This window comes from Dermacentor andersoni, chromosome 7 (genome assembly GCF_023375885.2).
Source record: "Dermacentor andersoni chromosome 7, qqDerAnde1_hic_scaffold, whole genome shotgun sequence".
Lineage (NCBI taxonomy): Eukaryota > Metazoa > Arthropoda > Arachnida > Ixodida > Ixodidae > Dermacentor > Dermacentor andersoni.
Window position 1 is genome coordinate 66,586,034 of NC_092820.1, and position 57,048 is coordinate 66,643,081.

The following is a 57,048-nucleotide window of genomic DNA, read 5'->3' on the forward strand; positions in this document are numbered from 1 at the left end:
ATAGCCGAAGCAATCGAACTCTCAGAATTACCAGTACACCTATTAAATGAAAGTCACTACAGGAATGTAGTTTCTCACTGCATGGCTCGATTGCTATTCGCATTTATGTCGACACTCGTCGTGAGATAAGTTCTGCCGTAATTTCTTTTAGTGAATATACGGAACCAGTCTATCAAGATGCATTCTAGTTTGCGTTCTTTTTTTTTAAACGAAGCTTTTCTCCTCTCTTCCGACTTTACGGGAGTTGCTGAAATGTTCTTGCAGCGCGTGCTGCTGGTTTCGTTACGACACCACCAGATGGCACTCGCCTCTGCGCATCCCAACCGGCGTAGCCGCGGCAGCGTTTCACAGCTTATGCATATAATACGCATTGTGCTCGTTTTACTACGCGACGAAAATGCACGTGCTGGGCTGTGGAGGTCGCGTGCTGCGTTGTGATAGTGCAAAAATTACAGTCGTCCACAGCGTGAAGAGACCGCTTGGAGGCGGCGTCTCAACAGCGTGCTGATCACGTATGCAGGCGGAGCTCGTAAACATGTTCCAGGAAAATGAGGCAATGATAATGCTCAACCATTTCAGATATTATGAACAATGACGCACAACAGTGCCTCAAACAAGCACGTCTCCCTGCGTCTTCTGTGGACTATGCAGACAAAGCGCAGTGGTTCACGCAGGGTAGCAGTACCACTGGTGGGTATTGGATTAAACGCTAAAGAAATCAGACATTCGACGCCCTAATAAACTCGAATTATCGTCAGTCAAAGCAAACACCAAAGAAGGCTCCGCTTACATTGATTCCTACACTTCGCTGGATCTCAATATTTTATGTACCTTCCTGCACACGCACCAAGAGGAACACATATGGTAAACTGTAAAGCAGGGCTTTGGCGACCACTACATTATGACAGCAATATTCAGAAGAGAAAAGCTACGTCCTCTATTGTTACGTCCCGGGATCGATTCTGAGAGTAGTAGAATTTCGCTAGGCATGCCAAAGCTCTTGGCATGCTCTGGCGGCTAATTCGATGTGCTTTATTCTTAATGCCAGTGGCAGCTGTCCCAAAAGATGCCGCGACAACCACACTGTTGCGGAGGCAAGAAGCACGACGTGAAATGTGTTTACGGTATACACACAATTCACAACGACGAGTCCAGAGCAGGCCAATTACTGAAGCGTCGTCTTTTTCACCCGCAAGGTCGTGCTTGTGATCCCCAGTGTTGTGCAGAGCAATGTCACACGTTTCCACGCGGCGTGGTAGCGCTGTCACGCCGGTTGTTGGGCATAGGAGGCCTGGTAGCGCCTTAGGAGGCTGACGCGATTGATGTCATGGGAAGTCTGGATGGTACGAGTAGCAGGTGTGACCTGATAGATCTCGTAGATTACGTTGGTTACCTGGTGGAGGACCCGGTAAGACTGCAGTAGCGGTACATTAGCTTGGCCGAGAGGCCGACGGGGTGGGTCGGAGACCATGAAGAACAACATCCCTGGGAAAATAGTCCGCGTCACGGTGAAGTCCGTCACAAATGCTTCTCTGTTTGTTCGGATAAGCACAAAGGCAACGGTCAGAAACGTGGCGTGCTTTTTCGGCTCGGGCAATGGCATCGCGGGTATACTTGGACGCGGACTCTTGAGAGGCAGTTAATATTGTATCAAAAGGCAAGGCTACGTCCACTTGGGAGCACCGTCCAGCACAGCAGTACTCCGCAGCTCCACTGAATATGTTGTAGATAGAAGAAGCAAAAGAGAAATCGTATTTACGAGTACGTATGTACACAATCCACAGAGACAAGTCTACAGCACATGTAGATGTAGAGCTTCGATGTTAGTGGCAAATATGCAGTCGGGGGCGTTGGTGAAAAACCGGGTAGTTCAATTTAGCAGAGCAGTAGAGCGGCAAGTTCGGCTAGTTGGCAGTTCAATTTAGCCACAAGAAAAAATAACCAAATAATGGAAACAGAATTTTTGATTAGGTCTAGGGGATGAATGGATAGATTCTAGCTTGTGATTTTATTAGTATTAAGTAATAAATGAAAACAAGAATAAATCTATTCTAATTGATTTATATATTCAACGAAATCTCTCAGAATCCCGGGTGGCATCAGCCCTGTCACTGAAGCATAGTGTCTTTCAGCACCAAGGTCGTGCTCCGCTTCCTCAATGTTCTGCAAAGCAGTCTAACAATATCATGGCAACTACGTGCTGTAATATATTACTATATATGTTATAAATAGTGTTATTTGCTCTAATCCGTCTTTTGCTCATTTGGATTGCACTGCATATTTGTGTTTGATTTTTTTTTGCATATTATATTAGATAATTTCTTATCAGCGTAAGCTGTCGTGTGTGCATATTCGCGACAGGAAAAAATAGTATCATCGTGTTCAATCTGGCAGGAAAGCGGTTGCGAGTAAGTACCTTCAGAAATCTCTGAAGCGCCTACAAAAGCTTTTCTTGCATGGAATAGCTCAGCAATTTGTTGAAAAATTCAATTAATTTAAAAGCCTAATTGAAAGCAACCTTTGTTTCGTAAGGTGCATGGATTATTCCGGGTGTCTTTAATACTCGTGTTACACATGAACTCGCCACATAATCCCGCCGTGAAGGTGCCCTCTATTTGCTGTGGCAATGGAAAGCGCTCAGGCAAGATTCTTTTGTAGCCGCGTTTAGTATGGCTTAGTCAAGCGTTGTTGTGTCGGTAAGCACGTGACGAGCTCCAGGAGGGAGTACTCAAAAGAAAGCCCGAATCGAGGGCATGCGCAGATCCTGCGGTGCTCGAACAAGTGTTTGGACTTGAGCACGAGAAAGATTAGCGGTAGCTCAATTTCGGGAAAAACACATAACATCTTTGAGAGCGGTGTTTTTGCCCACAGAACTGCGCTTTGCTTTTCTCTGCCGATATAGCCACGGGGACGGAAACCCCCCTCACCCCCCCTTATCGTATGCTTCTTGAGTGCGACAAATTGTTCTCGTCGCAGAGGACCAAGGACCGCTTCGGATTCGCTTTGAAGTCTAAGAGTGGTGCCGGCGTATAGGTCGATAGCGTTATGCGAAGCAATACTCTCACTGGCATCTATAAACTACATGCGGTAGCTCTCATTGTAAGAACAATATTCATCCCTCACTCTGTTTTCATGTTCTCTATGATGATCAGATTATTTACGTACTTTGCTAAGGTGACCGCAGCGATTTATTGTACCGATCGCTATCCAGCTGTACAGTTCCTGCTAAAGAAGATTCCATCCAGCTTCCGAAGTACAGGAAGTGCAGGAACAGTGGTGAAACACTGGGAACAACACTCACATCGTAAATGTCGTCTGAGTACAAAGAAAAAAAATATAAAGCCAATAGGTATCCTTACAGGATAGCAATACAATTTGCTCATCCTTAGACAAAGAAGCACATGCGTAGTGGGGAATGGACTGTGCGAGGTATCGCCGCCTGCATCATGCACCAAACGGTTGCGATCACAACTTTATTCTGACATGATCTGAAAGTAGGCTTCTAAACGTGACAAAACGCATACACCCCCCTCCCCCCCCCCCCCCCCCCCGGACGCGTACTACATCATTTGACAAGGTATTCCACGCTTCGTGGGTGAGCCAAAAAAGGAATGCTTGAAAGTGGTGATTCGGAGACATCGAGTGTTCACCCTTATTCAGTTTGGTGAAGCCGGGACACAGAAGGAAAAGAAGCCTTAAGCACGCCATGTTTCTTCGACTACACAGAGTTACATTAGGTGCTTCGGTGCGGAGGGCTGTAACACTGTCATGAGTGAGTGAGTGAGAAAACTTTATTTCGAATCAGAACCATTCGCGTCCAGCGAGTTAGTGGGCTGAGGCACACGCCGGGGTCACGGCCAAAAATGCTTGCCTCTTGGCGGCTTCCTTGGCCCGCTGGACCATCCACAGTTGGTCTTCCAGGTTCGAGCAGAGCGGCTTGCCATCTTGGGCGGAGTCTGTCGATGGAGGCTTCGCTCTCATTGGGCTGTATTAGTTCCTGACATTCCCACAGCATGTGTTCTAGCCTGGCTCTCGTACCACAAACTTTGCACCTGTTGTGCATATGTCTGGATAAATAGTGTGCATTAGTATCGGGCTCTTGTAGGATTTGGTTTGTAGTAGTCGCCACTGGACAGCTTGCTATCTAGTGAGTTGTGTATGGCGGTCATGGCTTGAATGCTTTGAGTAAATGAATCGCAGTGCTCTATTTTGTTGCTTTTCTAATAGTTCACCCAAGTACTTTTGAAGTGGATTCCAAACTATTGCCGCCTATTCTAGAGTGGGCCTAACTATTGTTTAGTGCGTCGTTAATTTAACCTGAGGGGAAGTTCCAGCCAGCTTCCTACGTAAAAATCAAAGTTGCTTAGAAGCTGCTGAGCAAATTTCTTTAATGTCTTCATCCCACTTTAATGTTTCCGTCAATGTAGTTTTCATGTACTTCCCTGAGCTTACATTTTTTACCTGATCACTAAGTCGTATATAATATTTATAATAATGAGGTGTTTTTCTCAGTGTCATTGTTTTCTCAGTGTTAATTTCCATCCCCCATTCTTTTCACCAGTGACGATCTCTTGGAGGGATTTCGTAATACTTGCCTGCTCTGTGATGTCACTAACGAGGGTGCAAATTAAGCAGTCTTCTGCAAACAGCCTTATTGTCGCTACTGGTTGCACGCAAGAATAAATTAGAATAACATAGATAAAGAGCAATGTCGGGCAGAGCACAGGCCCTTGTAGAACACCAGGAAACACATAAACACGATCAGGATCGCAAATATGCAAGCCAGTGCATTGGTATTGCATGCGATGAGAACCGAAAAATGGAAAAAAATATTGCTCTATATCTCAGAGAGATTGGCGGTAGACCGGTGTCTTCAGGTCTTGAGTACTGGCCGTTTAACAAGGTCGGCCCCCCTATTCCAGGGCACCGCTGAGTCTTGCTGCCTCGCTTGCGTGCTGCACAATTGCCCGTTGGGCTGCGAGCTCGCTGCTGGTGAGCAGACCCTCCCATTGTTCCGCACTTGGGTTATTTACTTTATGGAATGCGAAATTACGCTTGCATTGCCACGTGATGTGGTATAACGTGGGGGTTGCCCCGCACCACGGACATGTATCCCTGTACTGGGTAGGGAACATTTTGTGTAGTCTGTGCAGGTTGAAAAACGTACCTGTTTGCAGTCTTCGCCAGCTGACTGCCTCGTGTTGCCTGAGCGATGTGTGGGGTGGGGGGTATTTAAGTCTCCTTCCTCTGTAGTGGTTAAGTATTTCCGCATACGTCGGCTACACCGGTAAGGGGGCCTCTAGGGTTTCCGACTGCCCTGCTCGGTGCGTGATTTCGCGAACTAGGCTGTCCACCCTTGAGTTGCCCTCTATCCCGGTGTGTGCCGGTATCCAGAAGATCCTATGTTTTATGTTTTTGTTAGGATGTTTTGTTTCGAGGAGGTTTCGCAGTGCTTCCTTACTAATTCTGCCTTGTATGTAGTTCCTGCATGTTGCTTTGGAGTCTGTTAGAATTATCAGGGATTTGTTCCTGCAGTAACCTTCAGCCGCCGCTAGAGCTACGGCGACTTCTTCTCCCTCCGTTACCGTGCAGTTTCTAAGGGTCGCGCAGCTAATTGGTTCTCCCGTGTGGTCTACCACTGCTGCCGCGACTCTAAACATTCTAGGGTTGCGGTCCCATGGGTATACGCCCGCGTCTGTGTATACTGTGTTTTCTAGTTTGGCTAGGTTTCTTTGCACGTAATCTGCTCGTGCCTGCCTTCTGGCGGCGTGGAAATTCGGGTTCATGTTTCTCGGAAGGGGGCTAATCTCCATTGTCTGGCGAACGCTGTCTCGGATGCTAGCTGCCCGATCCTCTATTCCGTCTGTGTTATGCCCTATTCTTTTTAGGAGCTTGCGGCCTGTGGCAGTCTGCTGGAGCCTGGCGATCTGTGCATTGAGCTGCGTATCCGCGAGTTCTTCGAAGGTGTTGCTTAGGCCCATCTGTAACAGTTTATCGTTTGGCGTGTTTCTTGGCAGATGTAGCGCTGTCTTATACGCTTTCCTTAGTAGCGTTTCCGCCTGTTCTTTTTCTTGCTTGGTCATGTTGTGGTACGGGAGCGAGTACGTGACTCTGCTGACCACCAGGCTTCTGACCAGCTTGATTGTGTCTCCTTCTCTCATTCCGCTTCTTCTTTGAGATGCTCTCGTTATCATTCGGCTTACTTGTTCTGTCGATTTTTTGAGTAAGCTGATTGTGTGACTGCATTTCTTGCTTCCTTGAATCCAAATGCCTAGGATGCGTATCATGCTCCTTTCAGGTATGTTTTGTCCCTATAGTTTTACTATTAGTTCCTCCTTGGTGGGGTTTCTTCCCACTCTCAGGATTTCTGATTTTTCTGTGGAGCAGGCCAGGCCCCTTTCTCTGAGATATTCTTCCACGAACTTGGCAATCGCGCTCCCTAGGACAGAAGCAAGAAAAACTGCGATGAGAAAGATACGCTGGAATATTATACACAACTTTAGATTTTGTACCAAAACATGTTAGTCCTTCTTATAGAAGCGAGTGCTGTGCGTGGTGAACTGCCTTAGAGAAATCTATAAATTTTCAATCAATATGAACTCGAGAACTCATTGCTAAAGCAAAGTCATGCATTATTTCTAGAAACTGCGTTGTGATCGAAAACCCGCTTTGGTTGGCGTATTGTCTAAAATATAAGAAATTGTTTTCTTTCACATAACACATGACGTCCTTGTTAATGATATGCTCCATTAACTTTCAGCGCAACTGGAACGTTATTTCAGCCTTTATGAATAGGTATCACTTTGGCACTGAACTAGTACTCACGAAGCAAAGCTGTTTCTAATGATAAGGCAAATGTCGTCTGTAGCAGCGCAGCGTAGCGCTTAAGGGATGCATATTAAATGTTGCCTGAGCCCAGAGGTCTTTTGACGGCAATCTGTAGGAGCAAGTTGAGAATTCCATACTCGGCTATTATTAAGACTGGCATCATTAAGTCTGAGCAACGTTACCACTGGGTGATGTTGGTATGTGTGCAAACTGCGTACGGTCTTAAACTGATTAGATATATGCATTGAAGCAATTCGCGATAGTACCTTTCTCTTAACAATACGACCCGCAATTTGCATCCAGCTTGAAGCACGGTCTGGTTTAGACAAATACTGTCAAAACTGCCATGGCTCATTTTTCATGAATTCGGTCAAACCACGCAAAAAAAAAAACTGTTTTATCTTGCAATCTGTCGTCGTAAATTCAACTCGCGGGAAAGCTCACTAGAAAGTTGGGATTTATTCTTATTTTACGCATTCTTTTTACTTTTATTTAAAGTGAATAACATTTCTTGTAATAAGCGGTGTTTTCTTCGTTTAGTCGTTTCGTATTGATTGGGATGAATGTAGGCTCACAATGTGAGATCGCACTTTTAAACTTAAGGAATATGTTCTCAACCCCTGACGTCGCACAAGAAAAATCATCGTGTATTTCCTCAACGAAGGCTATCATGCTGTCGTCATTTCATTTGCTGTAATTTCGGACTGTTATCAGAGACTCCGCGCAACAACGTCTTATGCGGCTGCCCAAATAATGAAAGATTAAATGTAGTAGCTCGTGATCAGATATATCTTCCGCAACGCTGAATCCGGGTTTAAAGCGCTGGATACGAAAGCAGGGTCAAGCACGGAGCATGACTGCCTCTGTATGCGTCTCGGTTGATTCAGCAGGCGTGTCAACGAGGAGCCAAAACTCATGTCGAAAATGTGATCCGAGTTACTTCTTTCAGCAGTTCCGGTTAACTTCTAGCAAGCTATTCCTAACACGGTAAAATTACCTGTTATTATGACCTTCGTTCTCTCGCCCGTACAACCGTGAAAAAAGTCGTGCAGCTATGTCAGGTAATTATTAGGAGCGCCAGGGCGGTCATAGATTCCACCAATTCGTAAAGGAACATCATTAACTCTAATTCTGCGCCAAACACTCTCATGGTCAGCAATACCATTAACTTCTGCCTAATATCGGTTCCGTTTGACAGCTGTGGACCCGCGCCCCCCGCGAGGAGCCAAAACTCATGTCGAAAATGTGATCCGAGTTACTTCTTTCAGCAGTTCCAGTTAACTTCAAGCAAGCTATTCCTAGTACGTTAAAATTACGTGTTATTATGACCTTCGTTCTCTCACCCACACAGCCGTGAAAAAAGTGGTGCAGCTATGTCAGGTTATTATTAGGAGCGTCAGGGCGGTCATAGATTCCACCAATTAGTAAAGGAACATCATTAACTGTAATTCTGCGCCAAACACTCTCATGGTCAGCAATACCATTAACTTCTGCCTAATATAGGTTCCGTTTGACAGCTGTGGACACGCGCCCCCCGCGATCATCCTGGTCAGTGAGAAACAGCGTGTAGGATGAAGAAACTACTTCAGAATTGTGAATATCAGGATCTAGACATGTTTCTGCGATAGCCACCACATCAGCACCATACTATAGCTCTTCAAACTTATCTCCCGCTGCGAAACAACTTTACGGTGTCCCAAGGGTTTGGGCGTCGCATTTACAAATACATTTTCGTTCCTGATAGGAATGGCCAACAGTGCGTGGTGCAATAAGTGCGGGTGCGATGAGGCTCTAGAGCCCATCCTTTGACTCCCCACGACGTATTTTACAAGTGAAGCTCAACTTGCTAGACAACAGATCGCTCTCAGAAGATCCTTGGGTCATGGCCTATGGGTTCTCGAATGCAAAAGGCCACAAAAGCCCTTCTGCGTTTCTTGAAGGACATTGGACTGTATGAACGCTTGTCACAGGGGAGATTCCTCTGCGACTTCCTGTGAATGACCGACAATTATTTTTCTTTTCTCTACTTATCTGTTCTTCCCTTTTCTCCTCTCCAAGTGTAGGGTACCCAACCGGGCATGTCCTTGGTTAACCTCCCTACCTTTCCCTTTTCGCTTCTCTCTCTCTCTTCAAATGTATCTGACTTATATGTATAACTTATAACCTGCCGCGGTTGTTTAGTGGCTATATTGACGAAGTCACGGGATGGACTACCGGCCACGGCGGCCGCACTACGATGGGGCGGAATGCGAAAACTCCCGTGTAATTAGATTTATGTGCACGTTAAAGAACCCCAAGAGGTCCAAATTTCCGGAGTCTGCCACTACGGCACGCCTCATAATCAGATCGCGCTTTTCGCACGTAAAACCTATAATAATTTTTGTGTACGTAGATGTTGTAACTGTAGATGAGGTCGCCCTGTCTCGTCACGTGTACGAACTGCTTGCTCTTCCAGTACCCCGAGTGAGTGGTCGTTTTACAGCTGCCATTTTTTTTCCCAGTTTCACTCCAAGGAAACAAGTCACTGTTAATTTTCAGTCTGCCAAACAGAAGTGTCAGCTTATCTCCTTTTGTGCGGTTCAAAGGCGATGGTTCCCAATGTTTCTTGCACGTCCCTAGTCTAAGTATCGAGTAATCCTCAGATATATGCATGGTTGTTTCTTTCAGCTTAAAGCAATTACGTAATACAAACATTTTTTCTGCAAAATAAAGAAAACCGCAGAATTACAGGCCTGTCACAATTTCAGTTCTTCCAACCTATTATGTTCGCACTTCCGCTAGATTTAACATCAACACACAGCATGCGCTTGGGTATATCTTGTGGCACTAGCCGCTCCAGCTAATCAGGCGGTTCTTTGTCATCTTTTCTGAGACCATACATCAAATATTATTTCAACGGCTTCCCTTTTGGAGGTCTTCAATTTCGCTATGCAAGCCAGCAAATTCCTTGCGCATGGCGGAAACACTTGCTTCGCATTTCTCAACTGTGACAACGCATCATCTATCATCGCTCATGTCAAGGCCATCGTTTTCTTTCACATTGACCACTTAGTTTTAACAACATCAAAGGTATACGAACCGATTATAAGTAACCCCGACGTAGTCACTGGGGCTCGGAAGCACAAATTAACGAACACAACCACTTCTATTGCATTTAACGAGAGACCATTTGTCACCAACGTGAATAGCAAGGGCACGAAGTTTAGCATTGTGCCCAAGGTGGTAACCGCCGGGCGCAATATAGCCCGCGGGGCTCCAGCAGTTCTCTAATGCTGTTCCAATGACTTTGTAGGTGTACCAAAAGTTTGTGTCCTTCATCAGTCCTGGTCTTTTGCGCCTTGCGTTTTCTCATCCAAGCATGAGCCAACTAGCCCAAGCAAGAGTTTTATTGGAGCACCAAAAAAGATGCTCCGGGCATATCGTGAGCAGCGGGCCGTCGACGTGGGACGAAGCTTGGAGCATAGTCAGTGATATCGCAGATGCTTGATGCACATGCTGATATACGATGCCTGGCTCCAGTACTTTCGTCACTCGGTGGTATTGTTACGGAAGGATAAAAGAAGAGGAAGGAAGAAGATCGCGAGACGCTGGCTGCTGCGTGTTGTAGCTGGTAAGCCATCTTAACTGCTCTGACTCTGCTTGTATATATATATATATATATATATATATATATATATATTGTATATACACTTTCCTGTACTCCCACCGTCCCCGTAACATATTCATTGGAGGTGCTGGGTACCGCGGCTCGAAACAGGGCTCCGTAGTGGACGTCGCATCACCGTCTCCACCATGAATGACGGTGAGCACATGGGATCAACGTCGCTGTCCTATTCGATTGTGGTACTGCAATCCAAGGATGCTGGAAATTTCTGCGAGACCGATGACGCCGACGTGGAAGAGTGGGTGGCTTTGTACGAACGCCTGAGTGGAATCAACAGATGCGACCCTAGGCTTATGCTAGCTAACCTGTAGTTCTACTTACGAGGCAGGGCAAAGGTGTGGTACCAAAACCACGAATAGGATGTAACCAGCTGCGACCAATGGAAAAAGAAATTGACAGAGCTGTTTGGCAAACCAGCCGGCCGTAAAATTGCCTCTAAGCGGGAACTGTCCTCCCGTGCCCAATCCCCCACGGAGCCCGATGTCTCGTACGTCCAGGATGTGCTGGCGCTTTGTCGTAAAGCCGATCACGACATGACAGAAGCTGAGAAGGTCGGGCACGTGCTGAAGGGAATTGCTGACGACGTCTTTAATCTGCTCATGTGCAAAAGTTGATGCTATCATCAAAGAGTGCCGACAATTCGAGCAAGCCAAAAGCCGACGCGTCCTGCAACCATTCGCCAGACTTCCCATTACTGCCTCACGTCGGCGCATGAAAATTAACCTACACATCAGCATGCGTCGCCCTCAGAGGACGGGGTGCGAATCGTTCGGCCTGAACTGGACGCGATGGCGCCCGCAGCTTTCTGAAACCGTAGCCCTGATGCTACCCCTCTTTAGTTTCCCTCGTACAAGCCATCGTTCGCCAGGAACTTGAGAACATGGGTGTGCATTCTGTCTGTACTGTCGCCAGACCCAGAGCCAACTAATGCCACTCTACCATATTTACTCCACCCGACGATCCTCGACGCTTCTCTCCCCGTTATCCTAAACGGACTGAGTGGAGAACTTCGGACGACCAGCCGATATGTTTCACCTGTCGCCGCATTCGTCAGATCGCCCGATACGACGTTTAAAGATGATCCTCACCCAAGCAGCTGCCAGAGGGCTTCGAGTGGCCGACGGCAGAGTGCTGGTTGTTCTTGGAATGTGTACTGCGCGTTCAAGTATAGCCGGCCACACTGCTTCTGTTTTCTTTGCTGATGTTCTCTTTTTGATTTTGTTCTCTTCTGTTCTCTTTACGATGTTAGCCTTGGATTGGACTTTTTATATAATCATTCTGCTTTCGTGGACTGCGCACCTGGCGTTCTTCAGTTGGAACTGTCTCAATTCACCGAAGCTCCGAGCACCGAATCAGAAGTGGATAAAATGCTCCGCAAAAGGGTCATCAAACCATCAGCCAACCCTTTGGGCTCGCTTGTCGTCCTTGTGAAAAAAAAAGGTGATACCTGGAGTTTGACGAAAATTATCCCTTTAGTAGAAATTTTCCCTTTATTAATTACTTCTCTCTACCTTGCCGGTTTCCGCAGAACTATTACGTCATAATACTGCCTTTGCTTCTGAGTTGTTGATAAATTCGACTTCGCCTGCCATCTGCTAGCCGCCTGACTAGCTCAGATGGTAGAGCGACTGCCCCGGAAAGGCGGTGGTCTCGGGTTCGAGTGCCGACCAGGACAATTTTTTCTTCAACTGCGAAGCTTTTCTTTCAAGGAACCCGTATGGATTTCCTTCGTACCACTTAACTGCGTTTGGGCGGATGCCTTACTTTCCCTTTACTAATGGTGATGAGTTGCTGTGTCCAAAATCAGCAATAGTCTTTTACACATTAACTTCGTGTGACTGAGGAGGCACGTAGAACATTAGCGCTTTGAGCACTGTGTACGCGTATGGCCGGAGAATGGTTCTCCCTATGAACGGTCATTGAGTTTTTTCGAAGCGTTAAAGAGAGCCCGTAAAATACAAAATCTGTCATGCGACTAGAATTGTGTCTCTTTTCGTTTTCTTTTTGCGGGCTTCCAGGCTTGGAATAAACTTTTATGCGGCACAAATAGAAAAATTTGAAGATTGCTCGCGGATCTTTTGTGATGGCCTACAATTTTCTGATTGACAATCTTGCTCTGCTCATATAACATAAGTAAACATTTATTATTAACTAATTTTGTAATCAGGCTAACTACAACCAAGCAGTCTTCTGCCCAGCAAGAGAGCAGCCAAACATACCTAGTGGGCCAAGTGAATGTACCTCGCATAAACCGCCAGAAACATACAAACAGCAAAGTGGGGAAACAGTCCAAGCAAACTATAATTTAAAGAAGACCGTACCTCTGAAAGAAAAGGAAGAAGCTGCATGTAAATTTTTAAAGGAAAGCGTCATACTATATGTCTGTAATCATCTTACATGGTCAGTAGCAGAGTGCATCAAGGCATATCCGCAGTTTTAGTAAGCCTCCGTTTCTCTCAGTAGAGCATAATTGATCCTACGTCCCGGTAACATTAATTTGTAAAACGAAAACCTAAACAGAGCGCAATGCTGCCTGAAAAGAATTCTCTCTTACTAGGTATTGGTCCCTAGGTGTTCAAGCATCGGTTCCACTGTTAGTTGTACATTTATCTCTTCTACGCCAGCTGCCGCCGCAATCCTGCATATGCGATCGTCACTCTTCTTAAAAACAAAATACAGAATATACGAAGACTTAGCCAACGGTATTTTGTCAGCAGTTACGCACCGCACCAGGAGATTTCTTTTCATAATTGAACTATTGATAATAACATTAGATTAATTAGCGAAAATTTTAATTACCGAATTGAGGGCGCTAATTTTCGCAAAACGCAATAATTCTGTTTCGAAGCACCCGATTCAAATGTTTTCAGTGGGATATGTCCTGCATAATTAATTTTATTTTTCCGCGTTAAAGATAAAGCGCGCGAAATGTGAAAATAGCCGCATGATTAGGCGCCCGCGCTCCGCGACACCAGCGGACCCAGGCGTTAGTCGGAAGAACTAACTCTGCTCAATGCCATTGCCCTCCTCCTGAATGCCGCTGCGCGCTGCATGGGCTTCACACGGAAGGTCAGCTCACAGTTCGCGGTTACCAAAACCAATAGCGATGCTACGTCACGTTCACGTTACCGCCGAGCGAGACAACATCACTGCTTACAGAGTACGATTGGTTACTTCCGCTTATGTTTTATATTTTATTCAGAGCTCGCTTAACGTTAGCTAGTGCATCCTGTACATGTCGAAAATGCATCTGATGCCTACGAATAACTGCCAGTAGTTGAACCAGTTGAGAGATAGAAAGTGTCATGTAAATAAGTGTGTGACCGCGCTGATCGGGCCCAGGTAATTTATGTTTTTGACACGTTTAGATACCTTTCAACGACATAAAAGTTGCTATAATATGCAGTAAAAAATAACCCAATAAATGAAGTGCAAGTATTCGTCGGCACCGCTACTTGAATGCATCAAGTAGCGGTGCACCCGCATGAACAACAAGTAATTTGCAGTTTCAGTAAACAATTTTCGCCGACAGTTCTCCATTCTTCGTGTACGCGAAAGTTTAGAAAGACTGCACAGCGTAAGTGCACGTATCCATAAAAACAAGAAGAATGGTAATCCATTCACTTCCTCGGGTCGAACAAAGTAACCAGCTACCTAGCTGTTAATTGGGCTGCGGGATTGTTGCGCATTTAACACTAGCTACGGTTAAGGGAGAGTTTTTGTTTTTAAATATCAAGCGATATGCAGGAGCAAGAGTTTTGCCGCCAAGCTGTTAGCCTCCCGGTCATCGGCATTTTTCCAGTCGTCGTCCGTGGGCGAACATGTGGGCCGATCCCGGAGGCTGTGCAAAGCCACGCCCTGCCTTGGCGGAGGTGAAGCAGGCTTCAAGTACTCAAAAAATACAAGCGAAAAGTCCATGATTCTTTGGAATCACACTTACAACATACATAACAGCATTCGTTTCAAATAAGAGCAAGCACAAAAGCATCCCAACTACATGATAATGAAGTGCTCCTTATATCAATTCGAAACATGCAGCGCTCCCCATATGCATTTTCCGGTAAAAAATCTCGTTGCGCAGGCTGCCACGGCGGCTCGCGACGTGTGTAGTGACGGCACTAGCCCTTCATTTATAAAACAGCCAGCTTAGCAACTCATTTCATTGTTGTTGCAGCACCGCTATGGGTAGTCCTCATACTAAGGACTCCCGAGGAGCAATGTGAATACAAGGAGCGGCAAAGAGAAAAAGAAACGGCAATACGACCAGCGGTAGCGTGCTGTCAAAAATTACCATTACTCCCATTACTACAATTCATCTAAATTACCATTACTACCATAACTGCAAAGCAATAAAGCATTGAATACGCGCCTGGCATTGAATACCCCCAGTTTTTTTCTGGCATTGTCGTTATAAAGTATAATAACCAAAATAATATTGCTTCTTTAGCAAGTTGGTCAGCGTGTATTGTAGGACACAAAACTGTCGGTTCCGTTGCATAGAGCAAACTGCGATATTAATTGTGAAATGCAAGCATTGCACGGATTCCTTTTCTCGTAGTAAAGGGACTATACACGGATTTTGAAAGCGGCAATAAGGATTCTTGCGCTGATGCGAAATTTACATCCGAACGATGTAATTACTGGCTAACAAGGGTGACCGTTCTGTGTTTTCTTTCTTTCGTGAGGGAGGGGGGGGGGGGGAGGATCTAGATAGTGTCTAGTTGTGGTTAGCAAAACTGGACTCGACAACACTTGCGAATTCCCAAATGCAATTCAAACATCCTAGATACGTTCAGCTGCGGTGCACGCCGTAAAACGTTCAAGCCAACGATTTGTAAAGTAACAGCTTGCCAGTACATGTGACCACGGCTTCACGCTTTCACTAATTAGATATCTTTCTGCTATGTCTACGAGATCTCCTTCTTCCGCTCGCACCATCCGCCAATGAGGCGCCCACTCCCCATCTCCAGACTCTCTCGCCTGTCGGCGGCTGCCGAAGAGGCGCAAAGAGTAGGAGCCAGGCAGAGAGCAACCAGAGATGACTTCAGACCGCGCTGCGCACCAGCACCTCTGAAAGAAACTCTGTTCCGCGTTTCGAACTCCTTTTATTACGGCTACCGCGGACGTAACAGGGGCGATCAGGCATCGGATTTCAAGCTCACGTAGACCTGTACCTGTGGTACGCAATGGCCACGCCCGCACAGGGCCGACTACCGGAGTTTAGTGGCGCATCGTGGACTTCGCGGTTCGGACGCCTCCAGTTTTACTTCGGTGCAGCCAACATCGCGGACCCCAACGTGGGCAGACCTGCTGACGCTGTGCGGTGAGCAGATGTACGACACCGTCCGCGCCTCGGTGCAGCGAAGCAGCCCAGCTGAAGTTGCCTACGAAGACACTGTTGCAGCACTTCAGGAACACTGCGACCAGACAGCATCCGAGTATTGAGCCGAGCTCACTTGCAAAGACGTGATCGGGTGGAGGGAGAGATGGTAAACGCCTACATCGCGGCGGTGAAGGCCCTGACCGCCGACTGCAACCTCGGTACTTTACGCACGATTAGTTCACCAGCAGCTACCGGAGAGCAAACGGCGTCAACAGCATCACCTGCTGACGAAACAATGCTTCCCCTGGACATTATGTTGCGTGACCGATTTGTGTGCGGACTACGGGATGACATCCTGCAAAAGAGACTGCTGAGTTTGACCTGACATTCACAAAGACCTATGACATCGCTGTTCGAGCAAAAGCGCTGGCCAAGAGCAACGAGACATCCGCAAAAACATCGAGCCGGTTCACCAGGCGACTCACCCAGTTCGTTGCGATCAGGCAAGCGCAGAGCGATCTTTTAAGCCACAACGCTACTGGCGTTGTGATGGGCAGCACAGCCCCCAGTCATGCAAGCACAAAGCTGCTACGTGCAAATTCTGCCACAAGCGCGGCCACGTTGAAAAGGCCTGCATCACAAAGAAAAGACAGGTGAAGGGGCCACCACAGCGACATAAAAACGCGAACGCCACGAAGGCGATAACGCAAGTTGAAACGCCGCACAGTCAACCACCATCAACAGCGCTGTACGACTTACATAACGTCGTCAACCTTGTCACACGACCAAAGGTCATGGTCGACCTTACTGTCCATCACCAGCCCAGACAATTAGAAGTTGATTCGGGAGCAGCATGCACGATTATCAGCGAGAAAACGTACCGCAACGTATGGCCACGGAACGCACCAGCACTTTTCGACGAAAACACACACCTGAGAACATGGTTTGGACAAGACCTGCCACTTCTAGGTAGTGCCAACGTAGAAGTTGTGTACAACGGCACTATTGCAAAACTGCCTCTCGTGATTGTGAAGGGCACTGGATGCAGCATCTTGGGCAGAAACTGGTTCGGCTCTCTCAAAATCGCAGTCTGTGGTATCAACCAGGCAGCTGAGGTAAGTCCGATCGAGCAGCGAAACCTGGTCGAGCGGCTGCGGAAGAAGTACAAGGCGGTCTTCTTCGGGTAAATTCCTGGACATAACGGTGAGCCCGTCGACATCGAGATTAACCTGGACGCTAGTCCGAACTTTGTATAGGCATGGCCTATACCGTTTGCCCTGTACCCTGCCTAAGAGAGGGAGCTCGACAATTCGGAACAGGGTTGCCACCAGCATACCCGCTACCAACCACCACAGGAAGTGTTCAGTACACTACGTGGAGGAAAATTTTCAGCACCCTGAGCCTAACCGAAGCGTGCCAGCAGCTCAAGGTGAGCGACAAAACTTCAGAAGTGCACACTCTTAGCACCACTGGAGGACTGTACAGGGTTAAGCGACTACCATTTAGAGTAGTGGTAGTTCCAGCAATCTTCCAAAAGTACATGGAATCCAAGCTTCAAGGAATTCCTAGCATGTGCGTCTACTTGGACAATATAATAATCAGTGGCAGAACCAGTGTAGAACATGCAGCTCGTCTAGAGCTTGTTCTGGAAAGGCTTGCGAGCGCGAACCTCCGCTTGAGCATGAATAAGTGTTGCTTCTCTGTGCCTAAAGCGAAATTTTTAGGTCACCTGGTCGATGCCAAAGGCATAATTAACCCCACCAGCGACAAGGTGCGGGTCATAACGGTGGCACACGCTCCAACCAACAAGCAGGAGCTGCAATACTTCCTTGGGCTCATAATATTCTATGACCGGTTCCTAGAACACCGAGCAACGGTGGCCAACAACCTTTGCAACCTGCTGAAAAACGACGTTCCCTGGAATTCATCGCCGCGCCAAGGGAAAGCATTTAAAGCCTTGAAGCAGCTACTCCATGACAGCGTAGTGCTCAGGCACACCTACAAGGCGTTGCCCTTACTCTTGGCGTGTGACGCGTCGCCCTACGGCGTGGGTGCAGTTCTCTCACAAAGAGACGATCAAGGCAGAGAAACAGCGATTGCCTTCGCTTCTCGCACGCTCTCACCTTCAGAGCGAAATTATTCTCGACACGATGGTGAAGGACTGGCCATCGTCTATGGTGCGACCCATTTTCATCAGTATATCGCGGGAAGACATGCGACCATCTTAACTGATCACAGGCCGCTTTTGGGCATCCTAGGTTCCGCAGACGCTGTCGCGCCGTATGACGCGATGGTGTAATAAGATGTCGGCCTATGACTACGACCTCGTGTACTGCCCCGGAAGCGAAACCATTGAGGACCCGCCTCGAGTTGGGTGCGTGTTGATGTTCGAAGCGCTACCAAGGCCTTCGCTAACAGCCGTCACGGTCACAATGGTCACACAAGATGACCCGACGTTGTCCAAGCTGTACAAATCTCTACAGGAAGGAAGCGTTCAAAAGCTCAAAGACGACTTAAACGCCTTTCGCCAGAAAGCTACGGAGGTGAGCATCCATCGTGACTGCATCACGCTAGGATCACGACTTTCCATTCCAGGCCCACTTCGACCACAAACCATGGCTCATGCACGCCGTACACAGAGGCATGGTCGCAATGAAGAAGTGCGCTCGCACCTACATTTGGTGGCCGGGAATAGACAAGGACATCGAGACACTTGCGGCAGAGTGCACAGGTTGTTAGACCAATCAACGCGCTCAGCCACGAGCCCCAGTTCCGGATAGGGACAGACCTAACACACCTTCGCACACCCTGCACCTCGATTTCGCAGGGCCCAATTGACGGGTTCACAATTTTCGTGCTTGTGGACGCCTATAGCAAATGGGTTGGAGTTCGCCGCATGAAAAATACATCGTCAGCTGTCGCCGAAGGCTTGCGTTCATTGTTTGCAAAGTTTTCACTGTTCCAGAAAGTGGTATCACCTAAAGGAGCCACATTCGTGTCAGCAGAAATAAAGAAATTCTACACTGACAGTGGCATCACGGCGGTAACATCAGCTCCGTACCACACCGCCACAAACGGACAGGCTGATCGCTACGTTGGAGAGCTAAAAGGCGCTCTCGCAAGAGGCCCTACTGGGCCAGCACAGCGGCGCATCGCACGCTGTTTGTTCAAGCAGCACACAACCGCGCAGAATACGACGGCCCGAACCCCCAAGCAGCTCATTTGCTCCCACGACCTTCAAGCGCACATCTCGGCTGTTCTGCCGGAGCCGCCTTCGAAGGCCGCACGAGGACTACAAGACGTTCCGCGTTGCAGGAAACTCGAGAAAGGACAGCAAGTGCTTGCCCACCAGTTTCAACGAAAGCCCGAGTGGGTCTCCACCATCGTGAATAAACGCATCGCCCTGAGGTCTTCGCTTGTCCACGTGAAGGGTACGGTAACCCGCCGACACCTCAATCGGCTACACCCCGTAAGAGCACATGCCCCGCCATCTGACGCCGCCAAGGGCAGCCGCCTTCAGGCTTCTTTCAACATGTCTTGGCTGTTATCAAAGGGACATGACGCTCCCGAAGCGACACCTCCGACACAGCCAGCGGATCCGATGGAGAAAACCAGCCACAGGTGCGAACCCGACTACACGACGCCCGCCCAGTGAAAGTCGACAGGACAGCGACGCCCTCCAGACCGCTACCAAACGCAAAACTAAGTGGGGAGGGATTGCTATGTCTGCGAGATCCCCTTTTTCCGCTCACACCATCCGCCAGTGAGGCACCTTCTCCCCGTCTCCAGTCTCTCTCGCCGTCGGCGACTCGTGGCGAGGCACAAAGACCAGGAGCCAGACAGAGAGCAACTGAAGATAACTTGTGACCGCGCTGAGCACCAGCACCTCTGAAATAAACTCCGTTCCATGTTCCGAACGCCTTTTATACGGCTACCGCGGACATAACACTTTCATCCGGTTAAAAAGAACTGAAACGACCACTCAGGAGCTTATGATACCGAAACCACTATCAAATACAGCAATTTCAGGTGTATGTTCCTTATAATCGTGGCAAAAGTAAAGACTTGCTGGCTAAACCTGCTGAGGGCATTGGTCCATATGGTGTCTTTGACTTCGACTGAACTGAATGAAATTCTGGGCATTACCGTACCGATACCAGGATTTGATTGACAGACACGGCGTAGACTCGCCAGAATAAATCTCGACACCAGGGGATATTTAACGCGCAACCAATCCACGAGACACGGGCGTTGTAGCATTTCGCCGCTATAGAAATACGACTGCCGCGGCTAGTATTTGGCCCCTCGACCTCGCGCTTAGCAGCGCAAAATCATAGCCTCTAAATCACTGAGGCGGGTCCTCATAGGCTGCAACGCACTCGGAGATAGCCAGCATATGTGTTGTGAAGCACGTGACAAACACACAAATAGCTTTCTCTCCTATACACACACCACCGATCACATATGTGCCAAGTAAACATCGGGTGTCGAACGCGCTCAGTTTGTTTACTTCAGCTTAGAAGGACCCGGACGCGGCAACACGTTCGTTTCCGAAGCCAATCGCCTTTCGCCGCCCTCTTAATCTCTTTGGGGCTTGATCGCCTGTTACCCTCAAAAGCAACGGGAGTTACGATAAGCTGCTCGCGACAACAGTAAGGCCGGATGTCACGTGGTGTTTCGGTTCCCCCTAGCAGAGGCTACGCGCCACTTCCTTCCCCCACTTCTTCGACAGCAGCGCCCCGAAAAAACGAAAGCGGCGTCGGAGACAGGAGCACTTCGTAGAACGACCTAGCCATCAGCAATGCTCCTGCACGTTCTCTTGTCAACTGCAATAGGTGCATTCGCTCTTCTGCCGCTCGGCTTCGGCGAACACGCTGCGAGCACGAATACCACCACGAGCGCTCCGAGAACCACTGCGAGATCCACGCATCGCGCGTGCCACTACGTTCCCATCCAGAGCATGAGAAAATGCGCGCAGAACAACTCGTCGCCCTTCATCGGCGAACGGTCTCTATGCACCTTCGACCACGTCGTGGACGTGTCCCCCTACCGGGTTCCCGAGTCCATTACCACCGTGCAGTGTCGATGCATGGGCGTGCCCTGCACACCCGAGCGAGGCTTCCGCTGCGTCCAAGTCTACCACCCGCTGAACGCGACGTACACCTTCCCTGACGGAACAACGAAGAAGAAACGCTACCTGGTTCCCAGTGATTGCCGGTGCGCGTCAACGGAGACGAGCGCGTGGAACCTTTCTCACCAAGAGGATCCACCCCCGCCTCAGAAGCATAGTCCCCTTCATTTGCTGGCACAGTGGGAGACTTTTGTGGTGAAGCAGTGAAGGATGCGCCTTCGGGGAACATTGAAGCGCAGCCATCGCCGATCAGGTAGCCAAACGATGCTTCGACCAAACGATGCTTCGATTGGAGCCTCTTAAAATGTGAGTGAATAAAAAAATGTTATTGGCTGTAATTCGAATAAAATGTGAAGCAGCTGCCAAAAATTACTTACCGCTGACGGTAATTAGCCTACCTTTGTCCTAAGTCCTTATTCCTTCATCTCATAAGAACTCAACAAAGTTTCAAGCCTTCTGCCAAGTTGAACACATTACGTTAGTGTTACTGATGCACGTGATGCTACGCGATGCACTTGTAGCCGGTTGCTGTAGTAAGTAGCACTTGAAGCTTTGTTTGAAGGACTCCACAAGCGTCGTGAAAAGGTCGTTTTCAATGTTAAAGAGATTAGAATGAACATATTTGTATACTGTCACATTTCAATGCGTTATATTTAATTTTAAAGGCTAATGTAGGAAATGACGCAGATGCAGAAGCATTTGCCTTATATTAAGGCAAAGGTGACAATGATAAGACGAGCTGTAGCAGGCAAGTTACATTACCTTATGTGATATCTAGAACGGCAATGCAAGCTACAATCTTGAAGCTGTCGTAATAATTGGTTAAAAGCGATGTACTGGGGAAATTGCAGAATGCGTTCCGGACCAGGCGTACTTTCAGGGGATAATATGTATCCTAACTCAGTGCATAGAAATTCAAAAGCTCCAAATCGACTTTACTAAATAGCGTCCTTAGATATTAAGGGCGCTTTGGACAAGAACAACAAAGAACTGCTATAGTTTATTCTGAACCACGATGGCGTTGATAACAATTTCTCGAAACTCCTCGGGGGCTAACGGCGTACAAAATACGTGGCAATGCCGAACATGTTTAAAATTAGCAAAGATTAAGTGAGGACTGAAGTAACGATTACCTTTGTCTTTGTTGTTTTTACGCGGAAGTTGAGAGGATAGAAACACAACTACAAAGAAAGGTAAGGTTTCATTTTATTACGTTCCTTGGGTAGATGGTGCCAAAGAAAGTTCTAGTGGTATTCAAAATGTCAGGAGTCCAGTGAATACATGGAGACCTGTGAATTTGTTTTTTGTAGTGAAGCGACAAAAGAAGGCCCAATTTTTTACACACAAAAATCGGGAATTAGGATCTTTAATGAGTGGAAGATTAATCAGGTTGTATCAATTCAATTCTTCGGATGAAGGAGAAGCGAAACGCAACTGTGTTGAAATACACTGGGGCCACTACATATAGGAGGCGGGGCAACGGAATATGGAAAGAAGTAATGGCGCTAGCGCTAGCTTTTACAAATGCAATTCTGTGCTGCAAGTCAGATTTCAGATCAGTTGGGCACATATCGCGGTTAGAAAGTTAAGGAATAATCATTTGGCCGAGTCGCATAGGGAGCACACATTAGAAACACAAAGAAGGCAGTGTGGAGGAAATAGGTTTACGCATCTTTTGGAGGAGAAGCACAGAGCAAAATTTTTTTTATAGGAAGATTCTGTAACATGGATGAAAAGAAATACGCTGTTGGGGTGAACACATAATTGTACTTTAAAAGGAAGAATATAGAAAGACGGAAGTATTAAATAATGTTCGCAACCAAGTGCAGGGTAACCGGAAGTACAAATGGACAATGAAATGTCATAAAAATTTTGCGAGACAAAAAGAACGGTAAATAGGATGCAAATGAGGGAAGCAGAGATTCACATGGAAATTTGCTGCACAATAAGAAATCAGGATAGAAAATTTGTTCGATAATGCAAAGGGAGTAGGTTGATATTTGTGGCCCAAGCTGACTGTCTGAAATTTCAAGTATGCCGAAACAATTATTCGCAGCAAGATGCGGCTTGTGCCTGCTGCAGCATAGGCTCAGAGCCGGCTCAGCTCAGTTTATTGGAATGCGAAGTTATTGTCCCAAGAAGAACCATATGGAACGTTCATAATCCAGGAGCGCTGGGAATAGAAGCAGAAAGAAGGAATGAGTGGTTAACGATTGAGCTAAGCAAGAGACGTTTAGAGTATTGTTGACAATCAGAGTACAAAGAGATCGTTACAGCCGACGTAGTGACAGACTTGGGAACTTTATGATATGCTTTAGTTATTTCAGAAAATTTCATGAAGCTATAGGCAATATGCTAGACTGCAAGTAATTAAGTAAAACTTGTACAACTATAACAGGCTAGGTTACTATTTGTCACCGCCCTGCTCCAAAGGGCATGTCAATATAAATTCGCCTCGTTCTCTTCCTCCTCCTCTTCCAACCGATTCCATGGCATCCACATATATGAGCGCGCTATTGTGCGCGGCGTGTTGCTATATAATGTAGTGTAATAAACAAGACAAATAACTATTTACTGGAAACGGAGGGCGACGAAGAATAAGCAACGTTCTGTTGAGGTCAGTCTTAGAATGTTACAACAGCACAAAGGACAAGACATGACCCGCAACTATGCGAATAACGCTTATTGTACCCCAAAGCTCACGAGATCTGCTGTAGTTTTCAACGTGGGAGATGGATCAAGATGAAGCGGCCAAATCTGATTTGCCTGAAAGCTTCCTCACTTCCCAACTGCGCGATTTCATCACTCAGAAGGATGAGAAGACCCTCGAAGAACGCGACCTCCAAATTTCAGGTAAGCCATGGCATAATTACTCAAAGTCTCATGAATACATCATGAAACTACTGTAGAAACTTCGGTAAGGGTTTTGCCGAACAAAGCAGACACCTCCGTTGGCTCCTGCCTACTAGGAATGATTCGTGGTCAGCAGAAGCAGCACGATGAGAAACAGGAGAAACTCATGGAGAATCTAGTCATCGTAATCCGCGCCTAGCAAAGATCCAACAAAGTTATGTTAAAGCCTGAATCATTTGATGGAGAAAGCTGAAGCTTAGAGACTTGGATCCTGTCCAATGAGCAAGCCTGCAAGGAGAACTCGTGGCAGGAACTCTGTGAGCGCGTCTGCAACATGCGTCAGTATGTCACCGGTCTGGCCAAGAAGGGGTACAGCCTGTGTTTGTCTGGACTCAGGACGGACCCTTGGAGCGAGTCTGAAACGACGTTTCTGGCTGCTTGTCATGAAAATCCAGTTTAAACGTGTATATCTATTTATTTATATATTTATTTGACAATAACCCTAAAGGCCATCTAGGTAGGGTATAGGCTACCCAAGCACCGCGAGCGGCGCGACTGCTCCTGACAGGTAGCGCCATCTGTGGCAGAAAAATTGAAACTGGGAATATCCACTGCGCATTTCTGCTGCGCCGCGCTGCAGCCGCTCGCTTTTTGTGCACGTGCAGGGCCCTCCCCTCGCGTTGCACGTGCGGCGCGTCACAATTCAGTGCGACTTCTGAAAGATCGGCAAGCTGGACAGCTATTTCAGGAAAGCCAACTTGTTAAAACGAGAAAAGCTCGTCAGTCACGTATACTCTGTGGAGCAGACAATCAACGGCAACGATGCACAGCTCAGTGCGAAATGTATTTCACAAGTGAGCGACAACATCGTGTACGACGTGTACCTCGAGATGAGTGTCATTCTGTCATATGTTAAAAATACTGATTGTCTATACACACTGCGAAATGAAGCCGCGTACTCTCGATGTTCTTCCTTATCGAATATGAAGCATATGTTTTAGTTGTTTAGATAGGGCAGCCTTACAGTTGTTGTCTACTGTCGGAGACGGGCGTTTGCGGCGTGCGAAAAAAAAAAAATCATTTTACGGCCATGGCATCTCACTGAAAAGCCTGCGAAAATACACATTTGCTTCGCCCGTTGGAGCATCACCCACTGACTTGGCGGCGAGGCAGCTGAAATTTAAGCACTGGAAAGCCGGTTGAACTGATCACCTTGTTGATTTCGGCGGTCGCGTCATGCCTGCACTCGAGTTTTGTGAAAGTATCGGCTTTACAGGCGCATAAAACCTGCTGCGCGAAGGCGGTTCATTGTGAGTGGTGCAGAATTAAAGGCGTGATATGGTATCGTGCGCGTGATGCGCTCGCGTAATTAGCGCGCTAGTGAACGTACACTCGAAACAGTGTTTATATTAGTAAACGTAAGCATATTATGTTGCCTTTATTTTCGCTTTATAGGGCAGCCTGGAGTATTGTGGCAGAGCTGCAAACTTGGAGTTAGCTTTGGAAATGCGCACCATGCCATGTTGCTGAATATTTGTCGAGGCAAGTTTGGAAGGCAGCTGCCTTTGAAAAGTAGTGGCAAATGGCTTCACTGTCTCGCCCTTATTTTTTTTTTCTTACATAGCTGCAGTGGTCGTGCCATGAAAAGCGAAATTCTTGCGTTCGAGAAGGCAGATGCACCTACAAAGCTGGCATTACGGCTCAGTGCAAGCACACAGATGCGGTGTGCATTTACGTCAACAATAAAGAAGTAAATTTATGCACCGACCAGCCCTAGAAATGGGGCAAGCCAAGCGGAAAGCCAAAGAGACGCTTAGAAAAGATGTCTCGGACCTCTTCCCAAATGAGTTAGAAAAACATTCATGTTGTAGAATGTACTGCTTCAGTGAAGTAACTGCACCAGTACTGAAGGTACGATAATTAGGGGCTCGTTACGACACAGCAGCCCACGACACCGCAATACTTCGGACCGCGCTTTTCGCTTCGGCGGGGCCGCTTTTGCCATAGCGGAAACTCAACTTCGCGCAAGAAGCCTTTTGACAACGTTCCCAGCTGGTGACGCGACGCCCCGATGCCCCGGCTCGACTGAATAGCGCGGGCGCGCACGTGCAGTGGCCGCCTGCAAACTGGTTGCGCCTGGCTGCGCGGCCGCCATCTATCCCCAGTTTTGCACGGCTCGCTCGCTAGAGCAGCAGTGCGCGCTGTCGTCGCGCGCCCAAACTTGAGCTTGGATTCCCTATTACATAGGATAAAGGTTATATCAGTGGGGCAATGAACAGTGCGTAAATTTAAATGCAATACAAAACAACACTGGTAGAAAATTAATTACAGTGCATAAACGTATAAACACGCAAGATGATAAAAAATAAGAATAGTTATCAGCACACCAACTGAAGTCGAGGTTTTGACGGAAGCCCATCTGGTCGAGAGGCATCATGAAGTAGGGTAAAAAGAAGGACACCGACCACTGAAAAAATACAAGAAAAGACGTTTCGGCTCCCCTGACGGTAGCCTTGTTCACAATGAAATCCTAGGACAATCTCCTCTTCATTAAGCAGCACGAGTTCCAAAAGGGTCGCTCATGTGAGACGCAGTTCGACCTAGTCTCTGACCTGTACCAAGCTATTAACGACTCTTCACAAGTGAACGCCATATTTATTGATTTTACGAAGGCTTTCGATAAGGTAGCTCATAACCGTTTATTATTGAAACTTCGCTGCTTTAATATAAATAGTACGATTACGAATTCGACTAGTAAATTTTTAACTAACCGGTGCCAATTTGTAAGTACTAATGAATTTTCTTCTCTGCGTTCACTAGTAAAATCCGGAGTGCCGCAGTGCTCTGTATTGGGACCAATTTTATTCCTGCTATACGTCAACGACATCAGCAATACTATTAAATCTACAATAAGACTATTTGCAGATGATTGCGTAAATTATAGAAGAATAATTAACGCTTCCGACACTCACATGTTGCAGTCTGACCTCGTGAAAATTACTGACTGGTGTAAACAGTGGCAAATGGAAATAAATGTTTCAAAAACTAAGGTTATATCTTTCACTAGATTTAGGAACCCGAGGCTTACTCGTAACTCAATGAACGGCATTAGTATTGCACATGCGCAAACAATAAAATACTTGGGAATTCATTTATCTTTAAACGTTTCATGGAATCATCACATAGAAGCGATTACTAGCAGCGCATGTAAAACCCTTGGCTTTATTAGGCGTAATCTTTACTCGGCAAGCAAGTCAACTAAATTATTAGCCTATACGACACTGGTTCGTTCTAAAATGGAGTACGCGTCTTTTATTTGGAATCCGCATCATTCGTACCTCGTAAACAAACTCGAGTGAGTCCAAAACAAAGCAGCCCGATTCATCACGAAAAATTACCCACGAACGTCTAGCCTGACTATTATTAAGATATCTCTAAATCTACCCTCGCTAGAAAATCGAAGACTGATATGACTTCTTTCCCATTTTCAAAACCTATATCACAGAGGGTCGTCTTTCAGGTCATGACCCATCAGGCTCGCCCATCGTATCTTCCCGCGACTTGATCATTCCTTTAAAGTGCAGCCCGTTCTTGCACGCACTAACTTCTTGAGTCACTGGCCCCTCTTTCTCGCGATACATCGCTGGAATATCTTACCAAATGAAATCGCATCAACTATAAGTCATGGTGATATCCTAGCAAAACTATAACACTATTTCAACGCACTAACGTAGTGTTCTCGTGCTCATTTGTTACAGGCATCACTGTATTATTCTGCGCTTCTTTCTTATTTTCCTTATTTTTTACTCACCATATTTTGATGTTCTTTGCGCAGATGGTTTTGTTCTAGGATAGCACAGAGTTCTTTGTACTGCGTAAATTTTTATCTGGCTGTGCTTTTCATTGCTTTTTACAGTATCGGCTGGTAGATGTACCTTTTTAGCAAGCATTTTCCTTGTATGAAGTGACCAAGTTAGGTTGATTTTGTATAACATCATTTTAATTCTACAGGTGTCTTCAACGTTTAGGACGTGCCGCTGTATTGCTTTTACTGTTTCTTTTTCGGTTTTTCCGCTTGTGCTCTTTTATTTTTAGCATGCATTATCTGTTTCAATGCGTATACTGTATTTATCACTTATTTATTTTAGCACCCTTGTGTAATGCCCGTATGGGCCTTTAAGGTACATGAATAAAAATAAGGACGTGCGATACAATGATTATATTGTATCGCACGTCCTTGATTCCATTGTGAACAAGGCTCCCGCCAGGGGTGCCCAGACGTCGTTTCTTGTATTCTTTCAGTGGTCGGTGTCCTTCTTTTTACCATTCTTCAGTACAGCAACTTTAAATGATTTGCACAAACTATGACAACGTCGCGAAGACTTTGGTTATTGGCGCATGAAAAAAGAACGCGCAATTTCCTATAAGTATCGATCACGAAAGGCCATAAAGCATTTTACGACAGGAGACGGCTTCATAAGATGGCAAGTCCAGAAATTTCCGAGTCATTTGACGCGTCAGGTATTATTGATGGCTTGCCTAGGGAACATTAGAGACAACTGGACACAAGATCACCTAAAACTCTTGATGAACTACTAGGGTGTTTCAAAAAGCATCTCAATTCAAGCGAAGGAAATACGTAGTGCCTCACAATCGGTCTCCGCTAAAGAGCGAGGCACTTGCGCAGTTGATACAAGAATGAATAGTCACCCTCAAGTTTAGAGACACGTACCATACAGCAGCCAATGGGCGCCGCTGAACGGGTCGTAGGCGACGTATAGCAATACATAAGCATGCACCCGGGATCCCTAGGAGGGGGAAGTGTATGATGGCTCTTGTAACGTGACACTGTTGCTTGTAGACAAGTGCCTTTGTATATAATCGTCAACACGCTGTCATCGGCGGGCCAGAGTTCTTTTAGACGAAATACTTATTCTCACAGAGAAGCATCACCTTCTGGAGATTATAAATACGGTAGAAAAAAGAAACACACGGAGAGGCGCTCGAACGGAATTTTACAGACGCCCATAACCCCATTATTTCCAGTTACTAAAGCGACCTTATTCTAGTCGTCATCATCATTATCAGCATCAGCATCATCATCAGCATGCTTACGCCCACTGCAGGGCAAAGGCCTCTGCCATACTTCTCCAACTACCCCGGTCATGTACTAATTGTGGCCATGTTTTCCCTGCCAACTTCTTAATCTCATCTGCCCATCTAACCTTCTGCCGCCCCTTGCTACGCTTCCCTTCCCTTGCAATCCAGTCCGTAACCCTTAATAACCATCGGTTATCTTCCCTCCTGATTACATGTCCTGGCAATGCCCATTTCTTTTTCTTGATTTCAAGTAAGATGTCATTAATTCGAGTTTGTTCCCTCACCAATTCTGCTCTTTTCTTATCCCTTAACGTTACACCTATCATTCTTCTTTCCATAGCTCGTTGCGTAGTCCTCAGCTTAAGTAGAACCCTTTTTGTAAGCCTCCAGGTTTCTACCCCGTACGTGAGTACTGGTAAGACACAGCTGTTATACGTGGCACCTGCTCCCCGTATTTCTTGAAAACAGAAAAAATGCGTACATTATGCCAGAAGCCTGAATTGTGTTTCTGTGATACGTGGTCGTCTAAAAGGCATATGTGTACGGAGAAGAAACACAAAAGTAAAGAGTGCTTGCGCGACAACAGGAAGAAGATAACGAGATTTAAAATGAACGGGCAGTTGTGGCCATGGCTTCGCGTTGATACCCGCTGTGTCATCAAAACACACAAAGACAAACGAAATAGCAACGACGCCGGGCAGCCTTCGCGCGAAATATTGGCTTGCAGTCTACTACAGCTCGACATCGCTCTTCTCTTACCCAACACTCTTAACTCATGGCTTTGTTTTAAAATCTTCTCTGCACGACAGCTGGTGTTCCACGTATACGCACCTCTTCGTACTGCCGACTCAAGCATTTCTGTAGATTAAAAATCATAGGACGAACCGTACAAGAGACACTTCTGTCGGTCTGTGTGCCAGTAAATGCAATTACGCTAATGCAAATCCTGAGCATTGCTGACGTAAATATTCATTTAGGTTTACACTACGTTTCATATGTAGAAAGCAACGCTGCGAAGGGTGGAGAGATTTATCGTACCGCTAGCATCTGGGATGAAAAAACAGTGCGTAACATATAGAACGGACATGTGGGTAGGCGTCATTTTCTCCACTGTGAAATGACTCTTACACTTTCATGCCGCCAAAGATGATGTATTTCTTACATGGAAGGCGTCGGAGACCTGAACCTATTTACCACCACCAAACGAGCGGAGTGACGTGTTTCTGTGGCCAGCGGCTACAACGTATCACATCCTCTCGCGGCCAAAACGTAATTAGCACACGCTAAAAGGACAATTGTACTCAAACGATACGTCACTTGAGGTAGACGCGTGTCCATATGTGGTAGCTGTGACACATTAACTAGTTGAAAGGGTCGCAGCTGAAGACTTTAATGAAGATATGGCGGTAAATGTGAGAGAAATGCATGCCGCACCTCTTTGAGGTCCCATATCCATGATTTAAACGTCGTTGCCCATATTTTCAATGTAGTTATGGGGTTCTGCGTGCAAAGAAGATGAGCTCATTATGAGGCATGCCGTCGTGAGGGACTCCGGAAATGTGGACCACCTGAGGTTCTTTAAGGGGCACCTAAATCGAAGTACACGGATGTTTTCGCATTTCACCCCCATAGAAATGTGGCCACCGTGGCCGGAATTCCACTCCGCGACCTCGTGCTTAGCAGCCCAATACCCATAGCCGCCAAGGAACCGTGGCGGGTAATTCACCACATCGCAAAGTGGTGTTCAGAAGCTCACTCGGCAGAAGCTCAAGCTCCTCTAGCAGCCAAGAGCAAGTGACGGTTGTTCTGAGGAGACCACCGTGAGTTGCACTATATAAATGTCGGCTTATATATTTGTAAACGTATGTATGCATACATTCACATTTTTTTTCTTTTTCCCTACTGAAGCCCATAATGCTTGCGCTATAAAATGACAGCACTTAGAAATGCGCGCAGGGAAACCTCTGCGCCCGCAGTGCGTCTCTGGGTTTCGCAGCGTTGCCTGCCTTGTATAAAACGAAGTGTAGATAACTGAAGCTGGCACATTAGCTGCCTAGCGCCGACATTAACTCGCGCCTACGGTGGTGGTGGTGGTGATAAACTATATTGAAAGGGGGAAGGGCAAAGAGGGACGTGGCTTAGGGTTTGGGCTCAAGTAAGGCCCTGGGCCTGCTTGGCCGCGCCTACAGTGTGTCGTGAAAGTAAGTGCACATATGAGTGCAAGTCATTATGTCAATACTACTAATCGCATGCGTCTAGTAGTGAAAGTAAGGAAAAGTTCACGAGAAATTCCTAGAATACTGGAGCGTACACTGAATGACAGATTGAAAAGTGTCCTACACAGTTCACTAGGAAGAAATAAAAAAAATCGATCAAACAAAACAAGCAAGTGCGCAACTGACATTTGTTCGTATAAAGGGCACACATATCCGAGCGTAAAGCCGTTAATTAAAAGACATGCAATCAATGCAAAGCCGATCGTGTGACAAGACTTCCGTGTGCCATACGAGTAGCTACTTGTATGAGAATAACCTGCCGCTTTGTAAACCACGTACATGGCTTGCTAACAAAAGAGCCTTTCTAGCTTAAGAGGAAGCTTTAGCTTGCGCCAAACTCTGACGCGGCATATTCAAATACATGTTAACCGCAATAAGGTTTTTCTGAGATAACCCCTGGACCAATTTTAATGAAATTTCTTGTAATTGAGAGAGAAAGCTAAATTCTAGTGACTGCTGGAAGCAAAATTTTTTTAGGTCCTCAGTTTTTTAAACAGATTTTCAAAAATTCGACAGTTTGAAAATAGATAGAAGCACGAAGTTTACAAATTAATGGCTCTGCAACAAAAACACATATCGTGGTTCTGTAAACGGCATCCATTAGATCATTCAAAGTGGGCAAATTCGATATGTCAACTTACAAGTTATGTGAATTTGTTACGTTCTGTACAAGGGGCCTGCAAAAGTTCTACTTTCATATTGCTAATTTTTTCAGTGATTCACGCGTAACATATCAATTTTGTCCCCTTTAGATGTACTATTAGATGAAATTCACAGAATTGTGATACCATTTTTCATTACTGACTTACAAGGTTCTAAACTTGATAGTTTCGTTTTCTGAAAATTTTCACTTTTTTACTGCTTTTAAAATTGACAATGTAAATCGAAAATTCGAAACCAACAGTCAGTACATTTTAGGTTTTTCTTTTAAATGCAACAAACTTCGTCAAACTTAGCGCAGTGGTTGCGGTGAAAGGCTAATTCTGCTTTTACATGTATTTAGATAGGAGCACCCTACCTAAAGTTTCTTCCTAAGACCATGCAATAAGCCTCTAATATCTCAATGGCTCTAGCAACTCTGACGTTCTGCGACAGTCAAGAAGAATTCCAAACATGGCACCGTGAGATTTTATGGAGGGGTATTCAAGTACTAAGCGTGTGGCGTTCAACTATAGTTTTCTATGCAGAAAGTTTTTTTTTATGCTTGCGAAATTTGCAATTGCGTAAAGTTGATAAAATTAAAATCACTTCAGTGTTCAGTACTGGTTTCTTAACGCAATAAGGTACAGAAATGTTTTAGTATGACGAAGTGCGGGAAGACCTGCTCACGGGCAGGGATGTAGATGAATAAATTGAACACATTGAAGCACTTCAAAGCATTATACGTCAGTGCAACTCGAACCACATGTGTCATGGGCCGAAAAAAACATGCGCATATCCACGAAACTTGAGGAAACCTTGACACGTGCGGTTCACAACAGCTCCATGTGAGTAATATAATCGACAACACGGGAAGGTTGCCTGCAGGCGCACAGGTATATAACTTCTGAAACGAAAACTGTGACAAAGGAAAAGCTTTCTCTGCTACACTTTGGTAAAAGCACGCAAAAACGAACGTAACATATTACGAGGCATCATATTGGATGTGTCACCCCCCACGCGGTCGCATATATGACTAATTATTCCTCCAGTTTTAAATGCGCGTTTATTTCATGATTGACTTAAAATTAAAAAAAATGTTTTTGAGGCATTACTTGCCAAAATCACGATTCGATTATGATGCGCGCTTTAGTGGGAGACTCCGCAATAATTTGGACCACCAGTGGTTGTTTAACATGCACCTAAATCTGAGTACACGGGTGCTTTCGAATTTCGCCCACATCCAAATGCGACCGCCGTGTTTCGATGGGGGCGAAATGTGAAAACACCAATTATAAGCTGCATCGTTCCTCTGAGCAATATACATCAAATAGGTTAGTAAAAGGTCCCACAAGCTTTCTGGTTTCATTAGCACCTCCATTGTAACAGTTGAATTTTTAAAAACAAATACATTCTAAATTTAATTTCTGTTCTGTTTTATGTTGGTATATTGGCTGAGCCTAATAGGACCACATTTCTGAAAATAGCCTGGATAAAAAAAATTAAGGACGTCCCGATCGGAGGCTTTGAGAAAGGACTGTAGGTAGCGAGTAAAGCACAACACTTGTGTCGCCATGGTGATTTTGTTTTAGTTAACTCCGGCGTTGGATGAATCGGTTTGCTATACTGGATTTAAAAGATTTCTGTATGTTACCGAGTCGAAGATTCGACATGCAAGAGGCAGTTCGCGGTGCGTTATTGCTAAGCGAAATAGCAAAGGGTGAATTCGTTGCCAAAGAAGTTCTTGAAAAACGCAGTGGTATGTAAATATTTTGCGAAATAAAGTGACGTCCACGTAAATAAAAAAGGTAATTTCATAGATAAGAGTTTATTGACGTGATATAAAGATCAGTAGTCTTCAGATGTTTGCATATTGTGTTATTTAGGACGACAAAGCATCAGCAGCGGTAGCCAACCAATTTCTGCAACTAAACTCTACTGAAAGAAGTAGCGCGCACAGGTGAAGCGATTGAGTCACGGAACACAAATGCTTTAGAGCACAGCTCTTAGGCGCATGTTCCTGTGTTGAATGTCGGCATTATGTTATGCGAAGGGGAGGGAGCCTGCGCATGCGCTGAGTCGTTCGCGGTCACGGCATCCTCCAAAGTGTGGGTGATCTGATCTGGGCTTCCGAAGGGGGGCCAGGGTGGCTTGAGGTGGGAAGGGCTATACCTTTGCACGCGGCGTCAGCTACTGAGGTCACTCCGCTGTACCATCACGTCTGACGTAGTGCACTGCTCCTACAAAGGGCGACGGTGAGCGGCTACTAGAAAGGCTCGATGTGACGCGCTCTTCAGTGTTCTCGTCACTGACAGTCGTGACAGGACTTCCTCGCGATGAAGGACAGTGGCGTAGCCAGAAATTTCGTTCGTGGGGGGCTCACTTTGCAGCTCGGCCTCCTCCTAATAGAATTAGTCGAGGGATCAAATTATATATATATATATATATCTGTTATTCAACAACCTTGTTTACATTTTCGTACATATGCAACGACCTGGGGAAAATCTCAATGACGCTATCCTTTGTTAGAATGTATTGCGCAGGAGCAGCTGTCACCGGTTGTGTATTGCGAGTAATTGCTCCGAAATTATAGTCGCAACAGAGAGCACATATAAAAAGCAGGAGTTCTGCAAAATATACGACGGCGAGTCAAATGAAAGTGAGCCAATGCGAATATAGGTCAAACGGCGTGCTTTATTTAAAAGTAGTCACCATGAGTATTTAGACACTTGTCCTACTAACGAGTCGCGTAATTCTCGTCTCATAAAACTCCTTGGGTTCATGCCTCAAAAATCTGTAAATGACTACACGTCAGCTTCCGACACAAATCTGGTTCCCTTGAGCAGTTTTTTCAAATTTTACAAAATGTGGAAGACGCAAGGCAACAGGCCTGGGCTGCATGAGGGATGTTGCAGCGTTTCCCACTTGAACTTCGCCAGTTTTGTATTAACCACATCAGCGACGTGGGGACGGGCAATGTCGTGAAGCAAGATGTTCCCAATGCTCAATTTTCCACGTCGTTTGTTCTTGATTGCGACACGCAGCCGATCCGAGCTTTAACAATATCTGAAACGATTTAGAGTCTCTCCAGGTTTAGAAAATTCGATCAATAATGGCCCCTGACGATCTAAAAAGAAGTCAACACTTTTCCGGCAGAAATGACGGCTTTTGTCTTCCTTGGGAGAGGTGAATTCAAATGTTTCCACTGCAAGCTTTGCCGTAGTGTTTCAGGCTAGTAATAGCGGCACCATGAGTCATCCCCGGTCACAATTGCAGACAAAAAGTCGTCACCATGATCGTGATAACGGATTAGATGAGTCAAGGCAGCGCCGAACTTCTCCGTCTTCTGGCGATGGTTCAGAATCTTGGGCATCCATTGCGCACCCAAGAGCCGATAAGCGAGATGTTCATGAATTATGGTGTGACCCGAGCCGTCAGTGATGTTCACACGCCCTGCCACTTCATCGATGCTTATCCTCCGTTCTTGTCTAATCGGCCTTTGCATTTGTTTAAAAAAATATAAATTATGGGGTTTTACGTGCCAAAACCACTTTCTGATTATGAGGCATGCTGTAGTGGAGACTCCGGAAATTTCTCCCACCTGGGGTTTTTGACGTGCACTGAAATCTCAGTACACGGGTGTTTTCGCATTTCGCCTCCATCGAAATGCAGCCGCCGGGAAAGGGATTCGATCCCGCGACCTCGTGCTCAGCCGCCCAGCACCATAGCCATTGAGCAGCCACGGCCTTTTCAATTGTGTTGGGGGTGATTGCACGGTGGCTTTGGCCCGGCCATGGATCGTCTTTGTAACTTTCACGTCCTTCTTCGAACAGTTTGCTACAACGCTTCACAGTGGCCAATGAAACGCAATGTTCAACGCATACGGCAGCCATACGTCGAATAATTTCTTTTTGGGAAACATCTGCATTTGTCAAAAACCTCGCGACACCAAGCTGTTAAACTTTTGCAGTGTCCATTATGTCACGCAATCATGTTCAACCGAGTGTATGAGAGCATTAAAGAACATTTAACCTCATCTCTGCATGTCACTTGTAAATGAGATGCGTATGTGCTACGCGCATGCCTGGAAATTATTAACCGAACCGTATTTCGCGGGGCGGGTTGTCTCACTTTCATTTGACTCGCCTTCGTACATTAGAAATGCGAAGATACAATGGAATACACAAATGTGAAGATACAGCTTGATAAAGGGCAAAAAATTGTCACTGGAAACAAAGTTCACTGCGCATACACACAAAACCTCGCAACAAGATATTTAAATATACGTATAAGTCTCCAATAAATCTACGCACAGAAAAAGTCACTATATATAATGCGTCAAACAAGGCAAATAACCAGGTTGCGCAACCACAGATTCACAGATCACAGCACCCCCCCCCTCCCTCTATCTATCGCACGCGACGGAAGGCGGCGCGCTTCCTCCCCGCTTTTCTCCCTTGCGCACACAAGACTGAGCCACCATCGTCGGCTTCCCCCCTCCCGCCCCCCCACGCCTTCACTCGCACATAGAGCATGCGGCGCGCGTTCAGGATGTTATCGCCCTTGGCCTTTATTTATACGCAACATGAGGGCAACGGCAGGAATGCGCCTGGAGTCTTCTTATAGCTGCTATCGCAATATTATAATAGTATCCGGCAACTGAAGCGTCCCGTGGCCCATTACTTTCCGCAAAAGAAGTAACAAGATCGAACTTTCACCATGCGACAATTCGCTGGGCCGCAACAATATCTTCTTTTTTTCTTTTGTGGGGTTGGGGGCGGCGAAATAGAATAACGCAAAGGAAAGCATGTTGGCTACAATCGAATGCCTACTTTGGGCACCTAGTGTGGCTACCGAAGGAATATCGAAGAAAACCGTGTGACGCTTGGTCCACAGAAAACCATACGCATACTGCTCGGTATCTTACACCGGCGAGACAAATTTTTCCGGAGAGGTTGCGCTCAAGCGAACGCGTTGCAATCCGTCGAGTCCCCGCAGTGCTGGCGGCGAGTGACTATGCATTGTTTCTTTTTCTCGTCTGCTAGCCAGAAAGCGTCCAAAACCCTGCCAGGCGAAAATGCTGTCGGCCAGAGAAAAACGAACGCGCATCCAAGTGCACTGCGCGGTTGTCGATGCAGCACGAGAAAAACGCATGCGCTCTGGCTGGATCGGCAGCCCGCGGGCTGCCAGAACAAAAAAAAAGAAAAAAAAGAGAAAGAGGCTCAATGTACCCTCGCGAATAAAAGTCTAGGTAGAAAAATAAATAAGAACTTAGTTACAATGGTGGCTTTAGTGTCTTGACATGGATGCTTTGGCGCAGGTGAAAAAAAAAATGTTCATATTCTTTTCTGTGACCTGACGGCACAAATGCACCACCACAACGCATTGTCTCATCGGACCTCGCTGCGTGTTTTGTCAACTTGTCTGATAGTATGTTGATTTGGCTTGTCTCGTTTTATGGCCCGATGTACGACTTTAGAAAAGTCGATGCACCTTTGGCGTCAAATGTTTACAACGGCATCATTAAACCTGCAAAGTTCTGGAATTGAAAATCTAAAGCACGACTTTGGAAATCCCAGTGCACCTTTCGCATCAAAATGTTATGAAAACTTTACACCCACAAAGTTTCAGTATTGAAATCCAAGCGCTCCGTAGATTCCGCGGCCTCCGCGAGATGCCGAGACGAGTCCGCTCGCCATCAAAACGCCCTAGAAATTTTGTGCTCGGTGGGGCTCCTTGCGTTAGGATATGTGAATACCGATGCATGGGCGTTGCCGCGAAATCCAGCCTGATTTCGCAATGTTCGCGCTAAAATGTCTTTTCGAGCGTGAATTAAGGACATTCTAGACAAAATCGAGCATGATTTGCGGCGCAGGGAGTTGTTTTGGTCGGCAGCGCATAACAGCACGAAAAAATTTCGAGGGGGGCTGAAGCCCCATAAGCCCCCCCCCCCCCCCTGGCTACGCCCCTGATGAAGGACTGCTCTCGCGGTTGGTGGAACGAAAGCGTGAAATGAAGAAGAAGAAGAAGCGTCAAAAGACGTGCTTGTTCGGCGACCACTGCTACGATGGCGGGCGAGTAGCGCGCGTCATTTGTATGGAAGCAAAGCTCTGCATGAGCGGGGCTCTGTCTGCGGAGGCTGCTATGAATCACGCCCACGCATCACCCAAGCGTTGCCTCTCGTGATCTCCCGATTGGCGAGGCAGTCGCGCGACACTGCGCTCCGTTTTCAGTGTGCGGCATCGGACAGATTGCCCACGGCGCTTACGCTGCTCACAGAATTCTTCTCTTGATATAAGCCGTGTACCTATATGGTAAAAATACAAAATATCCACACGCGAAATCAAAACACGTTATAAAGGTGCGCTTAAATTTCCCATTAAGCAATTTCCTAATGTTTTGTGATGTTTTTCTCTTTCTCGTGCACTATTAAAGGTGTAGCGCAGAATGGATCTCCACAAGAAATTGAAAATTCAATATCTGGACTTGTGGCAATACTTCTGAATAGCCTTGGTTTGGGTGAGTCCCATATAATTTGTTCCTATTTGGTAACACGCTTAAGCACACATGTAGGTAAGCCTTAAAATTGGGAGTGCCTGTGCTAGGCGCTCTGAGTGTCAGTTATGGGGCGCTAGAACGTAAAGCTATTCGAAACTGTTCTTATTCTGTTAATGCAATCAGAGTTCCAAAATTGATCAAGGGGGCCCCGTATCGGCAGTTTGTCCCGCGACAAAATGTAAACTGCGCAAACTCCCCATCAGGTATGACTTGTGCACGCTGCTTATGCATTATTATCGCGAGCAAACAAAAAATATTTATTTCTGATTCGGCACCTTTTCGCCATTAGCTTCCGCTGTTGGTCAGAAGTTCAAAAGCTAACTTACGCTAAGCAAGAAGAAGCTGGTCAGTTCCACAAGCCTGCTCCCCCCACCCCATACGGTTACCTACTCTCACTGCGCTCACTTGGCCCCACAATATTCCTGTTCTATATCTGCGAGCTCCTAGCCTCTTGTCAGATAGTTGGACACGAAAACCCCCGCCAAATTAGGCAATGCTATTCGCTTTGAAATCAAGCAAAATGACCTCCCCTAATCGCGGAGAACGTTTGATTGGGTGGTTCAAGAAACGGTGCCAGGCACCGCGGGGTGCTTACCTCAGCGGCTGCACAAATTTGACATCATGATATTGGAATAAATACAGATTAGACTATTTTTACTTAATAGGGCCCGTGCAGTATGAAGGAAGTAGGTAGCAAAGTTTGTGTTGAAGCCTGAATTGTGGTGTCATCGTAATAATATTGGGCAAAGTTATTACTTGCATACGTTATCAAATCAGTGGTAAGTTCTTTTCCCTTCAAATAAACAATTACTGATCCCGCGATTGAGATCTTCTCTCATAACAATTGTGATAAGTATTGTCTGCGGCATGTAGTAGAATTCTGCATCTTGGCCTGTATTATGCCCCGGTCACAAAGGGACACTTAAGTGGGCTCGAACAGGTGCACATCGCCGCAAGTGTCATTCGCAGGCTGTCACGCGGGAGCGCTTAGCAACGCTTACTGCAGAGCGCATTCGTGACCGAGAGGGTTCGGCGAACGCACTTCGCTGCGGCGAAGTGCCTCATTAGCAATGAGTAAAAAATTAAGTAAAGTAATATTCACAACAGAGACTTGAGCAACGTTTAACATTTACTCTTTATTTTTACGTTGCTATTATTTATTATTATTTTTACATTGTTAGGTATTAAAATTTGTCACGCTACCAAACAGAAAAGAAAGAGTACAATAAGGTAGAAAAAAAAAGACTACTCTCACTCGGGAGTTCTTTACGGCCACGCCTGGTAACGGCCGCGCACTTGTTCGGCGGAACGCATCAGTTGCACTGGAACTGGTCAAGTCCTGTTGTCTTGCCTTGGCTCGTGATGATTACTCTTGTTGTTGGGGTTGAAACAAATACTTTACAAACTGGTTTTTCGCACGCACGTTTACGTTAACAAATGCATGCTTCGTCTGCTCACTCCCCGATTGCAATCGCCACCAATATGAAACAACACTTCTCTTCCTCGTGGAGCAGCGCTCCGCGCAAATCACAGTCAGCGCGCTGAAAGGGCACTTGCTCAAAGTGCACTTTAGTATGCCCACGTGACAGGGGGTATTGCTCTAAGGGACGGCCATTGTCTACAGGGAAACATTGTAATGCGTCATCGACTAATTACCGTTACATTCACCGCATATTTGCAAAAGTATTATTTAGCGGCACGTATTACAATTCGCCAATTGTAACTGCTGAGTTCGCAAGACATGTACGCTCAGAAAGGTTTCTGAGAATGGCAGTAGTTTCGAGAAATGCGCACCCAGAATATGTGACGAACTACGCTGGTGTTCTGGGAAGTAAGAGTTTTAATAGATCAAAGTGCGCGTTTCTAAAAACTCAAGTGATGGAACAGTAAAATGTTTACGTCAAGTTTGAGCTCACTTATCTCATAACTGCTGTTTGTTTCAAAAGCTTCCTAGTGGATGTGCCTTGAAGACTCAGTGGCATCAGTTCACAAACTGTACAAAATCAGTTGAACATATTGATTTCTTTTGCAAGTAGTGTCCGCGCTTTTTTAAGTAATGCAGCTCGATAAATAGATTTGGGCTATAACCTGCGTGTGATTTTTATCTCTGGTCATTAAATGACCACTTTGCATTCCCCGCCTACCCTTTGTTATTATTTGAGCTGAATAATATCGATCCTAAGGTACGTCCAGACTAGCGACAAAAACGCGCGCGACACTCCGCGCGCGGCGAGCGGTGCTGTCGCGCGCGGCAAGATTCACGAATAGCGGCAGTAACGCGCGAATGGGTGCGAGACCCATTTTTTCGCGGCAGCCGCAGGACGAGCACCAATAAGAAGCGAGCCGCGCTGTTCTGGCCCCACCTGTCGCATAAGCCAAGAATCATAATTTATGGGCTCTCAGATTGGACAGTGACACGGACGCCGTAAAATCTGAGAGGCCATTTCCAGTCAAGCGGGCTGCTTTTGCTAAGCCTTCCCACACCGCCACCGAGATGTCGACGAAGAAGTCGCCTCGCCATGGAGGATTTTTCGGAAACCGTTCGCGGATATGCGTGCCTCTCTGACAAATCGAACGTCAATTTTAAGGACAAGGAGCTGCGTGCTAACCGCTGACACATTACTGTCCAGCAGTTTGGCATGGCAGGTGAGTAATTGGTGAAGGCGGGGAAGCAGAGTGTGCACCTGGCACTCAGTGTCCTGCGCACCCAAAACTTTCTCGTCCGCTTTCTGGCACGTCGGCGTCGCACAAGTAAAGAACAAATAAGCGTTATAGTGTTCACAGTCACCAGTAGTTCCTCGTCCGTATCCGACATGCGTGAGCAGGACCGGCAGTGGCGCAAAGAAACACGGACACTTCTGATGGAACACGAAATTGGCAGAACGGAGAGCGCGTTGTCACGAGAAGTATCGAATGGAACGAGACAATGCGGGATTCCGCGCGCCGTTGCCGCGTGCCGTAAAACGCGACTGTGTACTTGCCCGCGCCCGTCTGCCGCGCGGCCGCTTGCCGCGTGTGAGGTATCGCCCGCGTTGTTGTCGCTAGTGTGGACGTACCTTTACGGCATCTAGTATCTTCAACTGTTTTTGGGACCAGGTTAGTGTATAAACTATAAAATTTAAGGATTCTTCAACTGGCTTGTATCATTATATATTCGAAACATTTTCAATAGAGAAATTCAGAGTGTGTGTTCACAAAGAATTTCGCTCGGTAGGGCACTATGAATAAGTTTCGACCAATCGTTACCGGCAGTAAAAAGTAGACGCCAGCAAGGCAAAACCCCTGGAAGTTAAATTTTCTGAAATGAGGAACGATGTTTCCACATTTCGTTTCTTTCCAACACATTCAACGCGAAAGAAAGAAAGAAAAATTAAGTCCCCTTAGCACGAACGGCTGGTTCGGATAAGCCGAGCTTCCGCAGTCGTCACTGACGCCTGCTAATCGGATCTGCAAGAGGCCTGATCCGACAGAGTTGGATAAGGAAGCTCTGCTAGCTACACGAAAAGTAAGTGGTGTTTCTGTGGATATAAGGAACTACGCCAGCACCGACGATGATGTGGAAGCATTCGGGGCCGACTCCAAACAAACAAACAGTATCGCGGAGTAAATAGGTGACGAACGGGGGACACTTTCCAGGAGTCAAAATAACCAGTCATGTTCGAACGTGATGCATACGGAGATGCCCCGAATAGTTTGCTATTTTTGAGTAGTGTGAAGCCACCGGAACATTTCCGTGTGAACTACGTGAAATGGAGGTGTTTTGACAGCCCACAGTTATGTAGTACAGCGCAGGGAAATTGCAATTACTCAATAGAAGAAAAAGGCATAAAGCTACATTTTAAATCGTAGAAATGCAATAAACGTTTCTCTCTACATGCGTCGTTCTTTCTTTTCAATGCTGATTCTTGTGTTTTTCTATCGCGAATATTTGGGCGCACTAGGAATAGGAGATTTTCCATTCAGTGGATCTGTTCTGCTAAGGTGCTGATCATATATATTCCTGGTATATATTCCTGGTACCGTAAAGTTCCTCTTAACGAAAGTCTACTCAGTAAAATAAATGGTAGCTGCCAATCAATGATGAATCGAGAAAAGAAACAGCTGCGTGTGTTAGATGTGAGACCTTTGTAATCCCTTATCGCATTAATTCTTTTGTATTTCCTGAAAAAAGAACCGGTAACATGGAATGCTAGAATAATTACATTAGCCTTGGTAGAAAAGGATCTTTAAATTCAGATTAGTAATACAAAAGGCATGAGGTTATTCTGCGAATTTTCGTGACCTTTCTCCCTAATTTTCCTAAATATTGCTTCGAGACCTTTTATTTTGTCACTGTGAAATGCAACAAGGTACCGTGGAAACGTTGCCACGGCAAAAATCTGTCTCCGGAAAAGGATGGTGTTCAATGTCACCCAATAAGCTGTGCATCAAATATCCCAATGAACCAATATAGCAGATGTGGTTACTTTTGAAACTTACACGCTAAAGCATTCTGACGGGTATAGTGCCCGCACGTCAGTACTGGCAAATACTACGTCATCTATGTTATAAAATGCATTCAAGCCACCCCTCCATTGCTTCGAAGTTGAAACAGAGTCGTATCGAAATAAAAAAAATATCTTGTTACTAACCAGGCATTGGCACATCTGCGTGGAACAATTTCGCTAGTGAAAGCTGATCGAAGAATAGCTACAATGAAAACGGTACGTATAAGATACCTGCAGTAGGGTAACGTTCTGATTATTCAGGGTGGAAATAAAGAAGAAGGCACTGGGGTAAAAGGCATTCAATAAAGTACACTTACTTTAATCTTCTTTGGGCTATTACGGAACGTTATTCCCACTCTACAGTGCTAGGAACACACACGGTGTTTCCAGCACAGTGAATCTTATTGTTTTACTGATGCAAACTAACACAAATTCGCGCACACAAAAAGAAAATACTGTGGAGGCATTTGCCACGTTAGTTACTGTTCCTAGTAAGAAAACAGGCATTACAAGTGATCATCTAGAGCGACGCGCATATTTCACCTATCATGTTCCAAAATATTCTGCGTTTACTGCGGCACCGTTCTTTTTGAAGTTTCGCAGAAATAACACATTTTATAATTTGCATCGTTCAGCACAAGAATTGCCACAAATAATTTATTTGTATGTAAGAGAAAAAATTCGAGGTTGCCTTCGCTTATGGGCAGGCAAGCTGCTGCGGGGACGGTGCTAGCGTAAACTTCTTTGGCACTACGCTCGTAGCCGCAGAAAGCAGCCGTTCAGGGACGGCTGGAGTGTATTCCAGAGAAGCGGGAAGCATGCGGCATCCACCCTTGTATGGCTACTTTTTGCAGCTGCAGGCAGGCAGTGACATAAGTTTATGCTAGCGCTGTCTTCGCAGCTGGCATTTCTCACATAAACGAAAGCATCTTCTGTATATTTTCTTTAACAAAAATCGCAAGTTTTTACCAAGTGTGGGACGGAACGATGTAGTCTGCAAAGTGCAATATTTCGGCGATATTTCTACAAGAACAGTGCCGCCGTAAATGAAAAGCTTATGTTTCTCGAGCACTTTAATCGAAATAAGCACGTCCCAGTAAAACCGCTAGGAAGGGAATTAAAGTAAACGCGTGTACAGAACAAAAATTTTCATGACGGCAGCAATTTACTCTAGCTTAAACTTCAAAGATCGGGATGATATTTGTTATGTTAAGTTAAGCAGGCAAAATGCATGCTGTGAATTTTGATGAAGCAAAAAAAGATACATGGGAATCATATTCAGGGGAAGAGCAAATAACGTGGCTGTTAGTGAAATCCTGTTCTGGATGGAACCCCCTCAGTTCGATAACAAAGGCAGCCATACCAGAAATTTTAAGTGTCTGTGGTAACCATTCAAAATCACTAATAGCGTAGTAACCGCTCTTCCACAGTAAACTAGGCTCTTGCAAAAGCATTTGTACTTCAAGGTGTATAACCAATCCATTTATCTATGCTCACAAACGCTTGTGGACATATGTAAACAAACTATATTTTTGTAACGCTGGTTTATCTGACATCTTTGCCATGTTTAACATATACTAGCCAGCCCAGCATAGAAGCCTCGAGTATCACATATCATCATGACGAAACACCTAAATGATACGAGCTGCTCCATTCTGTTGAGAATGTCTAATTTTCCAAAATACTTGAAATACAACAGAAGCATAATTCAACAGTTACTGAGGTTTGCGAGTGCATGCTGAAGTAGGATTATATTCACATCTGGTAGCGCAGTTTTCATCTCTAGCCACAACGAAACGATTTTCTCCAGTGGCATTATTCACTTGGAAGACATAGCGTTAGTCTGGGTTAGCATGCTTTTTTGATTATGTATTCTATGAAGGTAATAAATACATATAGAAACTTGCTTTGCATGGCGCGTTTCATGTGTAATAACTGTACAGGTTATCATAATGTTTTTCATAATGACTTGTGGAACGCTTCATTTTATGCAGACTTCCTAGTGAAGAATTTCCGTTCGAGCGGTCACTGGGGCGAGGGCAACCGCGTCTGCAAAGATCCCATCCACGTCAACATAGGCGATGTTGGTCTTCTTGGTAAGGTAGGTGCACGCAATCCACATTTCACAAAAAGCTTCCGGTTTACTCTTCGACAGAAAGAATCATTAAGCCTGGTAAAGTTTTACCTAAGAAGAAAGAGGGTAGTAAACAAATTGTTCCAGGGACTTTTTTAATAGACGGAACGGTCATGAAATAATCTTCGGAATACCACCAGTACTCATACTTCTTACGCGTGACATAGTACATCCAGCAATATATCTACACGTCTAAAGGTACTTGCAACACCATATAAACGGGGGAGAAGTAATCGCTCTTCCAAAACGTTGATGTACAGTAGAGGTCACATTATCTACGCCTGTGAACTTGGCATAGCTACTAACACCAGGTACCTTTACACGTGGTGATATTTAGGTACACAGAGGCATTCGCGTCGTTGTAGAAACTCCAAATACGGGTATAAGTTAGCCGTACCATGACCAGCTAGCACAACTAGCTCAAGAGTGGAAATTCTGCAAACAATTCAAAGCTAATTCGAGCAGCAAAAAGAAACGTCATTGCGTGCCTTCCAACTCGCCAAGACTGCTCCGTAGAAGTTCTGCGACTGTGCCTTGTTCGTTGTACATAGTAGATGCTTCAATGAGATGCTTTATCACACAAGTGTGAAAGCAACAGATGGCTTGAGCGGGCTTTGCAAATAAGTACGTTAGCCTGTAGAACGTGAGAAAATAATACCTGGTTGAACCGCCGCGCGGCGAAAGCCATATTTCGCAAACTGAAATGGGTGTCAAATTTATGCTCGGACAGCAACCTAACATCAGTGACGAGATAGGTCACTGAGAAATACGGGCAACACGTGGAAATGTTTGTTTCTGTACGTCAGATAGCCAGCAATAGTAACTCGCTTGTAAAAGACAGGACGAAGACAGTTTTCTTTTTTTTTTTTTGAAGCATTCAAATGCTCTCAACGCCTGAAATGGGCCGGTAAGCAAACCGTCATCATACTAATATCGAAGGGAATGAAGCCTATTTGGCTCACTGGGTGGAAAAAAATGACCCTGATACTTACGCATAATTACCAGCAAATGACTCCACTTTCACCTCTATAAACAAATATCAGATTGAATATCCCAAAAATAAACAACTGTTCGCACGCCGTTCCTGTAAACAGTAATCCGACATGCATGCTGAAGGGCGCTTAAGGGCACTCGTCGATTTACAGTAATAAGTGTCCTATGTTTTCTGGTATTTCTTGTCGTAAAAATATTTATATGGCGTGCAAGCACATATCTGCATATATATATATATATATATATATATATATATATATATATATATATATAGATATCTCTGTTTTTCATGAGCGCAGTTTCCCGAAACACATCGTCAAAATTTTATTTGACGATAACAAGCGAATTTGACTGTGCCATGAGTAACGTTGAGTACATGCTGGAATATATATATATATATATATATATACGTATTTATATAGGTACACGTGTCAATACCTGCTTACCCTTCCTCGCGGAATGTATCTCACCCGCTAACAAACTTGTTATTGCTCAGCGCAAGAGGCGCCTCCATGATTTGCAGCTTACCAGAATGTTATCGTTGATTTTATCTGTTGTATATGTTGTCCCCGAACCTGGTATTTCCAGGTTGCATACGCGACACCAGTTGTGTAGTAGTTTCTGAAATGCACGCGGCCTTCAGCGATTACCCTGAAACGTTCCATGAGTCTCGTTTAAAAGCTGACGCACTTGATCCGCCGACAAGATTTTCTATGATTGCCGACTGTGTTCGCGACAATCGTTGTGCTTAACTGTTTTTTTTTTTTTTTTTCTGGGCAGAGGTTCGCCCAATGAAGAGATATTTTTGCAACTCAAAGTTTTTCAAGTGTGCTCTTTATCGTCGCTACAACGTCGCATGCCGGTACTGGTACCGGTACTTGTGCATTCATGTACCCGGATGCCCCCATCAAACCCAAACACCGAAATCAACACCAGCGTCGCGTGTGACCAAGCACCAAGCCACAGGTTTAACAACCTGCACCCGGAGCAGAGACTTGAACCTAAAACGACTAGGAAGATCGCTGACCATGACTGACCGAGCATCGCCTGCAGCCATCGTATTGCAACAACCCAGGCAACCACCTATCTCCCTCATAGCTTATTCCATCAACGCAGAAACCTGGCTGGGGACACGCGAAAGGCTCTCACCCTTCAACGACTAGAACACTGAAGACATGCTTCTATGTATTTTTTTATTCATTTATTCCTAAAATTACAAATGAATGGAATCATCTGCCGGCCTCAATTGTTAACATAACCAATACATCTGCTTTTAGAACTACTATTGAAGAATTCTTTTGTTATTCCACACTTTCTAATTTCTTTTATTATTATTATACCCTGTCATCTGCACATGCTCTGTATTTAGTTCCACTCCCTTCTGTAAAGCCTTCGGGCCTTGAAGGTACAATAAATGCAATGAAATGAAATGTGTACATCTGCTTAGACGACGCTGCGAAGACGTGTTGGGAGAACCGGTAGTGCACACGTACAACGTGGGACTTCTGCGGCAGCCTGTACTCCTCGGAAATGTCCAAGGAGAAGAAAGTTCGCGTGCTCTTGTGTAGTGTGAGCAAGAAATTTTCGCCGGAATAATACGGAACTCCCGGAATAGTACCGTCAGAGAGTCTGGACATCTAGAAAACGTTCGAAATACAGAACAGGAAATGCAACCCCCACACGATCCCGACAGACTGCGCCGAAATTCAAGGAGTGTGTTCGAACAACCTGCGGGAGACTATAAGAGCAGTTGTGTGCAAATGAACTGTGAATGACATTTCCAGCCTCACAGCCAAAGGTTACATCGATTGTTGCTATTGTCCAGGAAGAAATTCAGGAAGCCCTAAAACACCAGAACTGCCGCGGCCTCAGCATAAAGCAATGAGCTAGGTAGCTGTCGCCCGCATGCTTGCCGTCAAGCCATTCCTCCACGCCGGAGCCAGGGCCCCGTAGTGCCGCAATTCCATCGCAAACCGACACCGCCAGCATGTCCGCCTGTCCGCGCATGCAGTACCCCGAGGACGACCGCCCGCTCTGCTACATTGCAAGGAAGCTTCCCATGTTTACCGCCTTTGCGCATACCGCGGCTTCGTGCTTCTAGGTTTTGCCGTGAACGTCTCACGTTCCTGCAGTATCAAGCAGCAGGATTGTGAGAAAAGTGGCGGACACACGAAAACGGGAAGAAACAGCGAAATGCAAGAAGTGTAGAGTATTTGGAAATGTATGGCGTGATGGCGATAGACTTTGCAGAAGCATAAAAACACAAACAAGAACTGATGCAAGTATTCATAGTAAAAAAAAAACGCTGTAGAAGCAAGCCAGCAATAATTTACTCAGAACGGTATTCCTTAGAAAGAATAAATATGACAGTGCTTCTGGCACTTCTACGAAGGAGCGTGAATTAAGGTAGCAAAATTATGTGAATGGTTGGGTGCAAAAAAAAAAATGGTTGCATTTTTGCTACTTCATTATCCGTCTAGTGCCTATGTGTCTAAGGTAGGCCAACATTCCGGCATATTGATGTGCTCCAGTTACGTAAGGTGTGGAGAAGCCTTGAATGCATTTAGGTATCGTGGAAAGGTACTTTTTGGGACCAAGTGGCGAGGGAAATGTGACAGTGCTGCAGCACAAAGCATCGGACCAAATGAAGATGAACGAGACAAGCGCTACCAACAACTCCATGAAAATACCACCGAAGCCAAGCTATCGCATATCTCAGGTCTAACGTTTCCTAATGTCGTTGCTTCCAGGATGTAACGTTCTAGTTTTGTTTGTCTGTGGCCACCAAACTCCGCGTTCTTCTGCCGTGGGCAGCAACCACGTCGTTGCTATACTGCGAAGTTACATTCAGGCCTGTGGAAGCTCATCGTTCAGGCCCTGGCAAGTTTGTCAAGGGTAGCATGACCGCAGGTTAAAAGAAATAAGTACATGGCACAAAACTCACATGGGACATAACTTGTGTTTTGGCGCAGAGCAAGTCTGTTCTTGTACACATTACCTTCATGGGAAACTAACGTTCTTCTAGTCCTATATTTCCTTCAAAAAAACTAAGGTACTACGTTTATTGAGTTGCTGAGGTGTTACCTTTACGCAAGCCTTATCTTTTCTTCAGAATAGCATGTATATTCAAAGCAGGGCTTCTGTATTGGTTCTTTCGCAGCTCGTGTTTTCTGTGAAATCCTTTAAACAGTTTTCTATGGCATCGCATTTTACCTAGCGTATTGTTTTCCTCTTAATGTCGATAGTATAAGACGCATTCTTTCGGATAACTTGCTTGCCAAGTATTATCATAACAGACGCTTTTAAAGGGCCATCGATAGCAGCTTTGTGGTATTTAGCGGCAGGCATACAGCCATACGCCGCATCTCTGATTTATGACCGTTGCGTGGCGGTGGTGAATTGGCGCTGTCTGTCACAGTAACAGTGTATTTGTCTGATTTCATTTTCAGTGTGTGGATGACTTAGCGGTGTTGTGCCAAGCGGGCACTGTGGCTGAAGTAAGTGGTTTTGATTTTTTTTTCTTGTAACAAGTAAATCTGGTTCTTACTTCTCAACCATACGATGTGTCGCTCAGATAATTTACATGTATTTCCTTGCTTTCTTTTTGCAGGACACAGTCTACGAAGAACTATTCGAAACTCTTCGTGTGAGTAACTAGGTTTACATCAGCTTCACAGGGGCAAAAATGGGTGCACTTCGTGCCAAATGTTCAAGTGCGTTAATATTGCATCATTGTAATCAGCAAAAATAAGTAATAGAAAATCATAATCTATCATTTCTGTGATAAGAAAGAACCGGCTTTCGTTTGCGTTGCTTTATTTATTTATTTATTTATTTATTTATTTTTTATCTATTTATTTATTTATTTATTTATCTATTTATTTATTTATTGTATTTTAGGCTCAGTTTCCAACTATACAGAATACAAAATTGTTTTCGTAATTCGCTCCTCCGAATGGTCAACAACATGTGTCCGATCGAGTCTTCTTATAGCGCATCCAAATATGAGAAAGATTTCGTAACGTTAACAGGGAGCCCCTGAGCATTTATCGTGTTCGCCATGGTCTGTTCATTGATCTGCCGGTCAGTCGATTATTCTCACGAGCACAGAAATATCTGCAGGTTTACGTAGCAAGGTCTGCCCCAATTTATTTTTTTTTTTTGCCTTTTTTCCGTGATATTTTCTTTTCCCAAGCACTTTTGCCAAGACGCCCTTCTTCTTGTGTTCGCGTTCTCTTGTACAATTCCAGTGTTTCTTGAAGGCGTTATCGAAGAAAGACCTGGTCACCATCACCGCAGGTGTTATCTGCGACATTGCCCAGCTTTTCAAACAAGCTGACATTGGAATAGACATCCTGACGTTCGTCGTTCGCGCTCTCACGGGTGTGCTTGCTGGTGTCACGTGTAAGCCTATTTGATTCCATTACATAGTGAGAGATTTATTTCGCAGAATGTCTATTACATTCATCGATGTGAAGAAGCAAAGCGGTAAGCAACACGGTGACGCGAGCACAATACCTCAATTGTTGTTTAAATCCTTCTAATTTCGATCCAGATATGTACTGTAACAGCCACGTTTAATCGCTCGCTCTGTCTGCTGCACTTTAGTCAGCCTACTATAATTCGTGCTTTCACTAATTTTGCTGTTGGCCGTTCATAACAGCTAGATTGTTCATTTGCATGAAACTATTGATTGTTTTTCTTTATGCACCGACAATATGGAAGATATTGTTCAGGACTTCTTATGAATCAAATAGAAGACAATACACACGTTATCGGAAGCATATAGACAAACTTCATGTTTGTAACAACGAAACCTGTGACGCCGCTATTGCTCAAATATATGGAACCAATAGAAGATAACCCCTTCTCGCGATTGCTGGTTGAGCCACTTCTACTTGTGGTCGCAACATTCTGCGGGTTGCCGTACGACAATAAATGATTCGGGGGGACCAATAGAATCAGGCTCACGGTAGGGAACGGTAGGCGCCTATCTCTGTGACGTCATAGCACGGAGCAGGTGTGGAAAAGAACTCCGCAAATTTTATGTGGTAACATTGCAGCCCCATTCAATGAGCATGGAAATTGAATATATGCAGGCGTTTGGGCATCTAAAAGACCAAGTTTCGCCGTGTATGCTAGCATTAACAAGAACGGTCTGACAAGTGGCGCCACTAGAGAGTGTCGCACTCTTAAAGAAACAAGAATATTATTTACGACTCTCACTTTTCAAGAGTTAAGACACAGCCCACCGCTTGTAAACTTTGCAAAAAGCCTCAAGAACAGCTCTAAGAAACCTAATACGGTAATTCTTTCTTGGAACCAGTTTGGTTTTCCACGTTCCAGGAAGGGAATGCCTCATGGAGCAATAATACATTGGCACGCCCCGTTCCTGCGATCGCCGCTGCTGCCTCAAGCGAATAGAAGAAACACTTACGACAATCGTGTTTTCAATAGGCTGCGTCATCATACCCGACCTCATTGCTGCGCATCAGGAAATGTTCCTCTATGCCATAGCGTCAGAACAATGTCGATGACTCGAGACAATGCGTAACGAGGACTACCTCAGTAACAACTCCATATAGCTTATATTTCAATATCTTCATAATTTCTAGACGTTATTGTGCAACGTTTTAAAAGTGTGCACGCATAATTTATAAAGGGTAAAATTTAAGGGTAGAATTCCTCTAACAATGAGAAGTCCTTGAATATACTGTCGAGCTAAGAGTGCGCTATATTTCTTAAGATGCTGTCGCACTCAATATGAGGTGCAGCGCGAGAATCTGTCTGGCGTGTGCTGCCGCTGCCATGCTTCCATACTGTGCCCATATGACAGCACGGCCGCGCCTACGCAAGAAAATCGCTGAAAAACGCTCCGATTAAGAGTAGCACCCTCTTTACAAGAAAAATGGCATTTGAGCGTGATAGTACCTACGTAATCTGCGCTGAGCATTGCTTGTGACCACATGACTGAAAAAGAGACCACAGTTCCTTGGTGGTTGGTTTTCACGAATGTGTACAGCATGCGTTCGACGTATTTCATCGTCTTCTTTTTCAGTTTAGTAGAGTAGTTTGCTGGGCCAGTTGGTGCATGGGGAACGTATAATGATTGAAGTATAACGTCAGTACTTGCTGGAAACCATTATACGTTCTTTTAAATATTTCTGAATTGCTCAGATTTACAAATACAACCGCTTTTTCTAAGCGACTTGTAGTCATTCGATATTGTCACCAAAAGACTCATATTGCTATGTAAGTAAGCAGAAAAACACCGCTAACACTGTTTCACAATGCGCTCATAGAGAAATAACAGAGTGCCTCTGTCGGAACACGAGAGGCATAAAACGGTAAATGATTCTTTTTTTGGGTGTGTGTGTGTATTTGGGACCGCAATTATTGGCGTCTGCATGGAATCAGAGGGCAGTTATATAATGTTCCAGGTTTCCTTGAAAGTGAAAGCATTGACAACGATAATTAAGTGCTACAGTACTAAGCGACATCTCGTTCTTTTTTTTTGGGGGGGGGGGGGAGTAAAATTAGCAGTTAAAATCCATTTACTTTCTAAACAACTGTTGATTGAGGGTTGATTTTCCCCTTGTTTAGTTACTAAGCACGTACTAAGAAAGTGTAGCCAACAAGCGCGAACCCTCGCTGTCACAACGCCCGCATGATGAGAAGCCCCGGAAACGGGTAGCTCTGTCGCTTGTCGACATGAAAACGAGCTGAGCTGCAGCTCCCTTAAGCGCTTAAACTGCGCCGCCCTGCGAAAAATCACATAAACAAGTGATCTGTGACAGTGGCGCTTCTACACGCCGCTCGCACGCTCTGACACATGCATGCAATCGTGTCATCTTACCGGTCCTACATATACGGCAGAAACCTGGACGTTAAAAATGAAGGTCGACAACAAGTCAAAGACCGCGCAAAGAGCGATTGGAGGAAAAATGTTAGGCTTAACGGTAAGCGACCCGAAGCGAGCGGAGTGCATGAGAGAGAAAACGAGTATAGACAATATTCTAGTTGACATTTAGAGAAAGAAAATGGACCTGCGCAGGCTCTGTTGTGCGCACAGCCGATGACCGGTGGACCATAGGAGTTACGAAATGCGTGCGAACGAAAGGGAAGTGCAGTCGAGGATACCAAAAGATTAGGTGAGGTGATGAAACTAGAAAAGTTTCAGGGACAAGTTGCAATCAGCTAGCGCAAGATGGGGGTAATTGCAGATCGCTAGGAGAAGTCTTTGCCCTGCAGTGGTCATAAAGATGGGCTCATGATGATGATGACGATGATCTTTTTTATAGACGTAAGTGAACTCTCCGCTACAACCAGGCACAAGTGGGATCAACGTTCCTGCAAGTCACTGTGGAAGTGCCAAATCTTCAAGTTTAAGTGAAGGCATACCCGTTCAATAGCAGTGTAAACACTGGATAAAGTAGACTATAACACTTGGACCTCCTTCCTTCAAAGAAAAATGTGATACACATGTGAGTGCCGCGTAAATGCTGCTGTGAAATACAAAATAGATATACTCCTTCAGCGACTGCATTCCGCTCACACATGATAATAGTAGATTTGTTGTCTTTATATGTTTCATAATTTGTTATACCGAATAAATACAAGGTAGTGTCGTCATTTCCCTTTCACGTTACCTTTCTTTTTAAAAAAATTAGGTCTCGAAATGTTATTGTTCCTCTAAAATAACCACATTTTCTAAGCCAACGCTTCTACCAAATACCACCCATTGTGAAATCCGACTGAGATATTATGTTTGACGAAATTGTTTTACTGAGGTTACATTTTGAAGTGCAGGAATTTTTTAGTACGTTGTCATTAACCCCCAACCAGAGACAGGCGACGGAAAGCGTCAATGCCTACCGGGCTGCCCTCAACCTCACACTGCTCCCGATGTGGGAAGAGGGCACCCATCTACCACGATGCGCGAATCACCGCTGTTCGCAGCGCATTTTGTCGTTGCTGCATTGGATAGCATGAATAACTTTAGAGCCCTCGTGGCACGCAAGTCGGAACACGCGCATCCTGTAGTAAAACTTGCGGGAAGCCGTGTTTAGAAAGTCAGGTTGGTCGCCTTTCTTGCGCGGGGTCGCATCATGCGGAAACGGAACATCCCACGCGCTTGACCACCACGCGTCAACACGCGACACTGAACGCGCTGAGATGTGATGTGGTACGTTCCGACGCGTGTCTCTGGGTGCGTCATTAGGACTGTTCATCAGACAACTGAATTTCACCAATATCAGTTCTGCTTATGATCATGCTTTCTGCCTCAAGAAGGAACATTTGGTATACCCTTTAATATAGATGTGAATCTTTTATTTCAGGCTAATGCCAGAACAAGCTGGTCTACGCTAACAGCACAGAGGATAAAGGACCGTTTTCTTTGAATGAAGGGCGTCATGCGTAAAGAAGGGTTTCCTCACGGTAGCCACTTTGCAACTCTACTTTAGCATGCTTCGCCTAATGAAGCTATAATTTTCAGTGCTTTTCGATGCCTTTACCGCGCATTTATCTGTATAAAGCACGAATATGCCATTAAACAGCTTAAATATGTCACTTACCCATGCTGTCCTCCTTATTTAGGTGATAAACTTACTGTGCTTAAGCGTGTCTGTGGCTTGTATGCGGTATTTGATTATATGGCGTGGCATCATCCGTCTTAACGTTGATTTTATCTGGTCCACCATATCTTACTGGTTCTTTTTACTTAACCTGAACGGCACAAGTGAACATGAAGACGGCGCACAATGCACCTTTGTAATATGTTTTACATACCATCTCTTAAGAAAAAGAATATGATACAGCTCCAACACACAAGCCCTGCTTAATTATTCTGAAAAAAAAATATGTTGAGTATACTTTTGTTTACTTTCGACCTACGCAGCGTGGGCAACGGCATGAAAGCTTTGAGTTTACCTAAAAAAATTGTCACAACCTGAATATCATGTGTTGCAATTGATATGTTTATGCAATACACTTCTCAGAAGTACGAATCAAATGCTTGCACTAAAATGCAAGGCACTAACTCACGTGTATAAGCAGCGAAAACACAGGTAATGGGGGAGATGGGAATTCAAGACGCTAAGTAAAACGAGAACAAGATGAAAGCAGAAGCCAAAGTTTCGACAAGGCAACTTGTCTTTCTTCAAGGCGGCATATGCACACGTATGTACACATAAGAAGAGTGTGAGATGTGTACGCAGTGGTCCCATCACGAAGAAAACAATATATGATGCTTGTCGGGGAAGAATGGCGATGAAATTTATATGCTCATAGAGTACGACAGATACCTAGCTATATTTAGGCATTCTGTACATCTTTGGTAAAATCACGGCGTACCCATTCTGGAGGATTAACTAAGAGTGGGAACGCACCCAGTCGCACATACCAAAACGCTGAATCAAGCATGATTCTATTGATGAACCCCTGAATATATATGTCGGTACAATACCACGGCAGTATGCTTTAGAGATACAAATGAGCCGATAAATATGTTGGGTTGTTATGTACAATCTATAGTTGTTTTTTATTACCCTAAGTAGTGGTGCCCCTACGCACACTACTTTGTTGCTCACCGTATATGCTTTGCAGCTACTTGTATTCGACGCATTTATATTTTTCAAGTTTGTTCATATCCACAAATACATCTGCCGAGGAACTGACCGAACCGACAGCAGCAGCAGCCATGCCAAATCAAGGAGGGCTGGATAAGAATCCTTCGCATTAAGGACGTAATAACGTGGTCGATGATGAAAAACAATCCCCTCAAGAGCAAGACGAAAAAGGGGGCTATAAAAACATTGGCCTATTGTCTTCTGTATTGGCCTGTATTCAATAAATACTTGAGAAGGGTGTTGTTTCGATGACGTATCATTTATCTCACGGTAACGCGTGGATGCTTTTCTCAAGTAATTAATACTTTCTGTGTTAGGTGTGTACGTTCTTTCATCATAAATGTTTACGTGAAGTGGCGGTTTAAGGGCTTTGTTTAGGATTAGCTATTTCAACGTAAGCCGAGGCTACCCACGGCTGTCCCAGGTCATATGCTGACTCTATATTACACATATTTTGTGTGAACTGAAAACTTCATGTCAAGCTGGTAGTATGTTTCTAGAACTCATGTAGTTTCCTTCATTCCTTCAAAGTGATTGCGAAAGCTTTTGATTGTTCCTTTTTTCGATTCAATTTTTTTCACGTGTACTGTTTTCTAGGTGCAGTTTCTGAATAGCAAGATCGACTTGTTTTAGATGTATAAAGTTATGAAGGTACACTACGTATGAACAAACTTCACATACTGTGGCAGCTCATAACAAATAATAATTATGACGATAACGACGACAGGAAGAACAACAGCAATCACTGCAGATATTTGCTGACACGCTCAGGCATTACGTCGCTTTTTTTCTGACGCCTCATACCACAACCTTTTATTTGAGCATAAAAATATATTGATGCCGCTGTTCATAGAATGCCACCTTCATATGGCAAAGTATGCGGACCAATCTAAGCGAAGCTTTATTAATGAATCTGAGCATGTGTGGTGAGGCAGCGCCTAAGGTGTTGTGCTCCCGAAAACAAGCTCGCGAATCCAATTCCCGTTCGAATGCAGTATGTGCGAATAAAAGTCGAACTTTCGTCGAAAGGCGAAGCACCTATTGCTATAGCAAGTTAGCAGAAAGCCATACGAAGTCAAGATAATAATAATAATAATAATAATAATAATAATAATAATAATACCTTTATTGCCAATGATCAAATCAGTACATTCATACAGGCCTGCCAAAGCCTTTGAAGTCTTGAGCGGCAGCGCCTGGCAGGCAGCAAAACCATACACGGTACATTGATAGACCCCTTATACGCAGCGAACTCAAGTATAGAACACCAAAAAAGGTTATTAGAATTTATACAGTGTCTATGAAAAGAAATTTCATTGAGCATAATGGAACACAGAAGTACAGCAATACGTGTGAACAAAAATTACCATGAGATAATGCATAACCATATACCAGACTGACCGCCTTGGTGCAAAGGAATTGCACAGCCACAT

At 45.3% G+C, this 57,048-nt stretch overlaps 1 long non-coding RNA gene across 1 annotated transcript; it reads left to right on the forward strand.

Moving 5' to 3' along the window:
- Positions 1–38,241: 38,241 nt before the first annotated feature.
- LOC126534844 (uncharacterized) lies at positions 38,242–54,426 on the forward strand. The gene is made up of 6 exons (XR_008613306.1): positions 38,242–38,333; positions 44,854–44,960; positions 49,436–49,483; positions 49,597–49,632; positions 50,237–50,390; positions 54,326–54,426. It is a non-coding gene; the product is annotated as an uncharacterized lncRNA (long non-coding RNA).
- Positions 54,427–57,048: the final 2,622 nt, after the last annotated feature.